This window comes from Triticum urartu, chromosome 2 (genome assembly GCF_003073215.2).
Source record: "Triticum urartu cultivar G1812 chromosome 2, Tu2.1, whole genome shotgun sequence".
In the NCBI taxonomy this organism is placed as follows: domain Eukaryota; kingdom Viridiplantae; phylum Streptophyta; class Magnoliopsida; order Poales; family Poaceae; genus Triticum; species Triticum urartu.
The window spans coordinates 718,145,535-718,217,623 of record NC_053023.1 but is presented as its reverse complement, the minus strand read 5'-3'; the positions used below and the strand labels follow the sequence as shown (position 1 = coordinate 718,217,623).

Here is a 72,089-nt window from a genome sequence, read left to right as displayed (position 1 = left end):
ACGGCATTGAACCACCGTCCGACCACGGCAACACGGAGAATCAAACTGAACAACCCGTCTCCGGCGAAGATAACAGTCCGGATGACGCCACACCGGACAGTCTTGTCGCCACTGCGAGGAGTCTGAAAAAGCAGAAGCAAAGGCTCAGGGCTGCACAAGACACACTCAGAATTAGATGGAGTGAAGTACTCAACACTGCAGCAAAGTACGGCGGTAGTCACCAGACAAAGAGCTACCTGAAGCGAAAGCTGCTACCTGAATTTGATGAGGAGGCCTTAGATCCCCCGCAATCAAAAAACAAAACAGCCATCCAGTCGGATAGACGACCTCGTGGCCAACATAGAGCGGAAAACGATGCCGCACACAAGCCAGTACGCAATCCACGTGAGGGCTCGCATCAAAAGGACGGCGCAACCAGATCCATCACTGGCCAAGCAAGCGCGCTCCAGCATGCAATGCAACACAACAAAAATCCGAACACCATGGTACACCCAAATATAGGGGTACCGCACACCCCCTATGTTTCACCGATGAGGTGCTGGACCATGAATTTCCAGAGGGATTCAAACCCGTAAACATAGAGACATACAACGGAACGACAGACCCTGGGGTTTGGATTGAGGACTACATCCTCCATATCCACATGGCTCGAGGAGACAATCTCCACGCCATCAAGTACTTACCCCTCAAGCTCAAAGGGCCAGCTCGGCACTGGCTTAAAAGCCTCCTCGAAAACTCCATTGGAAGCTGGGAAGAGCTCGAGGACGCTTTTCGGGCAAATTTTCAAGGGACCTATGTCCGACCACCGGATGCAGACGATTTAAGTCATATAACTCAACAGCCCGGAGAGCTAGCCTGAAAGCTTTGGAACAGTTTCTCACTAAAAAGAACTAAATAGTCAACTGTCCGGACGCCGAAGCCTTAGCAGCTTTCAAGCACAACGTTCGAGACGAATGGCTTGCCAGACACCTCGGCCAAGAAAAGCCGAGAACAATGGTAGCATTAACAAGCCTCATCACCCGCTTTTGCGCGGGCGAGGACAGCTGGTTAGCCCGATGTAGCACCAGCGACCCAAGTACATCCGAAGTCAGGGATGGAAACGGGAAGCCACAACGCAGCAAAAACAAGCGCCGGAATAAAGAAGACAGCCCGAAGAGCATGGCGGTAAACACCGGATTCAGAAGCTCTTGGCCAGGTCAGCAAAAGCTGCCCTCCAAAGGCAACAGAGACGAACTATCCAGCCTGAACAAGATTCTGGACAAACTATGTCAGATCCACAGAACCCCCGATAAACCTGCAAATCATACCCATAGAGAATGTTGGGTCTTCAAGCAATCCGGCAAACTCAACGCCGAACACAAGGGGCGGGATACACCAAGTGAAGACGAGGATGAGCCTCGCAAGCAAAGCACTGGGGAACAGAAGAAATTCGCACCAAAAGTCAAAATAGTAAATGTGTTACACGTGATGAAGGGGAGAAACAAAGCGGCACTCCTAGAAACACATGCCCCAGGGCCTATCACCGCGGAGTTCTGCCACTGGTCGTCCAAACTGATCAGCTTTGACCATCGGGATTACTCGGCAAGTATCCGGCATGCAGGATGGGCTGCCTTGGTGTTAGACCCGATAATTTACGGATACCACTTCACACGAGTCCTGATGGACGGCGGCAGTAGTTTAAACCTGATATATCAGGACACAGTCCGCAAAATGGGGATAGACCCAACAAAAATCAGCCATAGCAATACTACCTTTAAAGGAGTAACTCCAGGCCCAAAAGCCCATTGTACGGGCTCCCTGCTACTAGAGCTTATATTTGGTTTTCCCGATAACTTCCGCAGCGAAAATTTAACCTTCCACATCGCTCAGTTCCAAAGTGGCTATCAAGCACTATTGGGACGCGAAGCTTTTGCTCGCTTTAACACAATACCGCATTACGCTTCTCTCATGCTTAATATGCCCGGTCCACATGGCATCATTACAGTAAATGGAAATATTGAGCGCTCCTTGCGCGCGGAAGACCGTGCGGCTGCCTTGGCAGCCGCACACTAGACGGCCTCACCAACTAGAGCATCTGACAGGTTGTTAAGACCATGGACATGGTTAGACGAGTCCGGTGTAGCTATATATAATTGATACAGGTTTGATGGCTATACCCCTACAACAATACGAGGGGCTCAAAGCGTGTGAACAAGTGACAATTAGGCTCAACTTTACTCATCCTGAACTGTACATGGTTTATTTAGTATAACCTACCTTTTGCACGACAACTTTTCCACTAAGTTCCTCTCTTTTACAGATGACCATCGTGCTACACCCGTCCAGGATATGGCACAACGGAGACACAGGCGCAGACATGCAGCAGGGACCCGTTCCAAGAATTCTTTTTAGGGGGTATCCGGACAGCCGGACTATATCCTTTGGCCGGATTGTTGGACTATGAAGATACAAGATTGAAGACTTCGTCCCGTCTCCGGATGGGACTCTCCTTGGCGTGGAAGGCAAGCTTGGCAGTACGGACATGTAGATCTCCTTCCTTGTAACCGACTCTGTGTAACCCTAGCCCCCTTCGATGTCTATATAAACCGGGGGGTTTAGTCCGTAGGACCAACAACAACAATCATACCATAGGCTAGCTTCTAGGGTTTAGCCTCTTCGATCTCGTGGTAGATCAACTCTTGTACTACTCATATTATCAAGAACAATCAAGCGGGGCGTAGGGTATTAGCTCCATCAAGAGGGCCCGAACCTGGGTAAACATCGTGTCCCCTGCCTCCTGTTACCATCCGCCTAGACGCACAGTTCGGGACCCCCTACCCAAGATCCTTCGGTTTTGACACCGACACTCGTAGTTCAATCAGAGTAAGATCCGCACCAGAGTGGTACGGTAATCCTATTCTGGAGGTCATGTTACTTGACCATGACAAACCTACGAACTATGAGGAAGCGATGATGAGCCCAGATTCCGCAAAATGGCTTGAGGCCATGAAATCTGAGATGGGATCCATGTATGAGAACAAAGTGTGGACTTTGGTTGATTGCCTGATGACCGGCAGGCCATAGAGAATAAATGGATCTTCAAGAAGAAGACTGATGCTGGCGGTAATGTTACTGTCTACAAAGCTCGACTTGTTGCAAAAGGTTTTCGACAAGTTCAAGGAGTTGGCTACGATGAGATCTTCTCACCCGTAGCGATGCTTAAGTCCGTCCGAATCATGTTAGAAATTGCTGCATTTTATGATTATGAAATTTGGCAAATGGATGTCAAAACTGCATTCTTTAATGGATATCTTAAATAAGAGTTGTATATGATGCAACCAGAAGGTTTTGTCGATCCAAAAGGTGCTAACAAAGTGTGCAAGCTCCAGTGATCCATTTATGGACTGGTGCAAGCCTCTCGGAGTTGGAATATACGCTTTGATAGTGTGATCAAAGCATATGGTTTATACAGACTTTTGGAGAAGCATGTATTTACAAGAAAGTGAGTGCGAGCTCTTTGGCATTTATAATATTATATGTAGATGACATATTGTTGATCGGAAATGATACTGAATTTCTGAATAGCATAAAAGGATACTTGAATAAGAATTTTTCAATGAAAGACCTCGGTGAAGCTGCCTATATATTGGGCATCAAGATCTATAGAGATAGATCAAGACGCTTAATTGGACTTTCACAAAGCACATACCTTGATAAAGTTTTGAACAAGTTCAAAACGGATCAAGCAAAGAAAGGGTTCTTGCCTGTGTTACATGGTGTTAATTTGAGTCAGACTCAATGCCCGACCACTGTAGAAGATAGAGAGAAAATAAAAGTCATTCCCTATGCTTCAGCCATAGGTTCTATCACGTACGCAATGTTGTTTACCAGACCTGATGTGTGCCTTGCTATTAGTTTAGCAGGGAGGTACCAAAGTAATCAAGGAGTGGATCACTGGACAGCGGTCAAGAACATCCTGAAATACCTAAAAAGGACTAAGGATATGTTTCTCATTTATGGAGGTGACAAAGAGCTCTTCATAAACCGTTACGTCGATGCAAGCTTTGACACTGATCCTGATGACTCTAAATCACAAACCGGATACATATTTTTATTAAATGGTGGAGTTGCCAGTTGGTGCAGTTCCAAGCAGAGCGTCGTGGCGGGATCTACGTGTGAAGCGGAGCACATAGCTGCTTCGGAAGCAGCAAATGAAGGGGTCTGGATGAAGGAGTTCATATCCGATCTAGCTGTCATACCTAGTGCATCGGGTCCAATGAAAATCTTTTGTGACAATACTGGTGCAATTGCCTTGGCAAAGGAATCCAGATTTCACAAGAGAACCAAGCACATCAAGAGACGTTTCAATTCCATCCGCGATCAAGTCAAAGAGGGAGACATAGAGATTTTCAAAATACATACGGATATGAATGTTGCAGACCGTTGACTAAGCCTCTCTCACAAGCAAAACATGATCAGCACCAAGACTCTATGGGTGTTAGAATCATTACAATGTAATCTAGATTATTGACTCTAGTGCAAGTGGGAGACTGAAGGAAATATGCCCTAGAGGCAATAATAAAGTTGTTATTTATATTTCCTTATATCATGATAAATGTTTACTATTCATGCTAGAATTGTATTAACCGGAAACTTAGTACATGTGTGAATGCATAGAAAAATAGAGTGTCACTAGTATGCCTCTACTTGACTAGCTCGTTGAATCAATGATGGTTATGTTTCCTGACCATAGACAAGATTTGTCACTTGATTAACGGGATCACATCATTAGAGAATGATGTGATTGACTTGACTCATCCGTTAGCTTAGCATGATGATCGTTTAGTTTGTTGCTATTGCTTTCTCCATAACTTATACATGTTCCTATGACTATGAGATCATGCAACTCCCGAATATCGGAGGAACACTTAGTGTGCTATCAAACATCACGACGTAACTAGGTGACTATAAAGATGCTCTACAGGTGTCTCCGATGGTGTTTGTTGAGTTGGCATAGATCGAGATTAGGATTTGTCACTCCGAGTATTGGAGAGGTATCTCTGGGCCCTCTCTGTAATGCACATCACTATAAGCCTTGCAAGCAATGTAACTAATGAGTTAGTTTCGGGATGGTGCATTACGGAACGAGTAAAGAGACTTGCCGGTAACGAGATTGAACTAGGTATTGAGATACCGACGATCGAATCTCGGGCAAGTAACATACCGATGAAAAAGGGAACAACGTATGTTGTTGTGCGGTTTGACCGATAAAGATCTTCGTAGAATATGTAGGAACCAATATGAGCATCCAGGTTCCGCTATTGTTTATTGACCGGAGATGAGTCTCGGTCATGTCTACATAGTTCTCAAACCTGTAGGGTCCGCACGCTTAACGTTCAGTGACGATCGATATTATGAGTTTATGTGTTTTGATGTACCGAAGGTAGTTCGGAGTCCCGGATTTGATCACGGACATGACGAGGAGTCTCGAAATGGTTGAGACATAAAGATCGATATATTGGAAGCCTATGTTTGGACATCGGAATGGTTCCAGATGAGTTCACGCATTTTCCGGAGTACCGGGAGGTTACCGGAACCCCCCGGGGAGTATATGGGCCTTATTGGGCCTTAGTGGAATAGAGGGGAGGAAGGAAAAATGTGGGAGGCGCTCCCCCTAGCCCAACCCGAATTGGGTGGGGCGGCCCCTCTTTCCTTCCTTCTTTCCTACTCCTACTACTTGGAAGGGGGGAATCCTACTCCTGGTGGGAGTAGGACTCCCCTAGGGCGCGCCATAGAGGGCCGGCCCTCCCCCTCCTCCACTCCTGTATATACAGGGGAGGGGGCACCCCATAGACACACAAGTTGATCATTGTCTTAACCGTGTGCGATGGCCCCCTCCACCATAATCCACCTCGGTCATATCATAGAGGTGCTTAGGCGAAACCCTGTTCCCGTAGCTTCATCATCACCGTCATCACGCCGTCGTGCTGAAGAAACTCTCCCTCGACATTCAGCTGGATCTAGAGTTCGTGGGACGTCACCGAGCTAAACGTGTGCAGATCATGGAGGTGCCGTACCTTCGATGCTAGGATCGGTCGGATCATGAAGACGTTCGACTACATCAACTGTGTTGTCATAACGCTTCCGCTTACGGTCTACGAGGGTACGTAGACAACACTCTTACCCTCTCGTTGCTATGCATCACCTAGATAGATCTTGCGTGTGCGTAGGAATTTTTTTGAAATTACTGTGTTCCCCAATACTTTCCTTTTTCACCGGAGGGGAAAGGAAAGAGGAGGGAGGGAAACACAAGGCCGAATCCCTCCCCTTCCTTCTCTTTTCCCTCTTTTCCTTTCTCGTCTGGTGCGGCCCATATGGGGGGACAACAGCCCCTGCTGGCTATTGTGTTCCCCTCTTGGCCCATTAGGCCCATATCTTTGCCGGGGGGTGCCCGGAACCCCTTTCGGTGACCTGATATATACCTTGTACCCTTCGGAACACTTCCGTGTCCAAATACTATCGTCCTATATATCAATCTTTACCTCTCGACCATTTCGAGACTCCTCGTCATGTCCGTAATCTCATCCGAGACTCCGAACAACAGTTGGTAACCAAATCACATAACTCATATAATGTCATCAAACGTTAAGCGTGCGGACCCTACGGGTTCGAGAACTATGTAGACATGACCGAGACACCTCTCCGGTCAATAACCAATAGCGGAATCTGGATGCTCATATTGGTTCCTACATATTCTACGAAGATCTTTATCGGTCAAACCGTAATGACAACATACATTATTCCCTTTGTCCATCGGTATGTTACTTGCCCGAGATTCGATCGTAGGTATCTTCATACCTAGTTCAATCTCGTTACCGGCAAGTCTCTTTTACTCGTTCCGTAATACATCATCCCGCAACTAACTCATTAGTCACTTTGCTTGCAAGGCTTCTTATGATGTGTATTACCAAGATGGCCCAGAGATACATCTCCGATACTCAGAGTGACAAATCCTAATCTCGATCTATGCCAACCAAACAAACACCTTCGGATATAGCTGCAGAACATCTTTATAATCACCAGTTACGTTCTGATGTTTCATAGCACACAAGGTGTTCCTCCTGTATTCGGAAGTTGCATAATGCTACCTCTTGAGCATGCGTTCGTTTTCCCTTGAAGAGGGAAGGGTGATGCAGCAAAGTAGCGTAAGTATTTCCCTCAGTTTTTGAGAACCAAGGTATCAATCCAGTAGGAGACTACACGCAAGTCGCCTAGTACCTACACAAACAATCAAGAACCTTGCAACCAACACGATAAAGGGGTTGTCAATCCCTTCACGGCCACTTGCAAAAGTGAGATCTGATAAAGATAATAAGATAAATATTTTTGGTATTTTTGTTGTATAGATTGGAAAATAAAGATTCCAAAATAGTAAACTAGAACTATAGATCGGAAACTTATAAGATGTAAAGTAGACCCAGGGGCCATAGGTTTCACTAGTGGCTTCTCTCGTGATACCAAGTATTACGGTGGGTGAACAAATTACTGCCAAGCAATTGATATAAAAGCGCATAGTTATGATGATATCTAAGGCAATGATCATGAATATAGGCATCACGTCCGTGTCAAGTAGACCGAAACAATTCTGCATCTACTACTATTACTCCACACATCAACCGCTATCCATCATGCATCTAGAGTATTAAGTTCATAAGAACAGAGTAACGCATTAGGCAAGATGACATGATGTAGAGGAATAAACTCAAGCAATATGATATAAACCCCATCTTTTTGTCCTTGATGGCAACAATACAATACGTGCCTTGCTGCCCCTGCTGTCACTGGGAAAAGACACCACAAGATTGAACCCAAAGCTAAGCACTCCTCCCATTGCAAGAAAGATCAATCTAGTAGGCCAAACTAAACCAATAATTCGAAGATACTTGCAAAGATATCAAATAATTCATATAAGAATTCAGAGAAGAACCAAATAATATTCATAGATAATCAAATTCATAAACCCACAATTCATCGGATCTCGACAAACACACCTCAAAAGAGTATTACATCGAATAGATCTCCAAGAACATCGAGGAGAACTTTGTATTGAGAACCAAAGAAAGATAAGAAGCCATCTAGCTAATAACTATGGACCCGAAGGTCTGTGGTAAACTACTCACACATCATCGGAGAGGCTATGGTGTTGATATAGAAGCCCTCTGTGATCGAATCCCCCTCCGGCAGAGCACCGGAAAAGGCCCCCAGATGGGATCTCACAGGTACAGAAGGTTCCGGCGGTGGAAAAGTGGTTTCTTGGCTCCCCTGGATGTTTTCAGGGTATAAGAGTATATATAGGCGAAAGAAGTAGGTCCGTGGAGCTCCGTGGGGCCCACAAGGGTGGGGGCACACCAACCCCCCTAGGCGCACCCCTGCATCATGGAAGCTTCACGGACTTCCAGGCTTGTACTCCAAGTCTCCAGGGTTGCGTTTGTTCCAAGAAAGATCCTCGCAAAGGTTTCAAAACATTTGATATTCCTTTTCTGCGAAACACTGAAATAGGCAAAAAAACAGCAATTTGCACTGGGCCTTCGGTTAATAGGTTAGTCCCAAAAATAATATAAAAGTGCATATTAAAGCCCATTAAACACCCAAAACAGATAATATAATAGCATGGAACAATCAAAAATTATAGATACGTTGGAGACGTATCACATAATCTCATAGTCTGAGGAACATGTATAAGTCATGAAGAAAGCAATAGCAATAAACTAAACGATCACAGTGCTAAGCTAACGGATGGTTCTTGTCTGTCACATCATTCTCCTAATGATGTGACCCCCATTCATCAAATGACAACACATGTCTATGGTTAGGAAACTTAACCATCTTTGATTAACGAGCTAGTCTAGTAGAGGCTTACTTGGGACATGGTGTTTTGTCTATGTATCCACACATGTATCAAGTTTCCGGTTAATACAATTCTAGCATGAATAATAAACATTTATCATGAATAAGGAAATATAAAATAAAAAACTTTATTATTGCCTCTAGGGCATATTTCCTTCAGTCGCCCACTTGCACTAGAGTCAATAATCTAGATTACATTGTAATGATTCTAACACCCATGGAGTCTTCGTGCTGATCATGTTTTGCTCGTGGAAGAGTCTTAGTCAATGGGTCTTCCACAATCAGATCCATATGTATTTTGCAAATCTCTATGTCTCCCTCCTTGACTTGATCACGGATGGAGTTGAAGCGTCTCTTGATGTGTTTGGTTCTTTTGTGAAATATGGATCCTTAGCTAAGGCAATTGCTCTAGTATTGTCACAAAAGATTTTCATTAGACCCGATGCACTAGGTATTACACATAGATCGGATATGAACTCCTTCATTTGCTTCTTCCGAAGCAGCTATGTACTCCGCTTCACACGTAGATCCTGCCACGACGCTTTGCTTGGAACTGCACCAACTTACAGCTCCACCATTCAATATAAATATGTATCCGGTTTGTGAATTAGACTCAGCCGGATCAGTGTCAAAGCTAGCATCGACGTAAACATTTACGATGAACTCTTTGTCACCTCCATAAAGGAGAAACATATCCTTAGTACTTTTCAGGTACTTTAGGATGTTCTTGACCGCTGTCCAGTGACCCACTCCTGGATTACTTTGGTACCTCCCTGCTAAACTTATAGCAAGGCACACATCAGGTCTGGTACACAACATAGCATACATGATAGAACCTATGGCTGAGGCATAGGGAATGACTTTCATTTTCTCTCTATCTTCTGCAATGGTCAGACATTGAGTCTGACTCAATTTCACACCTTGTAACACAGGCAAGAACCCTTTCTTTGACTGATCCATTTTGAACTTCTTCAAAACTTAATCAAGGTATGTGCTTTGTGAAAGTCCAATTAAGCGTCTTGGTCTATCTCTATAGATCTTGATGCCCAATATATAAGTAGCTTCACCGAGGTCTTCCATTGAAAAACTTTTATTCAAGTATCCTTTTATGCTATACAGAAATTCTATATCATTTCCAACTTAATAATATGTCATCCACATATAATATTAGAAATTATATAGAGCTCCTACTCACTTTCTTGTAAATACAGGCTTCTCTGAAAGTCTGTATAAAACCATATGCTCTGATCACCTTATCAAACATATATTCCAACTCCGAGATGCTTGCACCAGTCCATAGATGGATCACTAGAGCTTGCACACTTTGTTAGCACCTTTATGATCGATAAAACCTTCTGGTTGCATCATATACAACTCTTCTTTAAGAAATCCATTAAGGAATGCAGTTTTGACGTCCATTTGCCAGATTTCATAATCATAAAATGTGGCAATTGCTAACATGATTCGGACAGACTTAAGCATCGCTACAGGTGAGAAAGTCTCATCATAGTCAACTCCTTGAACTTGTCGAAAACCTTTTGCAACAAGTCGAGCTTTGTAGATAGTAATATTACCATCAGCATCAGTCTTCTTCTTGAAGATCCATTTATTCTCTATGGCTCGCCGATCATCGGGCAAGTCAACCAAAGTCCACACTTTGTTCTCATACATGGATCCTATCTCAGATTTCATGGCCTCAAGCCATTTATCGGAATCTGGGCTCATCATAGCTTCTTCATAGTTCGTAGGTTCGTCATGGTCTAGTAACATGACTTCCATAACAGGATTACCGTACCACTCTGGTGTGAAACGTGCTCTGGTTGACCTACGAAGTTTGGTAGTAACTTGATCTGAAGTTTCATGATCATTATCATTAGCTTCCTCTCTACTTGGTGTAGGCATCACGGGAGCAGTTTTCTGTGATGAGCTACTTTCCAATTCGGGAGAAGGTACAATTACCTCATCAAGTTCTACTTCCCTCCCACTCACTTCTCTCGAGAGAAACTCCTTCTCTAGAAAGGATCCATTCTTAGCAACAAAGATCTTGCCTACAGATCTCTGGTAGAAGGTGTGCCCAACAGTTTCTTTTGGGTATCCTATGAAGACGCACTTCTCCGATTTGGGTTCGAGCTTATCAGGCTGAAGCTTTTTCACATAAGCATCGCAACCCCAAACTTTAAGAAACAACATATTAGGTTTCTTGCCAAACCACAATTCATACGATGTCGTCTCAACGGATTTAGACGGTGCCCTATTTAACGTGAATGCAACTGTCTCTAATGCATAACCCCAAAATAATAAAGGCAAATCGGTAAGAGACATCATAGATCGCACCATATCTAGTAAAGTACGGTTACGATGTTCAGACACACCATTATGCTGTGGTGTTCCTGGTGGTGTGAGTTGTGAAACTATTCCACATTGTTTTAAATTTAGGCCAAACTCGTAACTCAAATATTCGCCTCCGCGATCAGATCGTAGAAACTTTATTATCTTGTCACGATGATTCTCCACTTCACTCTGAAATTCTTTGAACTTTTCAAATGTTTCAGACTTGTGTTTCATTAAGTAGATATACCCATATCAGCTCAAATCATGTGTGAAGGTCAGAAAAAAATGATACCCGCCACGAGCCTCAATACTCATCGGACCGCATACATCGGTATGTATTATTTCCAATAAGTCATTAGCTCGCTCCATTCTTATGGAGAACAGAGTTTTAGTCATCTTGCCCATGAGGCATGGTTCACAAGTATCAAATGATTCATAATCAAGTGATTCCAAAAGCTCATCTGCATCCTCATGCGTTTTACACCAATATGACCTAAACGGCAGTGCCACAAATATGTTGCACTATCATTATGAACTTTGCATCTTTTGGCATCAATATTATGAATATGTGTATCACCACAATCAAGATTCAACAAAAATAGACCACTCTTCAAGGGTGCATGGCCATAAAAGATATTACTGATATAAATGGAACAACCATTATTCTCAAATTTAAATGAATAACCATCTCGCATCAAACAAGATCTAGATATAATGTTCATGCTCAACGCTGGCACTGATAACCCACAAGTGTAGGGGATCGCAACAGCTTTCGAGGGTAGAGTATTCAACCCAAATTTATTGATTCGACACAAGGGGAGCCAAAGAATATTCTCAAGTATTAGCAGCTGAGTTGTCAATTCAACCACACCTGGAAACTTAGTATCTGCAGCAAAGTGTTTAGTAGCAAAGTAATATGATAGTGGTGGTAGCAGCAACAAAAGTAAAGACACCAAAAGTAATGTTTTTGGTATTTTGTAGTGATTGTAACAGTAGCAGCGGGAAAGTAAATAAGCAAGAACCAGTATATGGAAAACTTGTAGGCACCGGATCAGTGATGGATAATTATGCCAGATGCGGTTCATCATGTAACAGTCATAACATAGGGTGACACAGAACTAGCTCCAATTCATCAATATAATGTAGGCATGTATTCCGTATATAGTCAAACGTGCTTATGGAAAAGAACTTGCATGACATCTTTTGTCCTACCCTCCCGTGGCAGCGGGGTCCTATTGGAAACTAAGGGATATTAAGGCCTCCTTTTAATACAGAACCGGAACAAAGCATTAGCACATAATGAATACATGAACTCCTCAAACTATGGTCATCACCGGGAGTGGTCCCGATTATTGTCACTTCGGGGTTGCCGGATCATAACACATAGTAGGTGACTATAGACTTGCAAGATAGGATCAAGAAATCACATATATTCATAGAAACATAATAGGTTCAGATCTCAAATCATGGCACTCGGGCCCTAGTGACAAGCATTAAGCATAGCAAAGTCATAGCAACATCAATCTGAGAACATAATGGATACTAGGGATCAAACCCTAACAAAACTAACTCGATTACATGATAAATCTCATCCAACCCATCACCATCCAGCAAGCCTACGATGGAATTACTCACGCACGGCGGTGAGCATCATGAAATTGGTGATGGAGGATGGTTGATGATGACGACAGCGACGAATCCCCCTCTCCGGAGCCCCGAACGGACTCCAGATCAGCCCTCCCGAGAGGTTTTTGGGCTTGGCGGCGGCTCCGTATCGTAAAACGCGATGATTTCTTCTCTCTGATCTTTTTCGCTCCGAAAGAAAATATATAGAGTTGGAGTTGGCGTCGGAGGGCATCCAGGGGGCCCACGAGGTAGGGGGCGTGCCCTAAAGGGGGGGCGCCCCCCACCCTCATGGACAGGGTGTGGGCCCCTGGTCTTCGTCTTTGGCGAGGATTTTTTATTATTTTTTCTAAGATGTTCCGTGGAGTTTCAGGTCATTCCGAGAATATTTATTTTCTGCACACAAAACAACACCATGGCAATTCTGCTGAAAACAGCGTCGGTCCGGGTTAGTTCCATTCAAATCATACAAGTTAGAGTCCAAAACAAGGGCAAAAGTGTTTGGAAAAGTAGATATGACGGAGACGTATCAACTCCCCCAAGCTTAAACCATTGCTTGTCCTCAAGCAATTCAGTTGACAAACTGAAAGAAAGAAAGAAAAACTTTTACAAACTCTATTTGCTCTTGTTGTTGTAACTATGTCAAGCCAGCATTCAAGTTTTCAGCATAGATCATAACTAACCACATAAGCAATAATTCTCAGTCTCATAATTACTCATATCAATAGCATAATCAACTAGCAAGTCATAATAATAAATCTCGGGTGACAACACTTTCTCAAAACAATCATAATATGATATAACAAGATGGTATCTCGCTAGCCCTTTCTGAGACCGCAAAACATAAACGCAGAGCACCTTTCAAGATCAAGGACTGACTAGACATTGTAATTCATGGTAAAAGAGATCCAATCATAGTCACACCCAATATAAATTAATATTGATGAATGCAAATGACAGATGTGCTCTCCAGCTGGTGCTTTTTAATAAGAGGGTGATGACTCAACATAAAAGTAAATGGATAGGCCCTTCGCAGAGGGAAGCAGAGATTTGTAGAGGTGCCAGAACTCGGTTTTGCAATAGAGATAAATTGTATTTTCAGCGGTATACTTTCATTGTCAACGTAGCAACTAAGAGATGGCGATATCTTCCATGCTAAACACATTATAGGCGGTTCCCAAACAGAATGGTAAAGTTTATACTCCCCCTCCACCAACAAGCCTCAATCCATGACTTGCTCGAAATAACGAGTGTCTCCAACATACATCAGGTCCCAGGGGGAGTTTTGTTTGCAATTAATTTTGATTTAGTTTGCATAAAGCATGGGACTAGGCATCCCGGTGACCATCCATTTTCTCGTGAGTGAGGAGTGGAGTCCACTCCTCTTGAGAATAACCTGCCTAACACGGAAGATAAGGACAACCTTGGTTGATACATGAGCTATTCGAGCATACAAAACAGAATATTTATTAGAAGGTTTAGAGTTTGGCACATACAAATTTACTTGGAACGGCAGGTAGATACCGCATATAGGAAGGTATAGTGGACTCAGCTGGAATAACTTTGGGGTTTAAGGGATTGGATGCACAAGCAATATTCCCGCTTAGTACAAGTGAAAGCTAGCAAAAGACTGGGAAGCGACCAACTAGAGAGCGACAATAGCCATGTACATGCATTAAAATTAATAAACATTGGGTGCAAGCATGAGTAGGATATAATCCACCATGAACATAAATATCGTGAAGGCTATGTTGATTTGTTTCAACTACATGCGTCAACATGTGCCAAGTCAAGTCACTTAAATCATTCAAAGGAGGATACCACCCCATCATACCACATCATAATCATCTCAATAGCATGTTGGCACACAAGGTAAACCATTATAACTCATAGCTAATCAAGCATGGCACAAGCAACTACGATCTCTAATTGTCATTGCAAACATGTTTATTCATAATAAACTGAATCAAGAACGGGAGCTCATCATATTTACAAAAACAAAAGAGGTCGAGTTCATACCAGCTTTTCTCATGTCAGTCAGCCCATCATATATCATCATAATTGCCTTTCACTTGCACGACCGAACGGTGTGAATAATAATAAGGGTGCACGTGCATTGGACTAAGCTGGAATCTGTGAGCATTCAATAAATAGGAGAAGACAAGGCAATATGTACTCTGGGTTAAATCAACAATAATGCATATAAGAGCCACTTCAACAATTTAATCATGGTCTTCTCCTACTGACCCTCAAAGAAAAGAAAAGAAATAAAACTATTTACACGGGAAAGCTCCCAGCAAGCAAAAGAAGAACGGGAAATATTTTTGGGTTTTCTTTTTAATTATTACTACTACAGTAGAAAAATAAAATACTACTAATTTTTTTGGTTTTTCTTAAGGTTTAACAAACACACAAGAAGAAAGTGGGAAAAAGAAAATAGACTAGCATGGATATTACAGTGAAAGAGTATGAGGACCGACATCTAGTAATGAGTGTGTGTGAGCTTAAATGTAATGTCGGTGAGAAATACGTACTCCCCCAAGCTTAGGCTTTTGGCCTAAGTTGGTCTATTGCCAGGGATAGCATGGCAGGTACCCATAGGTGTAGCTGGGGTCGTACTGCGACGAAGAATAGTTGGGATCATACTGTGATGAAGAAGAAGACTTTGACTGCCACTGGCTGACAGTCATCTCTGGATCCCAAGAATAAACAGATTGTCGTGGAGGCTCATCTTGTGGTTCCTGTTCTGGGGCTGGTGCAGGATTCTTGTAAGCTTGGATGGCAGCCCACGTAACGAGGTAGGGTCCTACAAAATTAAACAAAGAAGGGGGCAGGCAACGTAATAGTTTCATGATAGTGTTTATCAAAGTATAACTTATATTTGAGCTCTCCATTCCTGTCCTTAACAAGAAAATCATGGGCTATCATGCTCTCATTGTCTAGATAAGCATTAGGTAGCAATTTTTCTTCTTTCTCATAATGCCTAATAGCTATGTTAAAGTGTGCGGCAAGGCGAGAAGCATAAATGCCTCCAAAGATGGGGCCTTTAGTACGGTTCAGACTCAACCGCCTAGCGATAATTCCGCCCATACTGACAGTGTTGTCGTGGTATAAACCATGCAACAGAATAATAATATCAGGAACACTAAGGTTCCCACAGTTCCCACGACCAATCAAGCACCGACTAGCAAATAGAGCAAAATAGCGTAACACAGGAAAATGTATGCTAGTGATTCTTGCATTAGAAACCTTCCTGGTTTCTCCCATAGAGATAAGGTTAATAAATGGTTCCAACTCTTTACGAGGTGGTTCCTCTAAGATACCATCAGGAGGTATGTTGCATACTGCGCAAAATTCAGACAATGGCATTTTCTTCACAACGTCATATAAATGAAACTCTACTAAAGGAGGTGACTCTTTAGGGAAAAAGTAGAAGTTTTGCACAAAAGTATTTGTGAGTAAGAGATACTATGGACGTTGGTCGCGGACGAAGTCGGTGAGGCCAGCATTCTTAATCAATTAATAGAAATCCTCATAAATCCTGGCCTCTCTCAAGAAATTATCAGAAGGCCATTCACACGGTCGGATCTCTGCGGTACGAGGCAAATTATATTTGGGCCTCTGAGCTTCTTCATTTTGTTTATCCTTTGAGCTTCGGCTCGATGAACCCCTCAAAAGTCTCCTCATTATTTTTCTGAAATAATCTGAAATTTTTAGTAACTTCAAACAAAAGTGAGCCAACTTCAATAAAACTAATAGCAACTACTCCTACAAGTGCCTAGAGCCTAAATCAAGCATTAGAACTACTTAGAAACATATAAATTTGACATGCAAGCTCAAGAACATGGTCACCTATGCAGCACAAATTTGCAAAGAATAAAGCACTAGAACAAAAACTAATTGGACCAATGGAGGAGTCACATACCAAGGAACAATCTCCCCAAGCAGTTTTGCGAGAGGTGCTTTGAGCAAGGAGATCGAAAATCACAGCAAAAGTGGCTGGAACTCGTGCTTGAGTTGGTTTTCAGGTTTGTGCGAGACAGAGGAAGAATATGGGTGCTGGGATAAGTGGAGGAGGGCCACCATGGGCCCACGAGGTAGGGGGCGCACCCTAAGAGGGGCGCCCACCACCCTCGTGGCCAGGTGGCAGCTCCTCCCGCGGTAATTTTTGCACAGTAAATCCTCAAATATTCCCGAAAAAATCATATTAAATTGGCATGGCATTCTGAGGACTTTTATTTTCGGATATTTTTATATTGCACGGATAAGTCAGGAAACAGACAGAAAAATACTATTTTTACTTTATTTCTACTAATTAACAGAAAATATAGAGAGGGTACAGAAGGTTGTGCTTCTAGTTTCATTCATCTCATGCTCATCAAAAAGAATCCACTAACAACGTTGATCAAGTCTTATTAACAAACTCACTACGATAATCATGAAACCGGAGAAATTCCGAATAACACTAAGTTACCTCAACGGAGATATGCACATCACCTATAATAAGTATATCATATTTCTTTTTGACAGTAGGAAGAGGAAATTCAAAACCTCCAATTATAATCGATGGAATTTTTCCAATGGAGTTGATACTATGAACTTGAGGTTGTTTCCTCGGAAAGTGTACCGTATGCTCATTATCATTAACATGAAAAGTGACATTGCCTTTGTTGCAATCAATAACAGCCCCTGCAGTATTAAGAAAAGGTCTTCCAAGAATAATAGACATACTATCATCCTTGGGAATATCAAGAATAACAAAGTCCGTTAAAATAGTAACGTTTGCAACCACAACAGGCACATCCTCACAGATACCGACAGGTATAGCAGTTGATTTATCAGCCATTTGCAAAGATATTTCGGTAGGTGTCAGCTTATTCAAGTCAAGTCTACGATATAAAGAGAGAGGCATAACACTAACACCAGCTCCAAGATCACATAAAGCAGTTTTAATATAATTTCTTTTAATGGAGAAAGGTATAGTAGGTACTCTGGGATCTCCAAGTTTCTTTGGTATTCCACCCTTAAAAGTATAATTAGCAAGCATGGTGGAAATCTCAGCTTCCAGTATCTTTCTTTTATTAGTAATGATATCCTTCATATATTTAGCATAAGGATTTGTTTTGAGTACATCAGTTAATCGCATACGCAAGAAGATAGGCCTAATCATTTCAGCAAAGCGCTCAAAATCCTCATCATCCTTTTTCTTGGATGGTTTTGGAGGAAAAGACATGGGTTTCTGAACCCAAGGTTCCCTTTCTTTACCATGTTTCCTAGCAACAAAGTCTCTTTTATCATAACATTGATTCTTTGATTGTGGGTTATCAAGATCAATAGCAGGTTCAATTTCTACATCATTGTCATTACTAGGTTGAGCATCATCATGAACATCATCATTAATATTTTCACTAGGTTCATGTTCATTACTAGATTGTGTTTCAGCATCAGACATAGAGATATCATTTGGATTATCAGGTGGTTCAGCAATAGGTTCACTAGAAGTTTGCACAGTTCTATCATTTTTCTTCTTCTTCTTTTTATAAGAACTAAGAACATCAATATTATTTCTTTGAGAATCTTGCTCGATTCTCTTAGGGTGGCCTTCAGGATACAAAGGTTCCTGAGTCATTCTACCAGTTCTAGTAGCCACTCTAACAGCATAATCATTTTTCTTACTATTCATTTCATCAAGCACTTCTTTTTGAGCCTTAAGTACTTGTTCTACTTGAGTGGTAACCATAGAAGCATGTTTGCTAACAAGTTTAAGTTCACCTTTAATATTAGCCATATAATCGCCCAAGCGTCTAATCATATAAGCATTTTCTTTTAATTGTCTACCAAAATAAGCATTGAAGTCGTCTTGCTTAAACATAAAGTTATCAAACTCATCCAAGCACTGACTAGCAAATTTAGTAGGATGGACTTCAGCTTTATCATATCTATAGAGATAATTTACCTTTACTACCTGTGTCAGGATATCGGGATCAGGAGGTTCTTCAGTAAATAAAGAATTGAGATCATATGTTTCTTTAACAGGCGGTATATTAAGACCATGTATTTCTTCAATAGGAGGTAAATTCTTAACATCTTCAGCTTTAATACCTTTTTCTTTCATTGATTTCTTTGCCTCTTGCATATCTTCGGGACTGAGGAATAGAACACCTCTTTTCTTCGGAGTTGGTTTAGGAATAGACTCAGTAATTGGAGCAGGAGCTGGCTCAGGAGGTGCCCAATTATTTTCATTTGTCAACATATTATTCAATAGAATTTCGGCTTCATCCGGTGTTCTTTCCCTGAAAAGAGAACCAGCACAACTATCCAGGTAATCTCTAGAAGCATCAGTTAGTCCATTATAAAAGATATCAAGTATTTCAGGTTTCTTAAGAGGATGATCCGGCAAAGCATTAAGTAACTTGAGAAGCCTCCCCCAAGCTTGTGGGAGACTCTCTTCTTTAATTTGCACGAAGTTGTATATTTCCCTCAAAGCAGCTTGTTTCTTATGAGCAGGGAAATATTTAGCAGAGAAGTAATAAATCATATCCTGGGGACTACGCACACAACTAGGATCAAGAGAATTAAACCATATCTTAGCATCACCCTTTAATGAGAACGGAAATATTTTGAGTATATAAAAGTAACGCGATCTCTCATCATTAGTGAACAGGGCAGTTATATCATTTAACTTAGTAAGATGTGCCACAACAGTTTCAGATTCATAGCCATAAAACGGATCAGATTCAACCAAAGTAATTATATCAGGATCAACAAAGAATTCATAATCCTTATCAGGAACACGGATAGGTGAAGTAGCAAAAGCAGTGTCAGGTTTCATTTTATCTCTAAGTGATTCTTTGTTCCATTTAACTAATAACCTCTTGAGCTCATATCTATCTTTGCAAGCTAAAATAGCGGCAGAAGATTCCATATCAAAAAGATAGCCCTCAGGGATAACAGGCATATTTTCATCATCACCATCATCATCGTATTTAGATTCAATAATTTCTTTTTCTCTAGCCCTAGCAATTTGTTCATCAAGAAATTCACCAAGGGGCACAGTACTATCAGGCATAGAAGCAGTTTCATCATAAGTGTCATGCATAGCAGAAGTGGCATCATCAATAACATGCGACATATCGGAACAAATAGCAGAAGCAGGTTTAGGTGTCGCTAGCTTACTCATAACATAAGGTGAATCAAGTGCAGAGCTAGATGGTAGTTCCTTACCTCCCCTCGTAGTTGAGGGATAGATCTTGGTTTTTGGATCTCTCAAGTTCTTCATAATGATAAGCAGATATATATCCCAAGTGACTCAAATAATAGAGCTATGCTCCCCGGCAACGGCGCCAGAAATTGGTCTTGATAACCCACAAGTATAGGCGATCGCAACAGCTTTCGAGGGTAGAGTATTCAACCCAAATTTATTGATTCGACACAAGGGGAGCCAAAGAATATACTCAAGTATTAGCAGCTGAGTTGTCAATTCAACCACACCTGGAAACTTAGTATCTGCAGCAAAGTGTTTAGTAGCAAAGTAATATGATAGTGGTGGTAGCAGCAACAAAAGTAAAGACAGCAAAAGTAATGTTTTTGGTATTTTGTAGTGATTGTAACAGTAGCAGCGGGAAAGTAAATAAGCGAGAACCAGTATATGGAAAACTCGTAGGCACCGGATCAGTGATGGATAATTATGTCGGATGCGGTTCATCATGTAACAGTCATAACATAGGGTGACACAAAACTAGCTCCAATTCATCAATGTAATGTAGGCATGTATTCCGTATATAGTCATACGTGCTTATGGAAAAGAACTTGCATGACATCTTTTGTCCTACCCTCCCGTGGCAGGGGGGTCCTATTGGAAACTAAGGAATATTAAGGCCTCCTTTTAATAGAGAACCGGAACAAAGCATTAGCACATAATGAATACATGAACTCCTCAAACTATGGTCATCACCGGGAGTGGTCCCGATTATTGTAACTTCGGGGTTGCCGGATCATAACACATAGTAGGTGACTATAGACTTGCAAGATAGGATCAAGAACTCACATATATTCATGGAAACATAATAGGTTCAGATCTGAAATCATGGTTGTCGGTGTCAAAACTGGCGGATCTCGGGTAGGGGGTCCTGAACTGTGCGTCTAGGCCGTATGGTAACAGGAGGCAAGGGACACGAAGTTTTACCCAGGTTCGGGCCCTCCTGATGGAGGTAAAACCCTACGTCCTGATTGATTAATATTGATGATATGGGTAGTATGAGAGTAGATCTACCACGAGATCAGAGAGGCTAAACCCTAGAAGCTAGCCTATGGTATGATTGTTGTTGTATATGTTGTCCTACGGACTAAAACCCTCCGGTTTATATAGACACCGGAGAGGGTTAGGGTTACACAAAGTTGGTTACAATGGTAGGAGATCTACATATCCGTATCGCCAAGCTTGCCTTCCACGCCAAGGAAAGTCCCTTCCGGACACGGGACGGAGTCTTTAATCTTGTATCTTCATAGTCCAGGAGTCCGGCCGAAGGTATAGTCCGGCCATCCAGACACCCCCTAATCCAGGACTCCTCAGTAGCCCCCGAACCAGGCTTCAATGACGATGAGTCCGGCGCGCAGATTGTCTTCGGCATTGCAAGGCGGGTTCTCCCCCAGATTCCGTGTACCTGTTGAATAAAGTCTGGTTTCTTGTAGATGCTGCGCTCCTTGGCTTCTACGCCCAATAATGGCCGCTTCCCACGTGTCAAACGAATATGAAAAGTCTAAGTGTTTTTACATTCACACCCCTAGCCGCGTAAATGAGCTGCCCTATTTAAGGGGACGAGGATTTAGATCCAAACGACATCTTCCCCCCTTCGCGAGTGTTCATCAGAGCGCATCCGACAAAGGTCCATTCCACCATGGCCGGCCATCGCAACTCCTCCTTTCGCCCTTCCAGCCCTCAGCCTGGATATTGCGAGAGATGCTCCGTCCCGCATAGGGAGCTAGTGACGCTCCAGACCAAGGGATTTCTCCCCCCGGCCAATATGATCCCGGTTCGAGCCGGTCTTGCCGTCTATAACGGCGGAAAGCAAGCGGAGAGTGCCCCTAATCCCTCCAAAGGAGAGCAGGTATGCCTCGTCCCTTATTTAATAAGGGGGCTCAGGTTTCCAATCCATCCATTTCTCCGGGGGCTGCTGGAGTTCTACGGCCTCCAGCTACACAATCTCACGCATGCCTCTGTATTGCATATCGCGGGCTTCGTAGCCCTCTGCGAGCTGTTTTTGGGCGTCGAGGCTCATTTCGGGCTATGGAAAAGGTTATTCTGCCTTGTGCCACGCTCTAAGGAGGGGTCAATGTATCAAGTGGGCGGAGCCGAAGTGTGGCGCATCGCCGGGACCGGATATCTGTCCGGAACCCCAAAGAAGGCGTCCGAAGACTGGCCCTCGGAATGGTTTTATATAGAAGACGTCCCGCTGCCGGATCCTGTCCGGATCGGCCTCCCTGAATTCGACAGTGCTCCCTTAAAGAAGCGCCTAAGCTGGCGTCCACGGAGCCCTCAGGGGGAAAGTGACAGGGACATCATTTACCTGATGGGCCGAATAAGATTGTTAGCCCATTCCGGACTAACCATGATCGGGGTTATGGCCGAATGCATCATGCGGGGGGTGCAGCCGCTTCAGTATAGAAGCCACCCCATGTGGGACTTCAACGGGGAGGACGACGCCACCCGCTACGGCTGTAAGGGGCCGGATTCAGCTACCGCTCTACTAAAGATCTTGTCCACTTTGTATAAGGGAGAAGAGGAGGAATTTCTCCATGTCAACCCACAGGGTGGATTCTCTATGCACAATCCCCCAAGCTGGGTAAGCGGTCACATTTAATTGCCCATCCGTTTTGTATTCCCATTGTTAAATATTCAGTCTGACGACTTCAACGTAGGAACTACGCCGGGCTGTTAAGGAAATAAGCAGCCTCCTCCACAACCCGAGGACCCAGGACGGTCCCTCGACCCGGCCTATCAAGAGGATCCGGACATATCTGTGGAGCTGATTGATGGAGTGTTCCATCAATTGAGCAAGGACAACGCCTTGGTGGCCATTACGGCTGATTACCCAGGGCTAATCCCGGCCTCCTAGGTAACTAAGATCGAAGTCCCAGTACCCCGAATAGGTGTCCGCCCTCTCGTGTGTTCAGTTTCCTAATTACAACCAAACTTTGCAGGGGAGGTTTTTGAAGTGGAAGGCCGAACCTGCGGCGACAAGCCAACGAGGGGCCGCAGGGCCCCGTGGGCAGAAAAGAAGTGCAGTCCGGACCGAGGCATAAGCGCAAAGGTATGGCGCCCCCCCCCCTTATCCCAGGTGTTATACCTTCGAGGCACATTGACACTCGTGCTCTCTTCAGGACAAAGAGACCTCGCCAGACTATATCCGGAGAGGCTGCCAATCGCGCCTCCACCAGCCAGGCTCCAAAGCCTGGACCGGAGGTGGAGGCGAACACAAGGCGCGTGCCAGACGCTCCTCCGATGGAGGATGTGGATGGGTTGTCTGCCACCAACTCTGAGGTGGAGAGTGCCATGAACCACAGGCGTCGTCGGACAATTCTTCGCGACGCTTGTTTCTCCCAAGGGACGTTAGATGCCTTCAACTCGGGAGATGCGTACCTCCGTGCCGCTCAAAATGGTCTAGCCAGAGACACGGAGCAATATGTAAAAGACATATGGGTAAGAAAATTTTGGTAATTATATATATATATACCAGTAGCCCTCGAGACTTGAAACAGTTAGAATAACTGATTTAAGGATCATTTGTTATGCAGGTTCTTACAGAAAAGAATTCCCTACTGTCCAAGGAGCTGGAAGAGTGCAAAGCCCAACTTGAGGCCGCACTAGCCGCAGCAGGGGAGCCCAAGGAGACCCCCTCTGGTAATATACACTTCGAAAGATAAGTATTTTGCAAAGCACGGCATGGGTGCGAATCTGACAAATGAAATTGCAGATGGAGCCGGATTGAATCCGAAAAGGCAACACCTCCTACGCCAGCTAAAGGCTGGTGAGAAGGTGCTGACAAAGGTGAGGCGGGAGAAGAATGATCTCCAAGATGCCAACACCAAGCTGGGCGTCAAACTAAAAGATGTTCGTGCCCAGCTGTCAGACTCCGTGAAGGAGAATCAGCGGCTTCGCGCGCGTCATATTTAGTAAGTGCTTGAACGAACCTTTGAAAGAAAGTTCGGCGGGGAAGTCGACTAACAGAGCAATGTCTGTAGGTGTGCTAACAGTTCGTCCTGCAGAGGAGATGCCTGGTTCTACGGGTGACCTTCTTCCCGAGCTCTCGCAACTACTCGATCGAGTTCGGCAGGCGATGCAAGGCGTCGCCCAGGCCCTGTGGCCATCCGTCTTCATGCCCGAAGGTCTTGGAGAGCTTGCGAAGAAGCTAAAGGGAGCACGGAGGCGCTTCCAATTGTGGAAGATATCGGCCTGCCGTCAAGGCGCTAGGGAGGCCTGGGCCATGGTGAAGACGCGGTACACAAAGGCTGACCCCAACCACATGGCCGAGGTCGGTCCTATAGGGCCCGATGGGAAGGAGATCCCTGTAAGCTTAGTATACGGCCAAGTAGAATTGGCCGCAAAGTATTCCCAGCAGGACTGTAAATTAGACAGCCTGTTAGATGGTATTGAAGAGGAATACAATCAGTTAAAATGACTATGTAATTTAATTGACATTTATAATGCCTTCTAGCCGGATTGTAGATCATTTGTCATGGCCGACCTTTTCGCTTCAGCCTCGGGACCTGACGGTCCGGAGTGTGTCCGAATTCCCATGCGGTTATATAGGAACCAGGGAATGCATGGAGACCAGGCGTAGGGGTCATTAGTGCGTGAACAGACAAGTGCCCGACTAGTTATGTTATATTACATGGTTAGTAAGAAACATCTTCCAGGGAGAATAGTTCCGTTAGGGGTTCCTTTCCCTAGGAGGCATGCCCTAAGGTGCATGTCCATGCTGTGAAAAGAAACGCAGGAAAAACATCTGGGGGCATATAGATAAATAAAATAAAAAAGATCATCTTTAGTTCACCGACCGAATATTCCCTTAAGAACGCTAGCTTTCGGCTTCACCCAGTCTGAGGTACACGTCCGGCTGACCCGACAGTAACAATTGCAGAGGTGCTCCCTTTACCACCTAGACAAACAATCGGGAACGTAGGGGTAAGCAGAGGAGCCAAGCAACCCAGCTTGGCCAAAACTTAAGTCATATCGATGCATATAATGGTGAATAAAAGGTACATGCGGAAGTGTGACACATGTGTTGGGCATGAAGCCCGTATAAATAAGCTTCTGTTTAAAGAAGCCCCCAGGTTTAATGAGCACGGATAGTGCGTCACTTTATGAGCCTTTAAAGGCTATAAGAGAGAGAGAGAGAGAGAAGAGGAATGTAAGACAGAAAGTATATAAAAAATGGACAGAGGAAGGAGACGAACACAAAATCCGGCGCTAGGCATAGAATCTTCGGAGACGGGCTGCGTTCCATGGGTTCGGCTCGAGTCGGTTATCCGATGCATCCCGCAGGCGGTACGCTCCACCAGTTAGGACTTGGTCAATTATGAAGGGACCTTCCCACTTGGGCTTGAGTTTGTCCTTTTTCTTGTCCGGTAGTCGTAGAACTAATTCGCCAACGTTGTAATTTTTGGCCCATACTTCTCTGCTTTGGTATCTTCGAGCCTGCTGTTGATAGAATGCGGAACGAGCTTTTGCCACGTCACGCTCCTCCTCCAATGCGTCCAAGCTGTCCTACCGATCAAGCTCGGCTTCTCTTTCTTCGTACATGCGCACTCGAGGTGACTCATGCATTATGTCGCAAGGCAAAACTGCCTCTGCGCCGTACACCATAAAGAATGGTGTGTATCCGGTGGTGCGATTCGGCGTGGTCCGCAGCCCCCAGAGTACGGAGTCGAGCTCCTCTACCCAGTCCGTGTTAGATTCCTTGAGGGACCGCACTAACCTGGGTTTGATGCCGCTCATGATAAGACCATTTGCACGTTCGACCTGGCCGTTAGTTTGTGGGTGATAGACGGAAGCATAATCGAGCTTGATGCCCATGTTTTTGCACCAGAGTTTTACCTCGTCAGTCGTAAAGTTCGTGCTGTTATCCGTGATGATGCTGTGGGGGACGCCGTAACGGTGTACAACCCCGGATATAAAGTCTATCACTGGTCCGGATTCGGCCGTCTTAACAGGCTTGCTTCTATCCATTTGTTAAACTTATCCACCATGACCAGTAAGTATTTTTGCTTGTGGGTTCCGCCTTTAAGGGGTCCAACCATGTCAAGCCCCCAGACCGCGAAGGGCAAAGTGATGGGGATAGTTTGGAGGGCGGTGGGTGGCATATGGCTTTGGTTTGCAAAGAGCTGGCAACCGGTGCATCGTTGGACTAAGTCCTGGGCGTCTGCCCGGGCCATCGGCCAATAAAAGCCTGTACGGAAGGCCTTGCTTACAAGGGACCGAGCTGCCGCGTGATGACCGCCGAGTCCGGCATGAATTTCAGCCAGGAGGTTCCGCCCTTCCTCTTCGGAGATGCACCTTTGAAGGACTCTGGTAGTGCTTTTCTTATAAAGCTCTCCCTCGTGGACTTTGTAAGCTTTGGATCGCCGCACTATGCAGCGTGCCTCATTTTGGTCCTCGGGGAGTTCCTGCCTAGTAAGGTAGGCGAGGAATGGTTCCGTCCACGGGGCGATAACGGCCATTATTACGTGGGCTGAAGGTGTTATTTCATTGGCAGAGCCTCCGATTGTGTCGAAATGTTTGGTGTTGGGCAGTGCGGTTGGGTCCGGGCCGTTATTGTTTGGCTCTCCTTCCCATGCTACGGATGGCTTGAACAGCCTTTCCAAGAAGATGTTGGGGGGGACTACATCGCGGTTTGCGCCGATGCGTGCCAGGACATCTGCCGCCTGATTATTTTCCCGGGCTACATGGTGGAATTCAAGCCCTTCGAACCGAGCTGACATTTTTAGGATGGCGTTGCTGTAAGCTGCCATTTTTGGATCCTTGGCATCGAAGTCTCCATTTATTTGGGATATTGCGAGGTTCGAGTCCCCGCGCAGCTCTAGGCGTTGAATGCCCATGGATACTGCCATCCGGAGACCATGTAAAAGGGCCTCATATTCGGCTGCATTGTTGGAGTCCGTGTACATAATCTGGAGTACGTATTGAACTGTGTCTCCTGTGGGGGACGTCAAAACGACGCCAGCCCCCAGTTCGGCCAACATCTTGGAGTCGTCAAAATGCATGATCCAATTTGAATATGTGCCGTACTCTTTAGGGAGTTCGGCCTCCATCCATTCTGCGACGAAGTCGACCAAGACTTGCGACTTGATGGCAAGTCGTGGCTTATAAGTTATGTCGAATGGGACGAGCTCAATGGCCCATTTTGCAATCCATCCCGTTGCGTCACGGTTGTTTATAATATCGTTAAGTGGTACTTCCGAGGCTACTATTATTGAACACTCTTGAAAGTAGTGTCGTAGCTTCCGGGATGCCATGAATACCGCGTACGCAATCTTTTGATAATGCGGGTACCGTGATTTGCAGGGAGTTAGGAGAGTGGACACATAATAGACTGGCTTTTGAAGGGGGAATTTGTGTCCGTCCGCTTCTCGTTCGACGACGAGCACTGCGCTTACAACCTGAAGTGTTGCTGCAATGTATAGTAGCATTGGTTCGCCAATGTTTGGCGCGGCCAGGACTGGGTTTGTTGCCAGTATGGCTTTTATTTCGTCGAGTCCGGCCGTGGCTGCATCCGTCCATTCGAAGTGTTCGGTGCACCGAAGGAGGCGGTAAAGGGGTAGGGCCTTTTCTCCCAAGCGGGAGATAAAGCGGCTTAGAGCCGCCACGCATCCGGTTAACTTTTGTATTTGTTTGAGGTCCTTTGGGATATCCAGTTGCGACAGAGCTCGGATCTTGGCTGGATTTGCTTCAATTCCTCTATCGGATACAATGAAGCCCAAGAGCTTTCCGGCTGGAACGCCGAAAACGCATTTTTCCGGGTTGAGCTTGATGTCGTATGTTCGGAGGTTATCAAATGTGAGCCTCAAGTCATCTACTAGAGATTCGACATGTCTTGTTTTCACGACCACATCATCTACATATGCCTCCACTGTTTTGTCGATCCGGTTTGCCAGACATGTCTGAATCATGCGCTGATATGTTGCGCCGGCGTTTTTGAGCCCAAAGGGCATCGTGTTGAAGCAGAATGGGCCGTATGGTGTGATAAATGCCGTTGCAGCTTGGTCTGGTTCTGCCATCTTGATTTGATGGTAGCCGGAATATGCGTTGAGGAAACACAATGAATCGTGTCCTGCGGTAGCGTCGATAATTTGATCGATGCGGGGGAGGGGGAAGGGATCCTTTGGGCAAGCCTTGTTAAGGTCTTTAAAATCAACACACAGGCGCCAGGATTTGTCCTTCTTTGGTACCATCACCAGGTTTTCTAGCCAGTCCGGATGTTTTATATCTCTGATGAATCCGGCCTCCAATAGCTTTGCTAGCTCCTCTCCCATGGCCTGTCTCTTAGGTTCGGAAAAACGCCGAAGAGCCTGTTTGACAGGTTTGAATCCTGTTTGGATATTTAAGCTATGCTCGGCCAGCCTGCGTGGGATTCCTGGCATGTCTGAAGGGTGCCAGGCGAAAATGTCCCAGTTCTCTCATAGGAACTCTCGCAGTGCGGCGTCTACATCAGGGTTTAACTGTGCCCCGATGGAAGCTGTTTTATTGGGGTCCGTTGGATGGACTTGGAATTTGACTATTTCGTCCGCCGGTTTAAAGGAGGTGGACTTGGATCTTTTGTCGAGTACCACATCGTCCCTATTCACCGTAGAGCGCAGCACAGTCAGTTCCTCAGCCACTAGGGCTTCGGATAGTGCCTCGAGGGCCAGTGCAGCTGTCTTGTTTTCGGCGCGGAGTGCTATGTCCGGATCACTAGCGCGAGTGATGATCCTGTTAGGCCCGGGCATCTTGAGCTTCATGTACCCGTAATGGGGTATTGCTTGGAAGATTGTAAACGCTTCCCGCCCTAGCAGAGCGTGATAACCGCTGCTGAACGGAGCCACATGGAACCTGATCTCTTCGGACCTGTAATTATCCGCATGCCGAAAACCACATCTAGTGTGATTTTTCCTGTACAGCGCGCTTCCCGACTGGGGATTATTCCTCTAAAGGTTGTGCTGCTTCGCTCAATGCGGTTCCAGTCTATTTTCATTTTTTGAAGGGTTTCCTCATAAATGAGGTTCAATCCGCTGCCGCCGTCCATGAGTACCTTGGTAAGACGAAAGCCGTCCACTATTGGACTGAGGACCAATGCGGCTGGTGCTCGGGTTGTTCAGAATTTAGGTTCATCACTGGCGTTAAAGGTAATAGCCGTGTCACTCCATGGGTTTATTGTTGCTACTTGGTAGACTTCGGCAAGGCTGCGGAGTGTCCTTTTTCGCATATTATTTGATGCGAAAGTCTCGAAGACTGTTAATACCGTATTGGTGTCTCTGGGGTGGCTTTCTGTGGCCTCCGGAATTAGGAGATTTTCGCCAATTTTGGCCACCTGCCGGAGTATCCAACATGCTCTAAGGCTGTGAGTTGGTGTGGCGTCCTCTGTACTGTGAATTTTACAGGGTCCATTAAGCCATCCTTCCAGTACGGTTCCATGCCCTGTAGAGGGTTTTTGCTTTTTAGTGCTTGACCCGGGTGTCTGGTGATGATGCACCCTTTTATTTCGGACTGGGTTTGTATTCAGGGCCGGATTGTCCCAAAATTTTATTTCGGTTTTCCAGGCGCTTTCCATCGCACGGTACTTTCGTACAATGGACGCCAAGTCAGCGAAGCGTGTAATATCACGACGACTTATGGCGTTGAGTATTCCCTTGTCCGTGCAATTATTGCAGAAAATTGAGATTGCGTCTTCCTCGCGGCAGTCCCTTAGCCTGTTCTTAACCAGGAGGAATCTAACCCAATAATGATGTACCGTTTCATCGGGTTCTTGCCTGATTTTGGATAGATCGCTTATATTGGGGTGGGTGGGTGGAATTAAATCCGAAGCCTCACCCCATCTGAGGCTCAGAGGCCGAGGAATTTCTGAACTCGAAAATTTGGATTCCTGGATGTTGTCCAATGAATCCAGCCCGTCGCCTGACTCTAAGTTCAGGTCTTGAGTGATATCCTCCCCTCCGCGGGTATCCGGCTTGGAGGGATCGGGAATCCATACGTAGCGAGTCCTTAAGATAGATGAAGGGTCGCCGCACTGTCCCTCTACCACGGCAACGTGATGGGTAACTTGGGGAGAGTTAATCTCTCTCAGATCGGGTTTAGGCCCAATCTGGTTGTAATCCGTAGCGACTCCCAGGGCGGCGAAGCGATCCAAGAGCTCATTTATGGAGGAGAGCTCCATTGGATATAACTGCTCGGCGAGTTCCAAGCTGACATGAAGATTGTTTTCGATGGCTCGAGAGGTCATCGTCGGCGTAGAAGCCGAACAGGCGGTCATAAGAAAACCACCTAGCCGGAGGGTTTGGCCGACAGCCAAAGCTCCCTTAGTAACGGTGCTGTCTTTAAAGACGGGGCGAGACATCCTTCCTTATGGCGACGACACAGAGGAACTCTCAATGAAAGCACCAATGTCGGTGTCAAAACCGGCGGATCTCGGGTAGGGGGTCACGAACTGTGCGTCTAGGCCGGATGGTAACAGGAGGCAAGGGACACGAAGTTTTACCCAGGTTCGGGCCCGCTCGATGGAGGTAAAACCCTACGTCCTGCTTGATTAATATTGATGATATGGGTAGTACAAGAGTAGATCTACCACGAGATCGGAGAGGCTAAACCCTAGAAGCTAGCCTATGGTATGATTGTTGTTGTCTATGTTGTCCTACGGACTAAAACCCTCCGGTTTATATAGACACCGGAGAAGGTTAGGGTTACACAAAGTCGGTTACAATGGTAGGAGATCTATATATCCGTATCGCCAAGCTTGCCTTCCACGCCAAGGAAAGTCCCTTCCGGACATGGGACGGAGACTTCAATCTTGTATCTTCATAGTCCAGGAGTCCGGCCGAAGGTATAGTCCGGCCATCCGGACACCCCCTAATCCAGGACTCCCTCAATGGCACTCGGGCCCTAGTGACAAGCATTAAGCATAGCAAAGTCATAGCAACATCAATCTCAGAAGATAATGGATACTAGGGATCAAACCCTAACAAAACTAACTCGATTACATGATAAATCTCATCCAACCCATCACCGTCCAGCAAGCCTACGATGGAATTACTCACGCACGGCGGTGAGCATCATGAAATTGGTGATGGAGGATGGTTGATGATGACGAAGGCGACGAATCCCCCTCTCCGGAGCCCCGAACGGACTCCAGATCAGCCCTCCCGAGAGGTTTTTGGGCTTGGCGGCGGCTCCGTATCGTAAAACACGATGATTTCTTCTCTCTGATTTTTTTCTCTCCGAAAGCAAATATATAGAGTTGGAGTTGACGTCGGAGGGCATCCAGGGGGCCCATGAGGTAGGGGGCGCGCCCTAGAGGGGGGCGCGCCCCCCACCCTCGTGGAAAGGGTGTGGGCCCCCTGGTCTTCATCTTTGGCGAGGATTTTTTATTATTTTTTCTAAGATGTTCCGTGGAGTTTCAGGCCATTCCGAGAATATTTGTTTTTCTGCACATAAAACAACACCATGGCAATTCTGCTGAAAACAGCAGACTAAGGCATAGCCTAGTGGTGGGAAGGGGCTGATGCCTTCCCACCCACCCAGGTTCAAGGCATGGTACTTGCAATTTGGGTTTGTTGCACCAATTATACTGTAAGGGGTTCCCTTACAGTCTTTCTGTCAAAAAAAATTCTGCTGAAAACAGCGTCAGTCCGGGTTAGTTCCATTCAAATCATACAAGTTAGAGTCCAAAACAAGGGCAAAAGTGTTTCGAAAAGTAGATACGACGGAGACGTATCAGGCACCAAATAACAATTATTCAGGTCTAAAACTAATCCCGAAGGTAGATGTATAGGTAGCGTGCCGACGGCGATCACAACGACCTTGGAACCATTCCCGACATGCATCATCACCTCATCCTTAGCCAATCTTCGTTTAATCCGTAGCCCCTGTTTCTAGTTACAAATATGAGCAACCGAACTAGGAGCAGTTCAGTGAGATCTTTGCCAAGGATCTGGTACAGTGAGGAGAGAGAGAACCCAGAGGAGCAGTTTTGCAGAAAACTTTGTTTCCTCAATGTGTATCAGTTTAGGAGAGCAATTCAGACATTGCACATAACTCGGAATAGGAATTATGAGTTCCATGAAAACTGCAATGACAGCATCATAGTTGTGTGCACAAATACAAAATGCCCTTTCTTTATTGCAGCTTCTGTTGTTGCAAATGAGACTACTTTTTGCATAAGGAAGGCAAATTTTGTGCGCACATGCCCAGCAGTAGGAGAGAACACCAAGGTCATTGCAAAATGGGTTGCACACTAGTGTGAGGCAATGATGAGAGTTGATATTGGCACACCAGTCACCACAATAATGCAGACACTGAAGAAGAAATATGGAATAGAGATGTCCACCCATATGGCCTACAGGGCTAGAAAGCAAGCATTGAAGGTTGTCGAAGGAGATCAGAGAGGACAATACACTAGAATAAGAGATTATTTGCAGGCTGTGTTGGATACAAACCCAGGCTCTAGATGTGGTATGACTACTAGGCATCTACCAGAGCACCCAAGAAAAAAATCCTAGGTTTCATGGCCTCTTTTTCTGTCGAAGTGCTTGCAAAGAAGGGTTTTTGAATGGATGCAAGCCATTCATAGGTACATTTCATTTACTAAGTTGTGAATTGTTTATGTGCTCACATTATATACACTATCTTCTCACAATTTTCAGCTTTGCAGGGGTAGATGGTTGTTTTATCAAGCTGTCAACAGGTCAACAGATCCTTGCTGCAACAGGAAGGGATGGGAACAATAATATCTACCCTATAGCATTTGGAGTTGTTGACAAAGAGGACAAAGACAGCTGGACATGGTTCTTAACACAGTTTAAAGATGCACTTGATGGAGAAAGTGGGAAGTTTGGTTATTATACCATCATCTCTGATAGGCAAAAGGTAAACTTCTCTTCTCATACAATATTGCACTAGGTTTCATGGTTTCATATGCACATTGCTCTAGCTTCATTGTTTCATTGTTTCATAGGACCAATGCTTAGCTTTATTTCCCATTGTTTCAAACAAGGGCTTTTAAATGCAATAAACCATGTTTTCCCCAATTATCCACAAAGATTATGCCTTAGACATATCTATCAGAATTTCCAAACAGCTGGTTTTAGAGGTGATGAATTAAAGAAACACATGGACGCAGCTAGCTACTCTTATACTGAGAATGAACATCTTGATGCAATGAATGCTTTGAAAAGAGAGTGTAAGGCTGCTTGAACATGGCTTCACAAAATACCTGTTCATACTTGGGCTAGGCATGCTATGGATTTTAATTGCAAAACTGACCTAGTAGTGAACAACATCAGTGAGGCGTTTAATAAAATGATATTAGATGTCAGAGGCAAGCCAATAGTGACCATGATAGAAGGAATTAGGACAAAATTGATGGTCAAATTTAACAAGAATAGAACAAAGACAGAGACAGCAAATTGGGAGATTTGCCCTACCTATGCTGAAATGTAGAGGAGACAAAGTACAACTCAAGGTGGTACCAGACTTTGATGGTTGGTCCTAACATTTACCAAGTGACTAGTGGAGAAAACACCTACTCAGTGAACTTGCTGGACAGAATATGTGGATGTAGGAAATGGGATATGACTTCTATGCCTTGCCATCATGCAATTTCTGCAATAGTGAAAGCTAAGTTGCATCCAGAGGACTTTGTGGCTGATTTCTTCAAAAAGGAAATGTATAAAAAAACATTTTCACATATCATATTTCTTGTGCCTGGTCCAAACCTGTGGCCAAGGACAAGAACTCAGGACATAGAGCCTCCAGTATTCAAAGACAAGGTTGGGAAGCAACAAACAAAGAGGAGGAAAACCCAATTTGAGAAGCCAGCGCCAAGAGATACATCTAGGATGGCATATATTACTTGCAGCAACTGCAAACTTGTAGGCATAGATACAATGTTTGCTCCAAGCCCCTCAACCCAGCTCCTGCTATGAGAATAAACCAGCATCAGGTTAGTTATAGTAGCACCTCAATTCTCTTTATTTTGTCTCCATTGTAACTCACAAGCCTTAACTGTTTTTGAAATGCAGCCAAATAGGTCACAGGCTTCTACTTCAATAAACAAATGCATCTACAACTGTTGCACCACCAAGGAAGAGGTCATCTTCATCTACTGCTGCACCAGCAAGGAAGAGGCCATCTCCATCAACTATTGCTCCTACACCTGCTGCCACTACACCTGTTGCTCCTCTAAGGAGATCTCCCAGGAAGAAAGCTACACCTGCTGCCACTACACATGCTGCTCCTCCAAGGAGGTCCCAGGAAGAAAGCTACCACTGCTGGTACAGCCTCTACCTCTGCTGCAGGAAACAGGTCAACTTTTCAAGCACCAAGACAAAGTGGAAGAAAAAGGACTTCATACAACTTGAAAGAGTACTTCTATGCTTCTGGGAACTAGATGCCTTTGTCTTTGTTGGCTTGTGATGCCTTTGTGTTGGCTGCGAACTAGATTATGCCGTTGTTGGCTTTCAGAACCTATGATGACATTGTTGGCTTTCAACTAGATTATGCCTTTGTTGGCTTTCAGAACCTATGATGCCATTGTTGGCTTTCAACTAGATTATGCCTTTGTTGGCTTTCAGAACATATGATGCCTATGTTGGCTTTGAACCATTGTTGGCTGTGAAAACTTGGATGTTTATCTTAAATGTTGGTGACTCTGGTGATGATGATGCTTACTATGATTCTAGGGTCCCTCGGCGTCGAGAAACCGACCAAAGTGAGTCTAGGGTCACTCGACGTCGAGAAACCCACCAAAGTGAGTCTAGGGTCACTCGACGTCGAGAAACCCACCAAAGTGAGTCTAGGGTCACTCGGCGTCGAGAAACCCACCAAAGTGAGTCTAGGGTCACTCGATGTCAAGAAACCCACCAAAGTGAGTCTAGGGTCACTCGGCGTCGAGAAACCCACCAAAGTGAATCTAGGGTCACTCGACGTCGAGAAACCCACCAAAGTGAGTCTAGGGTCACTTGGCGTCGAGAAACCCACCAAAGTGAGTCTAGGGTCACTCGACGTCTAGAAACCCATGAAAGTGAGTCTAGGGTCACTCGGCGTCGAGAAACCCACCAAAGTGAGTCTAGGGTCACTCGACATCGATAAACCCACCCAAGTGAGTGTAGGGTCTCTCATCATTGACAAAACCAACCAAGTGAGTCTAGGGTCTCTCGGCATCGACAAAACTAGCAAGTGAGTCTAGGGTCTCTCGGCATTGACAAAACCAACCAACAACATCAGATTCAGCATAACTGGAAGATCCATACATAACCATAACTAATAAGTACCATATTACACGATAGTGCTTAATGCTAAATAGGTACATTACATAACCATAATTCAGATATTACTATATCATTGATCTAATAGTAGTCATTACATAACCATAATTATAGTACTCATCATCCCATAACCATGTTGGTGGTACTAATAAGCAGCTGTAACGCCCACGATGCGGCTATATCTCCCACGTGTCGAAGCACGACTTAGAGGCATAACCGCATTGTAAGCAATGTCGCAAGAGGGGTAATCTTTACACATCCCATGTACTGAATAAGAAAAGAGGTACATAGTTGGCTTACAATCACCACTTCAAACAATAGCATAAATATAACATTACAATCATCCAGATATAGTCAAGGTCCGACTACGGAACCAAAATAAAGACAACCCCAAATGCATAATGTCCCCGATTGCCCCAACTGGGCTCCACTACTGATCATCTGGAAAGGAAACGTAGTATCGCCCTGAGTCCTCATCGAACTCCCACTTGAGCTCAGTCGTATCTCCTGGAACGGTATCAGTGGTCCCTGCATCTGTTTTTGGAAGGAATCTGTGAGTCACGGGGACTCAGCAATCTCACACCCTCGCGATCAAGACTATTTAAGCTTAGAGACCGTGTTCTCTTCCCGGACTCCGCCGAAAAGAGACCATCACGGCCACACACTCTGTTGATTCATTTTAATTAAGTTAAGTTTCAGGTTTTCTACAACCGTACATTAACAAATTCCCATCTGCCCATAACCGCGGGCACGGCTTTCAAAAGTTCAAATCCCTGCAGGGGTGTCCCAACTTAGCCCATCACAAGCTCTCACGGTCAACGAAGGATATTCCTTCTCCCAAGACAACCCGATCAGACTCGGAATCCCGGTTACAAGACACCTCGACAATGGTAAAACTAAACCAGCAAGACCACCTGTTGTGCCGACAAATCCCGATAGGAGCTGCACATATCTCGTTCTCAGGGCACACCGGATAAGCTAAGCGTACGGGAGCCAACGTAACCCAAGTTGCCGAGGGACGGCCCCGCACGGTGCTCTGGGTTGGACCAACACTTAGAGAAGCACTGGCCCGGGGGTTTAAAATAAAGATGACCCTTGAGTCCGCGAAACCCAAGGGAAAAAAGCTAGGTGGCGAATGGTAAAACCAAGGTTGGGCCTTGCTGGAGGAGTTTTATTCAAGGCGAACTGTCAAGGGGTTCCCATTATAACCCAACCGTGTAAGGAACGCAAAAATCAAGGAATATAACACCGGTATGATGGAAACTAGGGCAGCAAGAGTGGAACAAAACACCAGGCATAAGGCCGAGCCTTCCACCCTTTACCAAGTATATAGATGCATTAAAGTAGACAAGATATAATAATGATATCCCAACAATAAACATGTTCCAACAAGGAACAAACTCCAATCTTCACCTGCAACTAGCAACGCTATAAGAGGGGCTGAGCGAAGCGGTAACATAGCCAAACAACGGTTTACTGGGACAAGGTGGGTTAGAGGTTTGACATGGCAATATGGGAGGCATGGTAAAGCATGTGGTTCGTAGCATAGGCATAGCACAAGAGTGAGCATCTAGCAAGCAAAGATAGAAGTGATTTCTAGGGTATGGTCATCTTGCCTGCAAAGTTCTCCGAGTTGACGTAAGCTTGATCCTCGTAAACGTTCTCAACAGGTTTCTCGATCACGTACTCGTCTCCCGGCTCTACCCAAAGCAAGAACACAAAAAAAGGGAATCACAATCAACCACGGTGCAATGCACAAGCAACATGATGCCAAACATGGCATGATATGCAGGATGTGATATGCAATGCATATGCGTGCTTTGGAAAGGAAAGATTGAATCAGGCCTCAACTTGGAACACCAATAGTGCCGCTGGAAAGATGAGTTGATTTCAGTCGAAATCGATATAAAGATCATCGAAAACGGATGCACGGTTTGCAAATGGCAAGCAAAACAATAAAGGCGCAAAGCTGTGATTAACAGCACGAGGCCATCTAAATGCATCAAGAACAACAAGCTACTGCACTCTAACATAACAACAAATCACATGGCAGTGATCCACTCAAGATGATTAACAAAAGATGAACACTGAGCTACGGCTAATTCACTCAATAGCAGGTTCAAACAAGCATGGCAAAAGTGCAAAAGATATCAGGTTCACAGACTTAGGGAAAATAACATGTCAGGAATTAACATCAGGAAGCAATGTTTAGAGCAAGATAACAACATGATACAGGAACATATCATGGCAAGGCAAAGCATGGCATGAAGCTACTCAAAGCATACAACAAAAGTCCCTTACTGACCATAAGCCAAAAGGGATCATAAAATACAATGGAAACCATGTGAACATAGCAACTTTCGTTAACAGATTCAGACTTAGCAGAAAACTGGAACATGGCAAAACAGATTCACGTAGGCATGTTTACGAGCTCGATGCACTCACCACAAGGCATTGCATGAAAAACTAAGCATACACCCAGCAAGTAGACATGATGAATAAGCTAACCATGGCAAGAACACTCTCATAGCATGCATGGATAAACTATAACAACCTCGGCAAAATTGCTTAATATGTAAACAATCTTCCAGGAATATTTTATAGCAAAAGTAGAGCAAGATTGAGTCATGCTAGGTTGCTCCATAATTGCAAACAAAGACATGGATGGATAGAGCATAGCAATATCTCAAAATCATCCTTACTGAACATGCTCAAAAGAGGCATGGATCACTCTGTAGGAACAAGAATACATGGCATAAAAATAATATCAGGGAAAAGAGTTAGAAGATTTCTAAGTCCCTGAAATCAGCAACATTACGAGATCTACTTTGCATGCTTGTGCTAGTCACCATAAAGATCACAAAAATACATGGCATACACCCCTGTAAAGATGGCATGGCATACTTCAAAACACATGTAGGGCTCAAGATCATAGGAGGCACACATTAAACATGGCAAAAATGACAAAAGTCCAATCTCTGTTAAGAATCTGAAACTAACATTGCATAGCACTCTTGCAACAGCATTTAGCGCATCAAGACGAACTCAAATGAACAAGGTGCAATGGAAAGAAATGAAGTACACATCGGGACGAACAATTTGACATGCTACACGCCCAAAACGGAGCCACGGGTGCAAAGTTATGATGCGATGAAGAATGCTAAAATTAATGGAAAACTAGGACGAAGTCAACCCTAGGGTTTACTGTAGCCGATCCAGATCGGGCACAGGCTTCGAGGCGGCAGCGGATCTCGCCGGATCCCCGCCGGAGAAGTGGCCGGAGGAGGCCGGGGAGGGCGGGTCCGGTCGAATCCGGGCGGCACCGGCGAGAGGAGACGGCGGGCGACTAGGGGAGCTCCGGCGGCCGGCGAGGAGGAGAAAACGGCGGCGCGGCGGCGCGGGGACTCGGCCGCGGTGGAGCTCGGCTCCGGCCGGCGATGGGAAGCGGAGGCCGATGCGGGTGGCGATGGGCGGAGGCGCGCCGGCGCGTGGGGCGGCTCGGGCCGCGGGGGCCTGCCCCGGGCCTCGGCGGGCCGGCGGTGGCGATGTTGGCGCGCGGGCGGCAGGCGAATCGGGCGACGACACGTGGCGGCAGCGGCGCGGGTCGGACACGTCCAGCCGGCTGATTTCCGTCCGGCGGCGCGAGGAGAGGGAGAGGTTAGGGTTTGATGCGGGATTTGGACGGGGTGCACAAATTTATACCTAGAGGGAGCTAGGAGGCTCCAAATTGAGCACGGTTTGCGGCCATGCGATCGTGAACGAACGACCGAGATGATGGAGTGGGTTTAGGTGGGTTTTGGGCCACTTTGGAGAGGTGTTGGGCTGCAACACACACGAGGCCTTTACGGTTCCTCGGTTAACCGTTGGAGTATCAAACGGAGTCCAAATGGCACGAAACTTGACAGACGGTCTACCAGTAGTAAACTCAGGCCGCTTGGCAAGTCTCGGTCCAATCCAAGAACGTTTAATACCTGCACACGAAAAGTAGAAAGGGACACCGGAGGACATAGGAGCGCCGGAATGCAAAACGGACAACGGGGAAAATGCTCGGATGCATGAGACGAACACGTATGCAAATGCGATGCACATGATGACATGATATGAGATGCATGACAAAGACAAAAGCAACACGAAGACAAAAACCCGACAACGAAGAAATAACATAACTTAGTGCCGAAAATGGCAAGAGTTGGAATACAAATATGGCAGGTTGCATATGGGGTGTTACAGCAGCATATTACATTATACTGCTCATTCATCTAAGATGGCCTTGATCCCATTCAGCTTCAGCTTGGTCTGCTCCGCAACCTTCTCAAGCTCATTAATGTGGGCCTGCAACTTAATCTTCTCTTCAGCAAGCTTCAACTTCATGGTCCTAATGACATTGGCTTGAGCAGCTGTCAGGTTCTTGAGCATGTCATACTTCTCCTGCAGCTTGCTCTCATCAGGTTTGTTCTGCATCTGACCTCTCTCCATCTGAGCCCTCTGCTCCTGGGCATCCAAGAGGCCGTTGACATCTTCAACCAACCTCTCATAACTTGCCTGCAGCTTGATCTTCTGTTGTGTCAGATTGTGAACAGCAAATGAGCTTTCTAGATTGTCCTCAATCTTGCTCCTCCTGCACTCTTCATACTTATCCCACAACTTGGTCAATGCATTCTCCATTGTAGCTGGCCAAAATGGATCAACCCATTCAACTAGCCCACAGTTTCTTCCCTCCTGTAATATTAGTGTTAAACAGGTATAAAGTAACACAATGATATAAATAGTGTAAAGTGCTCACTAATCCACATGCTATAAAGTAAAAAACAGGTATAAAGTAACACAATGAGTTAAACAAACAGGTATGAGCTAGCTGTATGACACAATGAGTTAAACAATTACAGTGCTCACTAATCCACATGCTATAAAGTAACAAGTCTCAATCAGTGCTCCCAACCCTATGCACATAATGGCATATAAACAATGACCTCACTAACCCACCACTATCACAGGAAATACATAACTAATTAACAACCTAACTAACATGGCAGATCTGCTGACAACACTGTGCACATGCTCACATATAAACAATTACCTCACTAAGCAACTAGCACACCAGATCTGCTAACTATAAAATCAGTACTAAACAATGACCTGATTAGCATAAATTTGGCACATACCTTCACAGCACAAGCAAGGAACCTCCTGCCGGTATGGATGCCTTGGAAAGCAACACGCATCTCTGCTGGCACGGAGTGTTCACTGCACAAAATGTCAGGTTGAGTGCCCTCGAAATCGGAGTCATCCATGGTCTCAGGGATCTGGAGGTGCAAAGAAAAGGCAACAAAACTTTAGATCAAGCTCAACAGAAAAATCCCCAAATCGCAACCCTAACCATAACCCTAACCCTAGCTTGAGCTCGAGCAACTCACCTTGATGATGCCCTCGTCTGAAGCCGAGTCGGCGTACTGGTGAGAGTTGTCGCTGCTGTCGTCATTAGACCAGGACACCATGGCGACGCGGCGGCGACGGCAGTCGGAGATGTGGGAGGGGGCGGCGGCGAACGAGCGGGAGCAGAGAGAGGGAGAAGGATGAGAGAGTGAGGGCTGGGAGTGGGCCTGCACCGCTTCGGGGGTGTTTGATCTGCCCGGCTCGAATCGGTGCGCCAGCGGCGTGTAACGCCGTCTAACGGCGTTGTCGTGTGAACAGTGCAGCCACGCCGACGGATGCGGGCCCCCTGTCATAAACACACTTAAAACGGTCCAAACGAGCAACCAGTGTTCTTTGCAAAAATTATGAAAAAAAATAGTGCTTTTTGACACAATTTCGTATATGTGTGGTTCCTGCAAACCTAGCCTGAAGTTTCGATGTTTTTTGCAATTCACTCTGTTATAGGTAACATTTTGAAACATCGCCCATGGTTGACGGTGATCGATGGGAGGGGGGGTCCTCACAATATCATGTAGAACCTATGCATAGCCATCCACAAAGTCGTCCTCGACGATGTCTTCATCCACATCAACAACATCGACTTTGTCTTCCCAAACCGGATCAATGACAGGATTTTCGATCTCATCAATGACCTCCTCACTTAGGACACCCCTAATCAGGGGCTTGGGCGTTAACTCTGCCTACATACGCCACAACACCGATTACCTGGTGTACTACACTGTGATCTATTATGGATCACCCTTTGCCTACACTGACTAGCTACGTCACATGGATGGATGCGACATATATACTGCGTGACATATTATGCATGGTACGACATGGTTGCTAGCCAAGTTGTTCTCTCCTCTCTCAAAGTGCATAGGGAAACCTGTTAAGCTCGGGGCTCTTACATGCTACCCGTGGTCACAAAAGAAGGTGCATACCACGAGGGAAACCTAGCCTGCGACTCCAACTCGATCACTTCCAATGGATGGCGCTAAACCTAAGCATATTTTGGCCCAGGTTTCAAGCTGGTCTTTAAAAGGCTTGAATCCCAAACTAAAAGCCTCAGCCCGGCCCGAAGCTCAAAAATGTCCCTTCCCTCATGCATGAGCCCAAAAGCCTAGCCCAAATATTGCTTTCTAATCTGCACACATGCAAGCCCGACCTGAAGTATGGCTCAAAAAACTGTAATATAGAAGCCTCTGATCCGAACACTCTTTTGGGATGCAAAACAAAGCCTAGGCCCGAGTTGATAGGCAAGCTCGATTCAACCCATCCTTATTTTTTGGGTTGGCCTTGGGTCGGGCCGTCCATGATCAGGGTGGGAGACGAGGTTTCTCCCGTCGTTGTTGATAGTAATGTTAAGTTTTTCCGGCCTTCTGCGCAAAAGAAAAGTTTAGGTCTAGGCTAGGGTTTCCCATGTGGTGTCGGACTTCATGAAATGTCCGAGATGACATCTCATTTCTTTCCTTTCCTTCTCTCTCCTCCACCATATTAAAGAGTCTCCCCAAAATCCTTGATCCCTCTCCCCTCCTCCCTCTACATCATTGGCTGAATGAGTGGTAGGAGAGGAAGTCACGCCATTGTTGTTGGTAGTAGGCTTTGTTAGAATAAATCCGAGGCATATCGTTGATCATCTGAGGACCAAGCAATCACATGAGCACGACACCGAGATTTGTTAATGAGGTTCACCGATATAGCTACATCCTCGGGGCCTGACTACGGGCGCTCCTTCCCGTGACACCGTCATAATACCACACACCGGCCACCCGGGCACCGGCACACGCCGTCGGCTCCCCCTTGCGCGCCTGTGCTATTATGTTGGCATAGGTTACATCGTGTGTCTACCCCCGCTATATATGAGAGGCCTAGGATACAAGTGTCCTACTAGGACTCCATATCCTATCTAAACACAATACTACTCAGAGTCCAACTGTAACCTACCTTGTACACAATATTCGACACAACTTTAACAAACTCCACCTTGGCGAATATTCTCCACCACCATGAATTTGTCAATGCGTCAAACTTTCATATACATTGGACTTGAGTTTATCCCATGAGTACCGCTGCTACTCCAAAGACTCCATGTGACTCCACCTGCAACTTGTAGTCCCTCCTTTTCTTGACCATAGTCAACACTCGAGCAAGATTAAATTCCCTTTACTCTAGTTTGTGCTCCCAACTTCCAGAGTATCCGTCCACACCATCACACACTGATCACTGACCTGCGTGAAAGTGAACAACTCACATATTGGGTGTCACACATAAGAGTTACCTGAACTCAACATCACCGCTCCTTCTTGACCGCCTGTCTGAAACTTGAAAGAATTTCACCGTTGCTTGTAGTCATCCTGGGTCAAACTCGCAGTTGTCTCACCACATGTATGACCACCAGAGCCCTGGCCCGTCTCCATGTCTCGTGTGTACCGCACGCCTCGCTGCTATTACCGCGTCGAGCCTCTGCTGTCTCGGTCGGGTCTCAAGGGTCGCGAACCCACACCACTCAACCCCCACTGCGGAGTACCACCGATCATCACCGACCGATGACGAGTTTAACGCTTCCATCAGACCACTGGGCTCCAGTGCGAACTACATGTCACTCGCTTTTCCCCCCTTGCTGAATAGGCTTCGATTCCCTGGATCCTTACACCATAGCCCCTCAATCCAGCTCCACCTTCAACATGACTCCATGGTAGATGATCAGTCCACCCCGCGCTCCGTCGTCTTCAAGCTCTCATGTGCACCGTCTTGAATCAACCCAGCGCCATAGCCTTGTCGAAGTCACACAAGCACTCGGGCATGTGCCATATGTTTCCACGCCCCAAAAGTCGGTCACTATCAGCATCGCGCACCTATGTCATCGTCGCCGATTCCATCACCGTCTTCTGTACCAACCGACTTACGTCGATCCATCAGACTGACAAGTCTGACCCAGCCGAACTATCCCGGCTGCAACTATCTACAACTCCTCACAGTGCTCATCGTCCATCTGGCTTGACATCCCGCAACGCCTTCAAGCATCCCTGTTGTGCCAACAAATTTTCACCTTTGTCTGTCATAACCCAAGGTTTTTAATTCCGTCGAACGTCTCCACCTCAAACCTGGTACCCGTTGGCTCCATGGTTCTTTGTACAGCTGACCTGTGAAAAAAACATACCGAGCAATCTTTCCGTGATCCCCATGTACACCAAGTATACTAGTTGCAAATCCAAAGAATAGCTTCTGGTCTTCACGTGGAGTAGCTCCCTTGCACAACTTCAAATGCTAGCTTTGCATGCCCAAGCCTTTACCTTCCCGATGCCATGTAGGAAGAGCTGCCTTTGGTGCTTCACGGCTACGGCTACAATACGAGGAGAGCGCATCTCCTCCGGGCACTCGGTCCCTTCTTTTGGTCCAAAACAAATCTTGCACGTCGTCAGCACATCTCCAAGCTCTCCCAAAAGAACAAAACCCCCCGCGTGGACCGCTTTGTCAACGGCCTGAACCTTGTCCGGCCCGTGCGCCCCTCCGGGTCCCAGCTGCAGCAGCCACACATGGGCATCCGGCCTCACGATAACTGACCCAACGCGCACCCAACAACCGGGCCGCTTCCAGGCACCGCGCCGATCGATCCGCTGCTGTTTGCACCATAAGCCGTCGCCGTCTGCTGCTATCCGATCTTCTCGAGAACTCGGTCTCAACTTGATTCGCTTTGCGTCCGCTGATACACGATCACCGATCCATAGCTTTCTCGAAACCTTGCTCATGATACCACTTGTTAAAATAAATCCGAGACATACCGTTGATCATCTGAGAACCAAGCAATCACACGAGCACGACACCGAAATTTGTTAACGAGGTTCACCAATATGGCTACATCCCCGGGGCCTGACTACGGGCGCTCCTCCCCGTGACACCGTCACAATACTGCACACCGGCCACCCGGACGCCGACACACGCCGCCGGCTCACCCTTGCGCGTCTGTGCTATTATGTTGGCATAGATTACATCGTGTGTCTACCCCCGCTATATATGAGAGGTCTAGGATACAAGTGTCCTACTAGGACACAACTCCATATCCTATCTAAACACAATACTACTCAGAGTCCAACTGTAACCTACCTTGTACACAATATTCGACACAACTCTAACAGGCTTATGTTTGAGTCTAGGTTAGGATTGTCCATGTGACGTATGGCTTCAGGTCATGTAGGTATGGCCTCTGATGCTAGTGGCATCAACACGTGGCTTGGTTCTTCTTCTAGTCACCCATGGAGGACGATGGCGAGGAAGGTCGATCTAGTGAAAACACCTCCAATAAGCCGGGCAGACCACCAGACCAAGCAAATTCGGCGTCATCTCCCCTCTCTCTTCAATGCCGTGGGAAAAAGGAAAGAGAGCAATGGATCTATGCTCAACCCTCTCAGATCCATTCATTTATGGGGTTAGTAAGCGGGCCTGGTGGCTCTTCATCCTCCTTTCGGCCATGCATCAATGTCAGCCACCGAAAATGAAGATCAGCTCAACAGAAGTTTTTGATGTACCTTCTCCAACCTACCCGTTGTTGGCAAGGTGTTGATTGGAGGCGGCGATCAATGTGTCTCCGGTGAAGTCGTTTGCATCAGGACGAGATTGCATTATTATATTAGTGTCATCTTTGTGGTCCTTGTTGCAATGAGGAAGGACCTAGTTGCAATTTATAATTTTTAGGGTCCTTTCTACAGTATTGTGTCAATGGTACTTTTGGGTCCTCCCCATTATTGAAAGAACCAGAATGGCATATGTGGTTAATTTTGTTGGGCGCAACATGCTGATGAATAATAGTCAATTTAACCAGTAGAATAAAAAAATACATGACAAGATCTAGCCGACACCAACAAAAAAAGGAGATTTTTTTTTAGAATCCAAAAAAAGGAGAGTTTGTTGTCAGTCATGTTTAATATTACTAACACTACCATATGTTATTATGAATAATAACAAAGAAAAACTGAGAGACAGCGTAGCATGTGGTACGAGCAATTTTTTGAAGAAACATGGAAGGAAAATATTGGTGGTTGCCACTAACAACAACACGAAGGTACGGACGCCCATGAAAACGTGTCGTCAACTAACTCTGATCTGATGAAAGCTACTGCCATCGCTCGGTTGTCAGTGGCGTAAACCCTGTGCCTTTCTTGATCCTGGCAAGTCAAGGTGGCGTGTGGTTTTCTTTAATTATTTGAAAGCAGTCGGCGAGAAACTACACCCAACCAACATGAGCATTGAACGGTGTGCTCTCGCGGTCTACCAATCTTTCGAATTCCAATTCTTTATCACCCTGTCAGGCCCCCTTTGGTTTTTAGTATCTTGTAAATTCCTAGCATTTCGGGTCTGGGATCCTCCTCGTCGATAATTTCAAAGGTGACAGCTACTAAGTACACGTCCAGAGCAATGAACCTGAGATGAACAGATAATTATTTAGACAAGATTATTTGTGTGGTATGGAACAACATAGCAATAATAGCTTTACACCAAATACTAACCAGATCAACTCGGTGACGAGGCGGTAAGCATCCTACCATAAGCCACAACAAGCCATTAGTAAACAATATCTTCATGATTGAGTTGAAGTTTAGGCACCCTTGCTCTTTAACAAAGACTTACCCAGAAAGCATTGTTATCCTTGAATGACAAAATAAGTAAGAGAACTGCATTTGAAATAAAAGGCATACATTAATTCTTCCATTATTTATAAAGGTGTATAATTTTTTTCAGGTATACTCATAATCAATCATGACAGTATAAAGAACATTAGACTAATAAAAAATAAAACCGAGCCTATGAACCGCCTAGCGACAACTATAATCACTTGAGCAAGCCAAAGGCGCGCCACCGTCATTGCCCACTCCCCCGCCCCCACCGGAAACGGACCAAACTTGTTGTAGTAGACACGCAGAAAGACAGGCATGTATTTAGAGGCAGCTAAAGGTGTATAATTGCCACTGGAGAAGTATATACATTTGCATACCTAAAATAAGCACATTTTTTTTCTAACAATTTGTGTGTGCGTGTGTGTGTGTGGAGGGGGGGCACACCACACAAAAATATTTACTTCGAGAATGGAGAAGTGATTTCTAAGAGGCAAGTGCCTTCCACTTCTCCAATGTTTTCTATAAAATCGCTCATTCATAAGTTTCAAAATGAGTTATGAAAAGACAACTCTTCCGTTCCAATCTCAAGGCACCAACAAATCTTTTAGTAGGGTCCACACCAGTAGCGGAGCTTCATGATGGCCAATCTGGGGCATGTTCCCGCCAAACCATAGGAAAATACGTGCACATCCATTAGTATTTAGGCATGTTTTTCCACTAAAAATCACCCCAAAGTGGTTATGTTCGGCCCTCCATCAAGCCCCCCCCCCCCCCCCCCCCCCCCCCCCCCCCCCCCCCCCCCCCCCCCCCCCCCCCGCGGTGATTTTGACCCAAGCTCCGGCACCGGTCCAGAGCACAAAATTTCATATATTTGTCTTCTCCATAATAAACACAAACAATATAGTTTGAGTTCCAAAACTCACGGAGCTGTATCCGAGCACACAAATGGTTCGCCTTCCCATTTCTTCTCAGTTCTGCTGCTAGGACACTTAACTTGTAGAATATATATCCAAGAACTATATCCACGAACAGGGTTGGTACTAATTTACGGAGTTGGCAGAAGCCAGCAATCATCAAGAATGGGCCTGCAAACAAAAAGAAAACATGATTTGAGTTGTGCGCAATGCTTCCTCAGATACTTTGCAGGTAGGCCATTTGCTATTTCTTTGATTGACATTAAATCAAGATAAGATGAAACTAGTACAGTGTCAAGAAAACGCATGAATAAGAGCAACCAACGGTGTCATATTCAGATTATATTTGGGAAGGGCAAAGATTTGCAAATTCAGTGATGCTTAATTTGTTTTGGAGGAACAAGTAATTAATATTTACTCCATCTGTAAAGAAATATAAGATCGCTTAATCTAAACGATCTTATATTTCTTTACAGAAGGAGTATTTTTTTTGTTTGTTCAATGCATATTAGAGACAAGAAGATGAGACAAATAGCTGGTGTGATTGCACTGCTACTTGCTGTCAGTAGAATGAGTAAGCCGATTCCTGACTGCATTGCGCAGAAAAAAGCAGCTTGATGGTTGGGGGAAAGCAGCTTGAAGTTTGCGCGCAGGGAGGAGGTGCCGTTGGGCACCGTGGTGGCGTCGTCGATAGCTAGACCGAGCAAGGTTGATGCATCAGTACAGTTTTGAAGATGGAGCAATGGTAGTTGGCGGCGGCCTCTGAGAGCACGCCCGACCAGTGTGTGCTCTAGACCCGACAAGTGGCTAGGTTGGGGTCTCAGGTCTTAGATGTCAGGCTTGGCTGCAATGTCTGTTTGGTATTAGGCCCAGGCTATCTGCGCCCCTTCATCAACTGGATAAGTGTAGCGACAGTTTGTTGCTTAGACGGCGGTTTTAGTCCCACTATTGTATAACTTTGTAAGGTCTTGTAAAAATAATTAATAAAGTGGCCGTATGCATCATCCAGATGCAGAGGCCGGGGGTCATCCTTCTTTTTTTAAAAAAATCAAACGATTTTATATTTCTTTACAGAGGGAGTACTTTTTTTGTTTGTTGAATGCATATTAGAGACAAGAAGATGAGACAAATAGCTGGATATCTGTGATTGCACTGCTACTCGCTGTCAATAGAATGAGTAAGCCGATTCCTGACTGCATTGCGCAGAAAAAAGCAGCTTGATGGTTGGGGGAAAGCAGCTTGAAGTTTGCACGCAGGGAGGAGGTGCCGTTGGGCACTGTGGTGGCGTCGTTGATAGTTAGACTGAGCAAAGTTGATGCATCAGTACAGTTCTGAAGATGAAGCGATGACAGTTGACGGCGGCGGCCTCTGAGAGCACGCCCGACCAGTGTGTGCTCCAGAACCGGCAAGTGGTTAGGTTGGGGTCTCAGATCTTAGATGTTAGGTTTGGCTGCAATGTCTGTTTGGTATTAGACTCAGGCTATCTGCGCCCCTTCATCAACTGGATAGGTGTAGCGACAGTTTGTTCCTTAGACGGCGACTTTAGTCCTACTATTGTATGACTTTGTAAGGTCTTGTGAAAATAATTAATAAAGTGACCGTATGCATCATTCAGATACAGAGACCGGGGGTCATCCTTCTTTTTTTAAAAAAATTAAACAATCTTATATTTCTTTACAGAGGAAGTACTTTTTTGTTTGTTCAATGCATATTAAAGACAAGAAGATGAGACAAATAACTGGATATCTGTGATTGCACTGTTACTCGCTGTCAGTAGAATGAGTAAGCCGATTCCTGACTTCCTGACTGCATTGCGCAGAAAAAAACAGCTTGATGGTTGGGGGAAAGTAGTTTGAAGTTTGCGCGCAGGAAGGAGGTGCCGTTGGACATTGTGGTGGCGTCGTCGATAGCTAGACCGAGTAAGGTCGATGCATCAGTATAGTTCTGAAGATGGAGCGATGGCAGTTGGCGGCGGCGGCTTCAGAGCACGCCCGACCAGTGTGTGCTCCAGACCCGGCAAGTGGCTAGGTTGAGATCTCAGGTCTTAGATGTTAGGCTTGACTGCGATGTCTGTTTGGTATTAGGCTCAGGCTATTTGCGCCCCTTCATCAACTGAATAGGTGTAGCGAGAGTTTGTTGCTTAAATGGCGGCTTTAGTCTTCTATTGTATGACTTTGTAAGGTATTATGAGAATAATTAATAAAGTGGTCATATTCATCATCCAGATGCAAAGGCCGGGATCATCTTTTCTTTTAAAAAAATCAAACGATCTTATATTTTTCTATAGAGGGAGTATTTTTTTATTTGTTAAATGCATATTAGAGACAAGAAGATGAGACAAATAGCTGGATATCAGCCGATTCCTGACTGCATTGCGCAGGAAAAAAAAAGCAGCGGGTTGGGGGAAAGCAGATTGACTCAATGGATAGTACGAATTGCGCACGAAGAAAAAAAAATGAAGCTTTCACATCAGAACTTGTACAAAATTAACCAAGAAGAAACCTGTCCATAAATACATACCAGCGACGATCCCGGCGTGGTAGCTGCGGCAGCGGAAGAAGTGGCCGCGGTCCCTGATCTCGCGCAAGGCGAGCAGGACGGGCCGGAGGGGCTCGGCGATGAGCGCGTTCCATATGGCCACCAGCTCCTCCCAGCCGTGCCCAGTCGTCGGCCCGTCGGTCTCCTCCGTGGGTAGATCCTCCGGGGTGAGCTCGGACGCCCACCACTGGTTGAGGGCCGGAGCGCTAGGGCGTGCGCTGCACAGCCTCAGCACGCTGCATCTGGGGTGCTTGGTGAATTGGAGGTGAGGGGCGCAGGAATCGGAGCGGCGGCTCCGTGTGGCACCGGGAGGGACGAGGGAGCTTGCGCGGAAGAGGCTGTGGGAGGAAGCCATTGTCGCCGAATTTATCGCCATGGCGATTGTTACGGTCGCTTTTCGAGTATTTATATGGTGGAAGAAATCTCGGCGCTAGGCGTCGTGGCGGCCTATTAAAGGGACGAGCCGGATTCTACCAGGAGTTCGGTCGAGTTTTGCTACACTTACGCGCAGATTCTACGTGATGTTTGGTTACGGACTGACGTGGGATTGAAGGATTGAGAAATCACGCTGGTCGGCCCCACCAGGAAAATCAGGGGGGCGAGAGATTTGTTAGGAAAAAGTTATCGGTAGCCTGCAGCCCGTAACTGGTCCGTAGGTCTAGAATTTTCGAGTTCGGTCGGGTCACCTAAAGCCGAGAGTTCAACTCCTCGATGGTGGGCCAAAATCACACTGTGCTATGAAAGCCGATTACAAAGATGTTCCCCCTCTATAAAAAATAGATTACAAAGGTTGCGATATATGCGCTATTTGTCATAACCTAGGATTTTCTCTTTTCTCGTAGATTCGATTATTTGCACCGTTTTATCTTTTAAACCGTGTGTCTAAATATCGAATCGTTTTTAGTGGTGGACTTCTCACGTCGAGATCTTCGAAATTAGATCCCATGCTAAAGGTTTTGACAAACATTTTTCACGGAAAATATCCAAAGACGGAAGCATGGTTTTTCTTTTTCATTTTTCTGTTCCTTTTTTGGAAAGGCGCAATTGTGCTTTGCAAGTAAGGGGCTGTTTGGTTCCCAGTCACAGTTTGTCAAGCCAAAGTTTGGCTGCCATAGTTTAGTTGGTATGTGTTTGATTTTTGCCACACTTTATTTCCTCTATGGCCCACTTGACATAGAAATAACTTTTTTGTCAACTTCTGTCAAAGTTTGGCGTCTAATTTCTCACCCACACTTGTGTGGCTTGTCATACTTGTGTGGCTGGCCACACTTTGGCTTGGCCACACTAGTCTCCAACCAAATAGATCCTAAATTTGTGCCTCCACGAGAAGCAAATCTATGCCTATCGTGAAAGAAAAAAAAACGCTTCTTCTTTTCTGAAGTAAAAAGGAATATGTTTTCTTCTTTTCCAAGAGGTGGTTGTGCCTATTCCGGAAGCAAAAACTGTATTTGTTTTCTTTTCCGAGAGACGAGGTTGTGCCTCTCGCGGAAGCAAATCCGTACCTCTAAGAGAAGCAAAATTATGCCTCTCGAGGATCCATCTTGTTTGTTTTATAGTGATAAAGAATTAGTTCAACATTTATTCTTTGCATGTATTGTTGCCAAACATGTTTGGTCTTTTGATTCAAACTTATTTCAAGTTGATACACCTACTTGTTTTGAGAATATTTGGGCTTTGTGGCGTTTACACAAAAGTAAAACTGTCGTGGAATTGTCACGGCAGATGTCCTAGCGAAAGAACTTAGTCGTAGGGCCATCACAACTAGGAAGCTTAAAGGGGTTAATCGGGACAAAGGACACGAAAGGTTTTATACTACTTCGGCCCCTTACGATGAAGGTAAAAGCCTACGTCTAGTTGTGTTGGTATTGCTGGGGTTTCGATCACAAAGAGGCTTAACTCGCCGGCTTGGTTATCGATCTCTTGTTTCTTGCCCTAAGCCGCCACCGGGTCGTCCCCTTATATACACGGGTTGACGCCTGGTGGCCTACAGAGTCCCGGCCGGCTCATAATCGTGTCCGGCTCGGCGACTTCCTTTACATGCCTTTCTTTACAAGTCTTTCCTTACATACAGCGGTTTGCAATATTGGGCCTTAAGCCGCCTCTAGGCCTTTGGGCCTTCTATAAGATTTGATAAACTATTATCTTAATGTTTACTGGGATTTTTGTGTAACCCGCCATTGGGGCTGACCCGGCCCCTCCTGGGCAGGTCATAACTGATAGCTATATCCCCAACATTAGGCCCCAGGTTGACTTTGAACTTTGTTCTTTGTCAATCTTCAACACTTAGACCAAATCCATCTTCTTATCCTCGCAGAAGTTTTTGTGACCCTCCATGACATCATCTCTTGAAAACGCAAAAAACTTTTATGACATCATCTCCCAACGGATCTTCCCCTTTAATGTCTTCCGAGAATCGAGGCGTCTGTGTAGTTGGATAACCATTATTCGGCTCTTCCTCGATTTTCGCGCCCGTCTGTTCACATTTTTCCTTATAAATAGGCACACCTCGGCCTTCCTCATTCTCTCTCTCTCCGTCTTCTTCCTCTCGCAGCCCTCCTGCTGCTCGAGTTTCGCCGCCGTCGCGCTTCACCTCCGTCTCCGTTGATCTTGGCCGCTGCATCAACCCGAATCGGTCCAGAGAAACAGCAGCGACCTCCGTAGAAGATTTGTGGCTGTAAGTGTTCTCCTTTTCGCTTCTCAGATCCGCATTAAGGTTTCCAGGCTTCTGCATGTTCTTCATAGTTCATCGCAGTTCTTCGTAGTTCTTCCACCGCAAGCCTCTTCTTGATCCAAAAAGATATATATGCTTGTGCAGTAGTGGTTTTGTGCCTACTCTTGATACCCACAGATCCCTTTCTCTGGTTCAAAGACCTCATTAGAACTTACAGACTCATCTGCGCTAAACTTTTTAGGTCTAGAATTTTTCCCATTTTGAATAGCCATTTGATCTGGAATAATACCAAGCAATTAGGAAACTTGTTTGTCTCAACACTTAGCTAAATTTGCTTTCTCAAATATCTGTAGTCATGGCGGCTTACTGTGCCGGCTTTCTTTTCCTTATATGGCATTAGCCCTTAACTAAGCCGCCATTACTTGAAGGAAATATGCCCTAGAGGCAATAATAAAGTTATTATTTATTTCCTTATAATCATGATAAATGTTTATTATTCATGCTAGAATTGTATTAACCGGAAACATAATATATGTGTGAATACATAGACAAACAAAGTGTCACTAGTATGCCTCTACTTGACTAGCTCGTTAATCAAAGATGGTTATGTTTCCTAACCATGAACAATGAGTTGTTATTTGATTAACGAGGTCACATCATTAGTTGAATGATCTGATTGACATGACCCATTCCATTAGCTTAGCACCCGATCGTTTAGTATGTTGCTATTGCTTTCTTCATGACTTATACATGTTCCTATGACTATGAGATTATGCAACTCCCGTTTACCGGAGGAACACTTTGGGTGCTACCAAACGTCACAACGTAACTGGGTGATTATAAAGGAGCATTACAGGTGTCTCCAAAGGTAGATGTTGGGTTGGCGTATTTCGAGATTAGGATTTGTCACTCCGATTGTCGGAGAGGTATCTCTGGGCCCTCTCGGTAATACACATCACATAAGCCTTGCAAGCATTACAACTAATATGTTAGTTGTGAGATGATGTATTACAGAACGAGTAAAGAGACTTGCCGATAACGAGATTGAACTAGGTATTGGATACCGACGATCGAATCTCGGGCAAGTAACATACCGATGACAAAGGGAACAACGTATGTTGTTATGCGGTCTGACCGATAAAGATCTTCGTAGAATATGTAGGAGCCAATATGGGCATCCAGGTCCCGCTATTGGTTATTGACCGGAGACGTGTCTCGGTCATGTCTACATTGTTCTCGAACCCGTAGGGTCCGCACGCTTAAGGTTACGATGACAGTTACATTATGAGTTTATGCATTTTGATGTACCAAAGGTTGTTCGGAGTCCCGGATGTGATCACGGACATGACGAGGAGTCTCGAAATGGTTGAGACATAAAGATCGATATATTGGAAGCCTATGTTTGGACATCGGAAGTGTTCCGGGTGAAATCGGGATTTTACCGGGTTACCGGGAGGTTACCGGAACCCCCCGGGAGCCATATGGGCCTTCATGGGCCTTAGTGGAAAGGAGAAAGGGGCAGCCCAAGGTGGCTGCGCCACTTCCCCCTCCCCTAGTCCTATTAGGACTAGGAGAAGGTGGCCGGCCCCCCTCTCTCTCTTTCCCCCCTTGGGAATCCTACTTGGAATAGGATTGGGGGGGGGGGAGTCCTACTCCCGGAAGGAGTAGGACTCCTCCTGCGCCTCCCTCCTTGGCCGGCCAGCCTCCCCCCTCTACTCCTTTATATACGGAGGCAGGGGACACCTCTAGACACACAAGTTGATCCACGTGATCTATTCCTTAGCCGTGTGCGGTGCCCCCTGCCACCATATACCTCGATAATACTGTAGCGGAGTTTAGGCGAAGCCCTGCTGCTGTAGTACATCAAGATCGTCACCACGCCGTCGTGCTGACGGAACTCTTCCCCGACACTTTGCTGGATCGGAGTCCGGGGATCGTCATCGAGCTGAACGTGTGCTCGAACTCGGAGGTGCCGTAGTTTCGGTGCTTGATCGGTTGGATCGTGAAGACGTACGACTACTTCCTCTACGTCATGTCATCGCTTCCGCAGTCGGTCTGCGTTGGGTACGTAGACAACACTCTCCCCCTCGTTGCTATGCATCACATGATCTTGCGTGTGCGTAGGAAAATTTTTGAAATTACTATGAAACCCAACATTACTCCCCTGTATTATCATCATTTAACTGCTAATTTCACCATTGAATTGAACCGGCATGTTGCCTTTCTTTTCAGTTCGTTTTTGAACATCATGCCGTCCAAAGTGCCAACCATCTGCAACTGAGTTCCCTCAACCGTAACTGAGAAATGTTTGAAGGAGTTCTTTTCCATAGGATTTTTGCCAGGAAAAGCTGTCATGTCTTACCGTGCCCCTGACTCGGACGAAGAACGGCCCAATCCAAAGGACGGCGAAGTGATTGTTTTTACTGACCATATGAACCATGGCTTTTCACCGCCCGGCTCAAAGTTCTTCAGAGATGTCCTCCACTTTTTCAAACTCCACCCTCAAGATATCGGGCCCAATTCCATATCTAATATCTGCAACTTTCAAGTGCTCTGCGAAGTGTACCTTCAGGAAGAGCCGACCGTGGACCTCTTTAGAGAATATTTTTATCTGAACCGGCAAAATGAGTGCACCAACGGCCCTAGCTTGGAGCTTGGAGGCATCTCAATTCAGCGTCGGCAGGGCGTTGTCTTCCCCCTCATAGTCTTGCCAAGTCATCCCAAAGACTAGAATCAGACTTGGTTTTATTGTCAAGATACCTCACCAGCAAACGAACATCCCCTATCGGGTTATCGCTCAGAGCGTCTTGACTCCAAATTTGCACTTCCTGACAAACTCACTGCTGCTGAATGCAAGAAGTTGATACCATCCATCAAAAGGATTAATGCTTTGTTGGGGAATGGGTTAACCGGAGTTGATCTGACCCGCTGCTGGATCTCATGGCGGGTTATCCCTCTAAGCCGTCGATCAAAATTGATGTATGAGTATGGTGGAGGCCCAGATGACTCTCTTCGTCACAGCTCCGTTCAGTTAACGGAAGAAGATATTGTCTCAATGTCAACCCTTCTGGTGAACGGAAAATACGAAGACTGCAGTATCGTCGGGTTAAACCCCTTCTGCAAGCTTAACCCGGTGCCAGAAGTAAGGACACTCTGATCTCTCTCCATTGTATTTTTCCTAGCCGTAATGTTTAATACTTGTCTGACCTTTCATCTTGTTTTTACCTGTCTGCAGGCCAGATCTGATTTCTGGAAAGTTAAATATGACCACGAAGCTGCGAAGAAAGCAAGAGCCGCCGCCATAAACGCCAAGAAAACGACCCGAAGGTCCAAAAAGAAGAAGAAGAGTACCGCTGAAGATGTGATGAAACTCGATGATACTTCTGAGTCGGAGGTAGCCCTTGACTCCCTTGGCCAACTTTTTAATAATCTTATTAACACTGATCATTACCAGGACGACACTGGGACCAGTTAGGCCGTGGAAGAAGAGGTAACTATTTCCTCTGACTCAGCCCATTTGCCAAGACAGAAACTTCAAGTCATAACCCGGAAAGTAAGGTTTTCACACCCTTTGGCTTATCTGGACCCTCACTTTCTTTTGAAAAAACAGCAACATGAGAGCCGCCGTCAAGCCCGGACCGAAGATGAACCGGCTGTTGTTCTTCAACAAACTCCCCCAAAAACGCCAGAATGAGGTTTATTTCTTTGTCTTCGACTTTGTGTTAATGGATGTCCTTCCTTGTATTACTTACTTTGTCTTATCTTTGCAGGAGGTATCTTGCTCTTCTGGCGACTCGTCTCAAACCCAGTTTTCGGCCTTCAAGACTGCCCCTGGGTAAGAAATAATCCTTTGTCTTCCGTGTTTTTAAAATTGTCTCTTTATACTGACAGTCCTATAATCTTTCACTTAGTGGCCAAGCTGAGTCTAAGAAGGCCAAGGTGACTAAACCGGCGAAAGACCTGCCAGTCCTTGCTCCTGAACCGGCAAGGCCACCTTCTCCTCCATCAATTGAAACTCCAAAAGACATACCTGTCAATGCAGAAGAAAATCCTACTGAGTCGTCGTTTGATGACACCATCGTGAATCCTTCCGCAACTGGACCATCAAGTTCAGCCAACCCGCCATCACCGTCTGCGCAAGACGTTTTGATCACCGGGAGCCACTTTTTTGAGCCAGGGAATCCAACCGTGTTGGCTCGCCACACGGCGAAACAAGAGGCATTGGAGAGACAGAAAGTGCGCTTTGATGTTGCACATTATGATCATCTGAATGCCAACGATATTTTATTCGGCTATCTCAGCCATGTGCACTCCAGTCGCGACTCAGAGATCGAAATGGTCAAAAAGTTGCAGCTGAAATATGAGGTATGCTCTTCCGGCTTATCTACATTCCGCCAGCCCCCAAGTCTTCAGATTATGAAAGAACCGGAATGATCTATAGACTTTATAACAAAGCTTCACCTGTAGTCCCCAAGGGCCGGTTCATTTTGATCATAAATAAGCCGGTACTTTAAATTGACTTGTACCATATTCAAAGAACTTCATAATCCGTCTTAACCTTGAGAAACTTGCTGAATAGCATACATTAGCCCCCAAGTGCCAAGTGTTGTTACTTTGTAAAGTACTTGGGACTTAAAGCATGTCTTTGGAGTCATAAGAAATTGTTTTGGTATACATTAGCCCCCAAGTGTCAAGTGCTTTTTTGTAAAGTACTTGAGACTTGAATCTTGATTTTTGAACCATAAGCGAAATCTTGACTCATCTGAGTACGGTTTTTGCAGAATGCCTTATCTGAACTGAACTCGCAATTGACTGATGCGAAGACCCGGCTAGCAGGTCAGGAGGCAGAAATCAAGTCTGCTAACTCCAAATTGCAAATAAGTCTCTCTAAGACGGAAAATTTAAAGACCAGCTTCACTGCCAAGAAGAAAACCTGGGCAGAGGAAAAAACGCTTCTGACACAACGCGCCGAGAAGGCCGAAGCAGCCCTTGAAGAGGTTTCAACAGAGCTGAATGGTTTAAAGGGCCGGGTGTCTTAAATGGTGGCCACCATCTTTGGTAAGCCGTCTGTCTTTAATCTTGTGTACTTTTTGCTGATCTGGAATATAAGCCGCCAGCTGCCTTTGTTTATAAAATATGTGCAGGCCCACGAAGCAAGAATCTGAGGCAAGATCATGTGATTAAACTAAAGGCAGTGTATACCTTAGTGGAACAACTGTATATTGGCGCACAATGGGCACTTGCTGCCATCTCTCCTGCCAATCAAGGACCCAACTGGCTTAGCGACATCTTGAAGAAACTGTCAATCCTACCCGCCAGGTTTCAAGAAGTGAAGCGCTCCTGTGCGAGAGCCGGAGCTTTGACTGCCCTGAGCCGCTCCAAGGCTTGGGTGCCAGATCTAGACCCGGCGGACGTGGCCAGAGGATTTCCCACCGTGAAGGAAGACGGATCTCCCTTTGAGCAGGATGACTTCATGGCTTGTGTGCGCGGAGTCCGACCTCAGGCGACTATTCTTGGAGATGAAACCAACATCAACAAGTATCAGCCGGGTTTTGATGTTGAAAATAAGAAGATGGCAACTCCCTCATATAAGGTGACAGATTTAATCCCGCCTGTTCGTGAAAATACATTTGCCCCAGAAGTTGACCCGGCCGGCCTGATTGACGAAGAAGCAGAATTTGTCGCCGTGAACGGTTTTGACTCGTCAAAACCCAGCTTCCAGTCAACAGAGGGCGGTGAACCGGCGAGGGAGGAGCAATAACCATCTTCATGTGCTTATAAAGGCCTTGTAATAGTTTAGCTGTGAAAACACTGCATGATTTGCTTATGCCATCGCGCATAAAACACTTGTATGTGATTTTGTGTTTCCTGATGTCAATATATGCATCATATTTATGGTTGTCCCTGTAATACTTCAGCTCTGTTCTTGTAAACACAAGAGAAAAAAACTGGCTTGGCGGCTTAGTACCGAACGGGTTAAAACACCCGGCTTATAGCCAATATGTTTACCATAATAGAAAACAGAAACAGATATAAAAAGAGAGCAAGGCTGAAAATAACCCTTTGATTAATACAACAGGCAATTGCTTGTAAACAATAGTCATACTTGTACCTTTGATCTTTAGACCACCGGTTTAAATAACCCGGGTAATGAAGTTGATAACTCCATCTTTTTGAGAAGTTAATACTTCTGAATACGTAATGATCATCATACCTTGGTGGCTTTGTTGTCAAATAGTCCAGCTGGCGCAAAAGACCATGCTAATTATTTGTGAAATTGAGACAACAAAGAACTAAAAGGCAAATAATAGGTAATAAATACGAGTTAACCTTGTATTTGAAGGTTGGGGGTTTCTGATTCGAATACGATCAGTAAACCGGACCAAAGGGGTTAAGCTAAGGTTCAAATACGACCATATAGCCCCAGTGGCTTTGGCGTTACGCCGATCAAGGCGGTACCGACAACTATGTTCTCTTTGGTTCGAATACGACCTATGTTTGAACAGGAAGCCCCCAAATGACCTTGAGAGGTTTTTAACGACCCTGATTCGAATACGATCCAAGTCGGACCCAAAAAGGGGTTAAGCTATGATTCGAATACGATCAAGAAGCCCCCTAGTGAGTTTGGCCTTGAGCCGATCAAGAGGGTTACGACAGCTATGTTCTCTTTGGTTTGAATACGACCTATGTTTGAACAGGAAGCCCCCAAGTGACCATGATAGTTGCAGCTAGATTCAAATACGATCATAAGCCGGACCAAAAAAGGTTAGACTTGATTCAAATATGATCAGCTCCTTAATAGTCATTTGAAAAATAAAAAATTACAAAGATGTGTAATCTTTGAAAAGAAAGGAGACCGATGGTCCTGCTTTATTACTTATCATGGTATATACAATGTTAAAGTATGCACATGATGAGAGCCGGTGGCTCAGGTGTAGTATGGCCGAAGTTGAGCAATGTTCCACGGCCGGCGGGTCTCCTCCTCCAGCTTGACCATTGGATTGAGGATGAGCTATAGAAAGAAACATCAAGCCGAATATGCTCATGTTGACAAAACTCCTCCATAGCCCCTTGGGATAGATTAGTGCCATTGTCAGTGATAATGCTGTGTGGAAAACCAAAATGGAAGATCACCTTTTTCATGAACTGAACTGCCGTGGCCGCATCACACTTACTGACCGGCTCTGCCTCAACCCACTTTGTGAATTTATCAACTGCCACTAAAAGATGTGTATTTTTATCCTTAGACCTTTTGAAAGGTCCCACCATGTCAAGCCCCCAGACCGCAAACGGCCAAGTGATTGGAATCATCCGAAGCTCTTGAGCCGGCACATGTGCTCGTCGTGTGAACTTTTGACATCCATCACATCTGCTGACCAGATCCTCTGCATCAGTGTGAGCCATCAACCAGTAAAAACCATGACGAAAAGCCTTGGCCACCAAAGATTTTGACCCGGCGTGATGACCACAATCGCCTTCATGGATCTCACGAAGTATTTGTTGGCCTTCTTTAGGGGAAACACACCGCTAAAACGCTCCAGAGACGCTGCGATGGTATAGTTCCCCATCAGAAATCGTCATTGACCTAGACCGCCGGGTTATCTGTCGAGCCAGGGTCTCATCCGCTGGCAACTCTCCTCGGGTCATGTAAGCCAAGAACGGCACTGTCCAATATGGGATGACATGAAGAGCCGCCACCAACTGCGCCTCCGGGTCAGGAACGGCTAGATCTTCTTCCGTGGGTAACTTGATAGACGGGTTATGCAAAACATCCAAAAAGGTGTTAGGTGGCACCGGCTTATGCTGAGATCCCAACCGTCTTAAAGCATCAGTCGCTTCATTCTTCCTACGGTCAATGTGCTCCACCTGATAACCTTTAAAATGCCCTAAAATAGCATCAACTTCCCGGCGATAAGCCGCCATGAGAGGATCTTTGGAATTCCACTTACCTGAGACTTGTTGAGCCACTAAATCTGAGTCGCCAAGATACCGGACCCGGCTCAGGCTCATCTCTTTGGCCACTCGAAGACCACGGAGCAAAGCTTCATATTCCGCTGCGTTGTTAGTACACGGAAACATCAGCTGCAACACATAAGAAAATTTGTCACCTCGAGGGGAGGTTAAAACAACTCCAGCCCCCGAGCCTCCCAGTTGTCTGGACCCATCAAAGTGAATAGTCCAATATGTGTTGTCTGGTTTCTCTTCCGGCATCTGCATATCTATCCAGTCATTAATAAAATCAACCAGTGCTTGAGACTTGATCGCAGTACGTGGTACATACTTCAACCCATGAGACCCAAGCTCAATGGCCCATTTGGCGACTCGTCCAGTGGCTTCTCTATTTTGAATGATGTCTCCCAAAGGAGCAGAGCTAACCATAGTGATTGGGTGACCCTAAAAATAATGTTTAAGCTTCCGGCTCGCCATGAACACCCCATATACGAGCTTCTGCCAATGTGGATATCGTTGTTTGGATTCAATTAACACCTCACTGACATAGTAAACCGACCATTGAACCGGATGCTCCTTGCCAACCTCCTTGCGCTCCACCACAATCGCCACACTAATAGCTTGTGAGTTGGCGGCTACATATAACAACAGCGGCTCTTTCTCAACTGGAGCAGCAAGGACCGGCGACTCAGCAAGCTATGTCTTCAGATCTTCAGAAGCAGAGTTTGCAGCATCGCTCCAAACAAAATCATCTGTTTTCTTCATCATCTGATACAAAGGCATCGCCTTCTCCCCTAACCGGCTTATGAACCAGCTCAAAGCAGCAACACGACCCGCCAGCCGTTGAACGTCATTGATGCATGTTGGTTTGGCCAGGGATGTAATTGCCTTGATTTTCTCTGGGTTAGCTTCAATACATCGGTTGGACACCAAAAAACCAAAGAGCTTGCCGGCTGGGACTCCAAAAACACACTTAGCCGGGTTAAGCGTCATTTTGTAGACCCGGAGATTATCGAAGGTCTCTTTCAGATCTGCGACCAAGGTTTCCTCTTTCCTGGATTTTACCACTATATCATCCACATAAACATGAACATTACGCCCAATCTGATCATGAAGACAATTCTGCACACACCGTTGGTAAGTTGCCTGGGCACTCTTAAGCCCAAAAGGCATAGACACATAGCAGAAAGCTCCAAAAGGAGTGATAAAGGCCGTCTTCTCCTGATCTTTGACTGCCATCTTGATCTGATGATAACCTGAATAAGCATCCAAGAAACTCAAACGTGTGCAACCCGTTGTAGCATCGATGATCTGATCAATACGGGGGAGGGCAAAAGGGTCAGCCGGACAAGCCTTGTTTAAATCGGTGTAATCCACACACATACGCCAGGAGTCGTTCTTTTTTAGTACAAGCACCGGGTTGGCTAACCACTCTGGCTGAAAGACTTCTACAATGAACCCGGCCGCCAAGAGCCGGGCCACCTCTTCTCCAATGGCCTTGCGCCTTTCTTCATTGAACCGTCAGAGAAACTGTCTAACAGGTTTAAACTTTGGATCAATATTGAGAGTGTGCTCAGTGAGTTCCCTCGGGACACCCGGCATGTCGGAAGGTTTCCATGCAAAGATGTCGCGGTTCTCATGGATGAACTCGATGAGCGCGCTTTCCTATTTTGGATCCAAGTTTGCACTGATGATGAACTGCTTGGATGAGTCACCGGGCACAAAGTCAACCATCTTGGTGTCATCAGCTGATTTGAACTTCAACACCGGCTCATGCTCTGTTGTTGGTTTCTTTAACGACGTCATGTCTCCCGAGTCAACGTGATCCTTGTAAAACTTTAACTCTTCTGTTGCACAAACAGACTCAGCATAGGCAACATCACCTTCTTCACACTCCAAGGCTATTTTCCAGCTCCCATGTACTGTAATGGTGCCTTTATAACCCGGCATCTTGAGCTGCAAATATACATAACACGACCTAGCCATGAACTTGGCATAAACCGGCTGTCCAAACAGAGCATGATATGGGCTTTTGATCTTAACCACCTCAAAGGTTAATTTTTCTGCTCTGGAGTCATACTCATCTCCAAAGGCTACTTCCAGTTCAATCTTACCAACTGGGTATGCCGACTTACCAGGTACCACACCGTGAAAAACAGTGTTGGGTTGTTTAAGACTCTTATCAGTCAACCCCATCCGGTGGAACGTCTCATAGTAGAGGATGTTGATGCTGTTGCCTCCATCCATGAGTACCTTAGTGAATTTATATCCACCAACCTGAGGCGCCACTACCAAGGCCAAGTGACCTGGATTATCAACCCGGGATGGGTGATCCTCTCTGCTCCACACAATAGGCTGCTCTGACCAACGTAAGTAACGTGTAATCGCCGGCTCAATGACATCGACGGCCCTCTTGTGAAGCTTCTGGTCCCTCTTACATAAACTAGTGGTGAACACATGGTATTGCCCACTACTCAGCTGTTTTGGGTTGCTCTGATATCCGGACTGTTGCTGCTGATTACCTTGGCCAGGTTGTGGATTATATCCTCCTTGGTTACCAGGATGGCCCTGACCGTGAAATCCTCCTCCACCTGAACCGGCGCCCGGGCCATGGAAACCGCCTCCACCTGAACCGCCACCTGGGCCGTGACCTCCATCAAACGCGTTTGAATTTTTAAACGCCTTCATGATTGTACAATCTTTCCACAGGTGGGTGGCTGGCTTCTCCCGGGTGACATGCCTTGGACAAGGCTCATTCAATAGTTGCTCAAGGGTGGGACCTGACCCGCCCGACCGAGGGGGTTGCCTGCCCTTGCGCCGTTGATTTCCGCCCTGCGCATTGGTGTTAGCGACAAACTCATCAGCCTTATGTTTATTACCTCCTTGATTTGTCGGGTTATGCTGGTGACCCTTGCCGTTGTCGTTCTTATTTCCCTTCGTTGTCTTTTCTTCGTCAGACACCGGGTCTTTGGTACTATCAGAATCAGCATACTTGAAGAGAGCCGCCATCAACTGGCCCATGTCATTGCAGTCACGCTTGAGCCTCCCCAACTTCTGCTTCAGAGGTTCAAAACAGCAATTTTTCTCCAACATCAAGACTGCTGAGCCGACATCCATCTTATCAGATGAATGTATTATCTCCTTGACCCGGTGCACCCAATGGGTTGTAGACTCACCGTCCTCTTGCTTACAATTAGTCAGGTCCACAATCGACATAGGCTGCTTACACGTGTCTTTGAAGTTCTGGATGAACCGGGCCTTCAACTCTGGCCATGAGCCGATAGAATTGGGTGGCAACCCCTTCAACCAAGTACGAGCTGTTCCATCCAACATCATAGTGAAATACTTGGCCATTGCCGCCTCGTTGACCTCCAACAACTCCATAGCCATCTCATAACTCTCAATCCAAGCCCCAGGCTGTAAGTCAGCCGTGTAATTAGGCACCTTACGGGGCCCCTTGAAGTCTTTTGGCAAACGCTCATTATGTATGGCCGGCACCAGGCAAGGGACACCTCCGGTTCTTGTGGCCACCCCTGCCTCAACTGAGGTTGCTGGATAAGCCGGAAAGGTCTGATGAGCCGCCTGCTCTGCTGCCAGTTGAACCGCTTGCTCCGCCTCTTGCCGGATCCTCTCCTGATCCACCAAGTTAATGGCTCCAGCCTGCACCGGCTCATACCTGTGCGGCCGGTTGCGGCGTTGAGCATTGCTTGACATGTCAGCTGACCCCATATGCCTACTATAGCTTGGGCTCCGGCTCAGGCGAGGAGTTGAATGGATCCTGACTGTAGGAGTATGCATCCTGCTGTGCCAGAGCTGTTTGAAGAAGTTTTCTCACCCTTCGCGTTTCGACTACCGCCGGTGAGTCACCTTCCATCGGGAGAGCCGCCAAACGAGCTGATGCTGCAATGAGGTTTTCCAAGGGATTGGAGAAGTGACCCGGCGGCGTTGGTACGTAATGAGGTGGAGCGGTAATTACACGAGGTGGTTCCATGGCACGCGGTTGGACCACGCGCCGGGTGTCGTGATCCGGTTTACCTCCGGTGGGTTGCTTCCCCCAACTCCGGGCGTATGAAAAAGGTTCCTAGGATCGAGCGTCAGAGGTAGACGTGATTGAGTTTTCTGATGCCTTCTCCTCATGACCTCGTTTGACGCGTTTAGATCCACCGAGAGCCGGAAAGTCTCCGCTTGAAGTTGTTGAGCACGAACATCCAAAGCCGCCCGCTCCACTGCCATCCTGACTTCCTCTGCGGCCAGATTTTCTTTAGCTTGCACCATCTCTTCACGTACGTGTGCCACCTCTACGTCATGCTGGGCTTTATCCGCCGGCTCTACCACGGCAGTTAACAGAGTCATCAGTTTATCCATGAGGTCCATTAGAATCTGAGCCAGGGGGCGCGGGGGGTCTCCTGACCCGGCCGCGGCCAACACGGTAGCTGTTGCCGCTGCTGCTGTGGAGTTCTGCCTGGGCTATGTCCCTGCCATGAAGAATCCGGCCCAATTCGGAGGCTCAAGGGGGTCCAAAATACTGCTGCCATCGGAACAGCCCCCGAGCATGCCATCCTGCAGCTGGTACAAAGAGTCCGTCTCGCCCGTTGATGATGCAGTGTCAGAACAGACGGCCGTCTCACCACCCTCCACCGATCCTTCAGAGTATTCACCGCCGTGGACGCAGCCTACAAAGGCATGCTTCACGGTAGATTGAACACGGGTGGTCCTCGCGCGCCGAGCCATTTCGATGAGGTTGGTGTGGATGTCCGGCTCAGGGCCTGACTCGCCGATCCGGCCGATGAAGACGTGAATTCCGCCGAAGGGGACCCGGTACCCGTACTCGATTGAGCCGGCCTTGGGGCCCCAGCCTTCGTTGTCGATGTAGAGCTTGCCGCGACGACTCTTGGTCATCCGGCCCAAAGTGTATCCCTAGATCCGTTCGAAGTTGCCCTTCAAGAACTCAAATCCACTGTGCGCTAGCCCCATGGTGGGCGCCAACTATCGTGGAATTGTCATGGCAGATGTCCTAGCGAAAGGACTTAGTCGTAGGGCCATCGCAACTAGGAAGCTTAAAGGGGTTAATCGGGACAAAGGACACGAAAGGTTTTATACTAGTTCGGCCCCTTATGATGAAGGTAAAAGCCTACATCTAGTTGTGTTGGTATTGCTGGGGTTTCGATCACTAAGAGGCTTAACTCATCGGCTTGGTTATCGATCTCTTGTTTCTTGCCCTAAGCCGCCACCGGGTCATCCCCTTATATACACGGGTTGATGCCTGGTGGCCTACAGAGTCCCGCCGGCTCATAATCGTGTCCGGCTCGGTGACTTCCTTTACATGCCTGTCTTTACAAGTATTTTCTTACATACGGCGGTTTGCAATATTGGGCCTTGAGCCGCCTCTAGGCCTTTGGGCCTTCTATAAGATTCGATAAACTATCATCTTAATGTTTACTGGGCTTCTTGTGTAACCCGCCATTGGGGCTGACCCGGCCCCTCCTGGGCGGGTCATAACTGATAGCTATATCCCCAACAAAAACGGTATTAAATTTGGTCGCGGTGGCTTCCTTGTGGAGTTTGTGGACACTGAGGAATGAATTTGCAATGATGTATCCTTCTGCTGGACAGGCACATGGGAAAATGCTTGGAAGTGAACTGTAACGCCCCGGATGTAATTTACCATATTTGTACTCCAACTCTTGCCATTTTCGGCTCTAAGTTATGTTATTCCCTCGTGGTTGGGTTTTGTCTTTGTTTTGCATTTTGTTCATGTCATGCATTTCATATCATGTCATCATGTGCATCTCATTTGCATACGAGTTCGTCTCATGCATCCGAGCATTTTCCCCGTTGTCCATTTTGCATTCCGACACTCCTACGTCCTCCGGCGTCCCCTTTTGACTCTTTTCGTGTGTGGGTGTTAAACGTTCTCGGATTGGACCGAGATTTGCCAAGCGGCCTTGGTTCACTACTGGTAGACCGCATGTCAAGTTTCGTGTCATTTGGAGTCCGTTTGATACCCCAACGGTTAACCGGGGAACCATAAAGGCCTCGTGTGTGTTGTAGCCCAACACCCCTCCAAAGTGGACCAAAATCCTTCCAAACCCCCTCCATCCTCTCGGCCGTTCGATCACGGTCGCGTGGCGGAAAACCGCACCTCATTTGGACTCTCGTAGCTCCCTCCACCTATAAATATGTGCACCCCTCCGAAATTTTCGGGTGAAACCCTAGCAAACCTCCCTCCTCACCGCCGGACGCGTCCGGACCGCGCCGGACACGTCCGCCCGTTGCCGCCTGGCGAACCAGAGAGTGCCACATGGCAGAGCGCCGCCGCCCACCGTTGCCAGCCCGCGAGCCCAGGTCCGGCCCCCGCGGGCCCGTTCCTCCGCGCCGCCCGCGCCCGCCAGCCGCCGCAGCCCGCTCCTCCGCGCCGCCCGCGCCGCCGCCCGGCCTCCGCACCGCCCGCCGGGATCCGCCGCTCCGGCCATCGCCGCCCGCCGTCTCCGGCAGCCCGGACCACGGCGCCGGCCACCGGAGCTCCGCCGCACGGCGCCGCCCCTTCATCCCCTCCGGATCCGGCAAGTCCCCCACTCCAGCGAGCTCCTTCCCTCCTCTCCGGCCACCGCGGAACAACTCCGGCGAACTCATCTCTGGTGATTATCGAAGAACGTGCGCCAGATCTGGATCAGGAGAAACCCTAGGGTTGACTTCGAATTTTCTCTAAGTCATTGATATTTTACATTTTATAGCTCTGTTCATTGCATCATAACTCCGCATCCGTAGCTCTGTTTTGGGCATGTCATATATCAAAATGTTCATATGGATGTCCTCTTCATTTTGTTCCATTGCACCATGCTTGTTTGAGTCCATCTTGATGCCCAAATAACTGTTGCAAGAGTGCTATATAATGTTAATTCCTGATTCTTAGCAGTTTATGAGCATTTGTCATTTTTGCCATGATTATTGTGTGCTGCATATGAGCATGAGCTCTACATGTGTTTTGGTCTATGTCATGCCATCTTTACAAGGGTGTATGCCATGTATTTTTGTGATCAATGTGGTGACTAGCACAAGCATGCATAGTAGCTCTCATGATATTGCTGATTTCAGGGACTTAGAATTTTAATGCCATGATGTCCTCTTCATTTTCCTGCTGTTATTTTAATGCCATGTATTCATGTTGCTATAGAGAGATCCATGCTTCTTTTGAGTATGTTTAGTAAGGATGATTTGGGAATATGGTTGTGCTCTATCCATCCATGTCCCTGTGTGCATTTATGGAGTAGCCTAGCATGACTAAATCTTGCTCTACTTTTGCTATAAAATGTTCCTGGCAGATTGTTTATGTGTTAATCAATTTTGCCAAGGTTGTTGTAGTTGATCCATGCATGCTATGAGATTGTTCTTGCCATGGTTAGCTTCTTGATCATGTCTTCTTGCTGGTAGTATGCTTAGATTGTCATGCAATTCCTTGTGTTGAGTGCATCGAGCTCGCGAAAATGCCTTCATAACTCCGTTTATGCCATGTCCAGTTTTCTGCTAAGTCTGAATCTGTTAATGAAATTTCCTATGTTTACATGGGTGCATCATATTTTCTGTGCCCTTTTGGCTTATGGTCAGTAAGGGACTTTTGTTATATACTTTGAGTAGATTCATGTCATGCCTTGTATTGCTATGATTGGATCCTGTAGCATGTTGTTATCTTGCTCTAAACATGGCTTCCTGATATTAAATCCTGACATGTTAGTATTTTCACTAAGTCTGTGATGATGTTATCTTTTGCACTTTTGCCATGCTTGTTTGAACCTGCTATTGTGTGATTTAGCCGTAGCTCAGTGTTCATCTTTTGTCAAGCATCTTGAGTAGATCACTTCCATGTGCTTTGTTGTTATGTTGGAGTGCAGTAGCTTAGTTTCTTGTTGCATTCTAGTTGGCATCGTGCTGTTAATCGCAGAATTGTGTCATTCTTGTTTTGCTTGCCATTTGCAAACCGTGCATCCGATTTCGGTGATCTTTATATCGATTTTGACCGAAATCAACTCTTCTTTCCAGCGGCACTCTTGGTTTGCCAAGTTGAGGCCTGATTCAATATTTTCCATTCCGAAGCACGCATATGCATTGCATATCACATCCCGCATATCATACCATGTTTTGCATCATGTTGCTTGCGCATTGCACTGTGCTTGATTGTGGTTTCCTTTGCTTGTGTTCTTGCTTTGGGTAGAGTCGGGAGACGAGTACGTGATCGAGGAACCCGTTGAGTACGCTTACAAGGATCAAGCTTACGTCAACTTGGAGAACTTTGCAGGCAAGATGACCATACCCTCAAAATCACTTCTATCTTTGCTTGCTAGTTGCTCTCTCTATTGCTATGCCGCGATACCTACCACTTGCTATATCATGCATCCCATATTGCCATGTCAATCCTCTAACCCACCTTGTCCTAGCAAACCGTTGTTTGGCGATGTTACCGCTTTGCTCAGCCCCTCTTATAACGTTGCTAGTTGCAGGTGAAGATGGAGTTTGTTCCTTGTTGGAGCATGATTATTGTTGGGATATCATTATTATATCTTGTTTACTTTAATGCATCTATATACTTGGTAAAGGGTGGAAGGCTCGGCCTTATGCCTGGTGTTTTGTTACACTCTTGCCGCCCTAGTTTCCGTCATACCGGTGTTATGTTCCTTGATTTTGTGTTCCTTACGCGGTTGGGTTATAATGGGAACCCCTTGACAGTTCGCCTTGAATAAAACTCCTCCAGCAAGGCCCAACCTTGGTTTTACCATTTGCCACCTAAGCCTTTTTCCCTTGGGTTCCGCGGACTCAAGGGTCGTCTTTATTTTAAACCCCCGGGCCAGTGCTCCTCTGAGTGTTGGTCCAAACTAGAGCCCCTTGCAGCGCCACCTCGGGGAAACTTGAGGGTTGGTTTTAGTTGTACGGATTGCTTATCCGGTGTGCCCTGAGAACGAGATATGTGCAGATCCTATCGGGATTTGTCAGCACATTCGGGTGGCTTTGCTGGTCTTGTTTTACCATTGTCGAGATGTCTTGTAACCGGGATTCCGAGTCTGATCGGGTCGTCCTGGGAGAAGGAATATCTTCGTTGATCGTGAGAGCTTGTGATGGGCTAAGTTGGGACACCCCTGCGGGGTTTTGAACTTTCGAAAGTCGTGCCCACGGTTATGGGCAGATGGGAATTTGTTAATATCCGGTTGTAGAGAACTTGACACTTAACTTAATTAAAATGAATCAACAGCGTGTGTAGCCGTGATGGTCTCTTTTCGGCGGAGTTCGGGAAGAGAACACGGTCTCGTGTTATGCTTGAACGTAAGTAGGTTAGGATCACTTCTTGATCGTTGTAGCTTCTCGACCGTGCTTTGATTTCTCTTCTCGCTCTCATTTGCGTAAGTTAGCCACCATATATGCTAGTGCTTGCTGCAGCTCCACCTCACTACCTTTTCCTACCCATAAGCTTAAATAGTCTTGATCGCGAGGGTGTGAGATTGCTGAGTCCCTGTGACTCACAGTTTACTTCCAAAACCAGATGCAGGTGCCGATGATGTCAGTACTGGGGATGCGACCGAACTCAAGTGAGAGTTCGACGAGTATTCAGGACGTTACTATGTTTCCTTTCCAGACGATCAGTAGTGGAGCCCGGTTGGGGCGATCGGGGATCTTATGCATTTGGGGTTGTCTTTATTTTGGTTCCGTAGTTGGACCTTGATTGTATTCTGGATGATGTAATGCTATATTTATGTATTGTGTGAAGTGGCGATTGTAAGCCAACTCTTTATCTCTTTCTTATTCAGTACATGGGATGTGTAAAGATTACCCCCCTTGCGACATGCCTACAATGCGGTTATGCGTCTAAGTCATGCTCCGACACATGGGAGATATAGCCGCATCGTGGGTGTTACAAGTTGGTATCAGAGCCTTCCCCGACTTAAGAGCCCCCTACTTGATCGAATCGTTGGCGTTGTTGAGTCTAAAAAAAGTTTTGAGTCTTATAGGATTATATATATCGGAGAGTAGGATTCTTTTTACTCCTTAGTCCCTTCGTCGCTCTAGTGAGGCATCCTGACGTAGAGTTTTGACTCTTCTCTTCTCAAATTTCACGAAAAAAAATTTAGGATCACGCGGGTATCTTGGAATCGTTCTGATGGTTTTGTGACGAGAACATTGTTCTTGGTGCCTCCTGACATTTAGGGGTTATGGCAGTGTCCCAGGGAGTTGAGCTCCAAGGTGTTGTCATCACAATTTTATCGTTGCAGTTCTGGAATACCTGAGGTTCGCCGACATCGAAAATATCTTTTATGCAGTTGTTGGTGAGATAACCTCGACGCCACCCAGTACTGGGGCGGGGGTTCAGGAGTATTGCCATAAATCGTATAACGGATGCTTTTCGAAGGTTGAGGTAAATGATTTTCGAAGATTTCTTGGTTATGTGTTGAAGGATGGATACAGCTGGATGTAGGATTTGCTAGTTTTGGGTGAGATATTATGCTTCCCCTGTATCCCCAACACCCGATTGCATAACTAGAAAATTTTGGGAGTTTCATAGGTGGGAATTCATGTAGCTCTAGTTTTTCTTCCGCAGATATTTGGTTTGTGATTGGGTAATCCTTATCAATTATTTGTTCATATCCGTACCTTGTTGATTTTATTCATCTACCTTTACCTAAGTGGCTTCTCAATTTATGGAAGTGTGATCATTTACCTTGGAATTCATTTGTTCATTCTTGTTCGAATGTTAAGGCTATATGTTGCAATTTCGATCCATTGATTCAGCTTGAATATATGTCTTTCAAGATGCTAACGGATGTCAACCTCTTCAGGATGGCTCCTCCAACGCGTCAGAATCCGGAACCACCGCCACCACCTCCACCTCCGGAGGCATGGAAAGATGTTATGGCCGCTACCAACGCCAACACGCAGATGCTTATGCAACTCTTGCAAGAGCGCAACCAAGGAAATCAAGCCATGGCAACAATCAAGCTCAGTTTGCTACCCTCAACCAGTTCCTCATAAACCAGCCGAACTCTTTCAGTAACTGTGTCGAGGCCACAGACGCTGACGATTGGCTCATGGATATCTGCAAACATTTTGAGTGTAGCAACGTCAGGCCTGAGGACGTTGTCAAGTTTGCTTCGTTATAACTCAAAGACCAAGCTGCTGAGTGCTATCAACAATACAAAGATTCCAGAGGAGGTCGTGTGATTACCTGGGATGATTTCCGCTGAGACTTCAAAGCTCACCACATTCCTCAAAGTGTTGATGAGAGTAAGCGCGAGGAGTTCCGCAACCTGAAGCAAGGCAGCTTGTTTGTTTACCAATACAACATCCTGTTCCAGAGGCTCTCTTGCTTCACCAAACAAGACGTCCCTGACGAGAAGAGCATGATTTATCAATTCAGAGGTGGCCTCAAAGAAGATCTACAACTAGCTCTTGTGTTTTTTGAGCCGACCAAGTATGATGATTTCTACAACATGGCACAAAAGCAAGAAGCTGCTCAGATCAAGTGCGATGCTTCCGAGAAGAGAGTCAGGGATGCAACTCCTTCTTCTTCAACTCAAGTGGCAGCTAAGCAGCAAAAGTTCTGGTTGCCTCCTCCTCCTCCGTTCCGTCAGCCTTATCAGCAAAAGAGTAAATGTG

The 72,089-nt window shown here is 46.0% G+C and overlaps 1 protein-coding gene across 1 annotated transcript; it reads right to left on the bottom strand.

Moving 5' to 3' along the window:
- Positions 1 to 44,921: 44,921 nt before the first annotated feature.
- LOC125540096 lies at positions 44,922 to 50,241 on the bottom strand. The gene is made up of 5 exons (XM_048703684.1): positions 49,814 to 50,241; positions 47,303 to 47,464; positions 46,393 to 46,436; positions 46,272 to 46,303; positions 44,922 to 46,185 (listed from the first exon to the last, which is right to left on the bottom strand). The coding sequence occupies exons 1-5, from the start codon at positions 50,205 to 50,207 to the stop codon at positions 46,062 to 46,064; spliced, it is 756 nt and encodes a 251-aa protein (XP_048559641.1). The 5' UTR covers positions 50,208 to 50,241; the 3' UTR covers positions 44,922 to 46,061.
- Positions 50,242 to 72,089: the final 21,848 nt, after the last annotated feature.

Bases quoted from the DNA above. Each gene is read 5' to 3' on its own strand.
- LOC125540096 (XM_048703684.1), bottom strand. From the start codon at position 50,207: ATGGCGATAAATTCGGCGACAATGGCTTCCTCCCACAGCCTCTTCCGC. The intron at 46,437-47,302 runs GTGAGTTTTGGA...TTTCAAATGCAG, and splicing joins GTGTGCTCGGATACAGCTCC to TTCTCTTACTTATTTTGTCA. The intron at 46,186-46,271 runs GTTAGTATTTGG...TGTTCATCTCAG, and splicing joins CTCGTCACCGAGTTGATCTG to GTTCATTGCTCTGGACGTGT.